Source organism: Adiantum capillus-veneris, chromosome 10, assembly GCF_014529385.1.
Source record: "Adiantum capillus-veneris isolate H3 chromosome 10, ASM1452938v2, whole genome shotgun sequence".
NCBI classification, from domain to species: domain Eukaryota; kingdom Viridiplantae; phylum Streptophyta; class Polypodiopsida; order Polypodiales; family Pteridaceae; genus Adiantum; species Adiantum capillus-veneris.
The window spans coordinates 6438785-6510873 of NC_140940.1; the positions used below are offsets into that span (position 1 = coordinate 6438785).

At 42.1% G+C, this 72089-nt stretch overlaps 1 protein-coding gene across 1 annotated transcript; it reads right to left on the bottom strand.

The window, feature by feature from the left end:
- Positions 1-35980: 35980 nt before the first annotated feature.
- Positions 35981-50434, bottom strand: LOC147448403 (CRAL-TRIO domain-containing protein YKL091C-like). The gene is made up of 6 exons (XM_086521031.1): positions 50221-50434; positions 49261-49519; positions 49151-49187; positions 48960-49065; positions 36564-36674; positions 35981-36340 (listed from the first exon to the last, which is right to left on the bottom strand). The coding sequence occupies exons 1-6, from the start codon at positions 50320-50322 to the stop codon at positions 36191-36193; spliced, it is 765 nt and encodes a 254-aa protein (XP_086377157.1). The 5' UTR covers positions 50323-50434; the 3' UTR covers positions 35981-36190.
- Positions 50435-72089: the final 21655 nt, after the last annotated feature.

A 72089-nucleotide genomic window follows, 5' to 3' on the forward strand; every position in this document is an offset into this window, starting at 1 on the left:
CAAGCACAAAATTTTTGCCAAAGTATCCTGTGAAAGAAGCTCCACTTGTATGCTCCAAAAACCGTGTCTCTCAAGAGACCGCTTCAATGGTGTGTAAACGCCTTCGTGACTCTTTGACCAAATCTACCAAAAACCCTCAAACCACAAGCTCTGCACAAGCTGAAATTGAATCTTCAGCTCATAATTTATGCACCTGTCATGCTTCCAAAAGTGCATCAAACTCGCACACAGCGAAAACAGAAAACCTGCAATTTTTGTATACAGTCAGTCTGAGCTGAATACCAGAAAAATGGTGAGGGATTTGCAAACAGTTTCTTCTGTAAACTTGTAGACCACGTTAAAACAAATGGGCTAGCTGAGCAGAATATTTAGATCTCTCTTCTACAAGGAGAAAAACGAATCTAAAATTAGTGTTGTTGCGCACACAGTTTTTAGCGCAGCACCTTCACTTACACACAATCTTCAACACTCCTTTCTGAGCTTCCACAAGAGCATACATCACTCTCAATTGAGCTCACAAGCTCCCAATGCATTCTCACAAAGATTTCAAGCTTTCTTGATCTCTCCACCACCGAGAGGAAGCAAGCTATTTCCTTGAAGCTCTCAAATCCTTCGTGCTCTCTGTGACCACCATAGCTCTGATACCAATTGTGAGTGCGCAAATGCGGTGTGTGTGCTGAGAGTAAGAAGGGGAGAGAGAGAGGGAGTACACAGGATGTGGGTGGAGCTCCCAAATATCACTTTATGAGCACACTGTGAGAATGAGTGAGAGCTCCCTTATTCTTTGTATGTATAGAGAGTAAGGAGATAAATGTGGGCGACTGGACATTGGTTGGTGAACACAGGCAAAGCACGGTGAGGCACACCTCCTTTACCTAACACATAGGTGTTGTGGAGTTTTGATAAATAATGTGTTCATGAGTTTTCCTTTACCAATGGGTAGTGTGTATGTGCAACCACTTTGAATAGATTCTTCAATTATGGACATTAATATGTGCAATTACGAGTGGGAAAAACCAAAAATGCTAGGTATTAGAGAGGGATAATGGAATTGAAACTCCTAGGTGAATAGGATATCAAATATGCAGGGTTGTTCTACCGTAAGAAATTGAAAGTGTACCTCCAAAAGGGTATATGTATGGTGCATGTTAGGCCACAAGTAAGGAGCCAAAAACTAGACTGAGATGGTGTGATAGAAATCATTGGGAGTGATTACAACTAAGCAATGAAGCAAGCATTTGTAATACAGTAAACATGAGTGGCTATAAACTAGCTCATATACAATATCTAAGATGAGCCTTTGAGTAAGTGTGTGTGCATGCACAAGTCAAACAAGTGGGGATCCTTGTGTAAAGCAAGACACATTGTCTAAGACTTGAGGTTATATGCATCAAAATTTACATAGGACATTCTAAAGAATCTGTTGAGGCAGGTTGCAAATGTTGAGATGTCGAGCTCTACATCTTGAGCTGGCATCCACTACAGGTCTTGGCCGCTTACGACATTTACTCACTGGCGTGTTAGGTGACCGACACGGAGGATCTCTGCCAGTGATTCTACAGCTAGACTACACTTATAGTGCCAGCCTAGTACGCTTCTAGTGAGTTCACACTTAGTGACCGCATGTACATATGTGCTACTTTTCAGTTTTAGCACTTAGTCATTTTGTACTCTCTTTTCTGTGAGAAGAAGAAGAAGCTTTCCATCTCTGTGTGCTTTGTGCTTGTCTTGTGTAGCTCTCTTGCATCCTCATTCTATACATGGTATCAGAGCCTGGTGCAGGCAAGAGAGGCTAAGAGAGCAAGAGCAGCACAATCCCTTCGTTCGCAATCCACGACCAGATGCAGTACACAGAGATTTATTGTACAAGTACAGTGGTTGTATGTACGCTTCATTGTGGACACTCGTTGAGTGTAGAAAGCATTACAGGTACCACGATAGCAGGTTCAGCAGATTTGCAGGTTTTTGCAGATTACAGCTATTTTGTCTTAGTGCTTCAAGATGTCTGACGGTTTCAGTCAGATTGTTACTGAGAAGCTTGAGAAAAATAACTATCCTGCATGGAAGTTCAGAATAAAAAATTTCCTAAAAGCAAAAGGTTATTGGGACTATGTAAAAGGAGACAATGAAAAGGAACCAGAGATTCCCGAGGCAAATGCTACAGCAGAACAAAGAAAATCTTTGAGGGACTGACAACAAGGCCAGAGCAAAGTGATGTATTGGCTTTCTATGAGCATCACAGATGGCATGATGGGCTATCTACAGGATGCTGAAACCCCCGCCATTGCATGGAAAAACTTAGGCAGAGTGTTCGAGGGGAACACCAAGGCCAGGAAGCTTCAACTAAAGTCGAAGCTAAATCAGGTTAAGAGGAACAACCTGTCCATCAATGATTATGCTTTGAAGATCAAGAGTATCATCGAGGCTCTTGGATCTATTAAAGTCTCAGTGGAAGAAAATGACATTGTCCGTGCATGCTTGGATGGCCTAGGAGATGAGTATGTACATTTCAGGTCTTCCATGAATACAAGAGACGACATCCCCGTGTTCCAAGATTTGATTTCTATGCTTATTCTTGAGGAGAAGAACCTTGACACATCTTCTTCTCATGGCAGAAATAATTCTGAATAGGCCTTCTATTCTAACTCCAACAGAGGTAGAGGTAGAGGTCATGGTCGAGGCCCAAGGGGTTGCAGGGGCCAATTTCAAGAAGGTCAATCAAATCAAAACAATACAGGTGGCAAGGGAAACCAATCTCAAGGCAGGGGGAGTCAAAGAGGTCGTGGTGCAGGATCAAGCAGGCAGCAACATACTGCAGATAGCAGAGAATGTTGGACTTGTGGTGAAAGAGGTCACATGTCACGTGACTGTCCAAAGGGAAAAGCAAGTGGAAAGAGACAACAAGGCAACTATGCATCTACTAGCAGAGATGCAGATGGCAGCAAAAACGAGCGCATGTTTGTTATACAGCATGTAATGAATACAATGACTGCAGAGAATTCCACCCAAGATGATGTTTGGTATGTGGATTCAGGTGCCTCTAATCACATGACATATCGTGGAGAGTGGTTTAGAGATATGCGCAAACCAGATGTGCCAGGCTATGTGCAGACAGGAGATGACACAGCTCACCCCATTGCTCATGTAGGGGACATACCTCTAAATACGAAGAGTGGGAAATCAAAGTACTTAGTAGATGTACTTCATGTCCCAAACATTACTAAGAATCTTATTTTTGTTGGACAAATGGTTGAGCAAGGTTTGCAGGTTCGCTTCAATCCAAATGGCTATTATGTAGAAGATTTCCAGAATGGCTGTAAGCTGATCACAAAGGGCAAATGTGTGGGCAGAATGTTTACGCTGAATGTAGACATGCCTGAGGTAAAAGCTGCATTATTTGCACAGGGCACAGGTGTTGTGGCTGATGTTGACATTTGGCACAAACGCATTGGCCATGTCAATGAGCAGAGATTGCGCAGCATGCAATCAAAATAGATTGTAAAAGGTTTGCCCAAATTCAAGGTGGATGATATGCATAAAGTGTGTGCAACATGCAAGTTTGGAAAACAGTCAAAGGGCTCATTTCCACATGAGCGCAATGTATGTAAAAAGCCACTTGAGGTGGTGCACACAGATGTTTGGGGTCCAACCAATACTGCAAGTATACATGGTTGCAGGTATTATGTCTCTTTCATTGATGACCATACAAGGAAAGTATGGGTCTACTTCATGCGTAACAAAAGTGAAGTGTTTGGTCACTTTCAGGACTTCAAAGTCATGATTGAGAAGGAGACAGATATGCAAATCAAGACATTGAGGTCAGATGGAGGGGGAGAGTACTTCTCCAATGATTTTTCATATTTTTTGCAAATGCATGGTATACGCAGGCAGTTTACATGCAGATATACTCCACAGCAGAATGGGGTCGCAAAAAGGAAAAACAGGCACATTGCAGAGGTTGCACGTGCATTGATAAATGAGAAGAACATGCCTCATCATTTCTGGGCTGGAGCTGTAAATACAGCTGTGTACATTATGAACAGGACACCTACAGCTGTGGTGCATGCTGTAACGCCTGAGGAAAAGTTTATAGGTACAAAGCCTGATTTGGCACACTTGAAAGTGTTTGGCTGCATAGCTTACGTGCATGTACCAGATGAGTTGCGTAGGAAATTGGATCCTAAAGTAGAGAAATGTATTCTTGTGGGATATTCCCTTGAACAAAAGGGGTACAGGTGCTACAATCCTACTACACGAGAATTACGAGTGAGCAGAGATGTAGTCTTTGATGAGATGAGCAGCTCGTACAGTAATGCACATGCCACTATCGGGGCTGATGTAAAAGATGATGTGGTTGTACAAAATGTGAGGCCACAGTAACAGGTTTTGAGTGGACCACAAGAGTCCTCTTCTCGTGGCTCTGTTGAGAAGCCATGTAATGGTAGACTACGTACACAGGTTACTCCACGAACAGGTACAGGGAATGTATCACGAAAAGGAAAGGAAAAATAGATGAACCTCCTTTTATGGTTGATGCATCATCAGGGTTTTCACATGTAGACATGGATTCAGATGGTTCTAAACAAAGTCTTGATGAGGAATTTGGAATTCTGGCTGTTAGGACACCTGGTGTAAGGAAAGTACAAGAAGATGCTAGAGGGCAAAGGAGTGACCCAGGACCACGCAAATCTAACAGATTCAGAAATCCAGTTTAGAAATTGACTTATGATGGGTATCTAGCGCATCACCAAGCCTACATGGCTAAGGTGATACAGGATGTGGAGCCCACATGTTTTGAGGATGCAGTTGGAAATGTGCATTGGGATGATGCAATGAATGAAGAGATGGCTGCATTGGAAGCAAACGACACATGGGAGTTGTTGCCATTGCCAAGTGGCAAGAAAGCTATTGGCTGTAAATGGGTGTATAAAACCAAGCATAAGGCTGATGGTAACCTTGAGCATCACAAGGCAAGGCTGGTCGCAAAGGGTTATGCACAGACGTATGGCATAGACTATGAGGAGACCTTTTCTCCAGTGGCAAAGATGACGACTGTGAGAGCTGTCATAGCAGTGGCTGCATCTAGAGGATGGATTATGCATCAAATGGATGTAAAGAATGCCTTCTTGAATGGTGAGTTGCAAGAGAAGTGTATATGGATCAGCCACCTGGTTATGTCGATCCAGGTTACCCAGATTATGTATGCAGACTTCTCAAAGCTTTGTATTGTTTGAAGCAGGGCTCTAGAGCATGGTATGACAGGATTGCCAAGTATCTTGTCAGTATTGGGTTTAGGAGAGCTCATGTTGATCATTCACTCTATGTACGTGAGAGTGATGTGGGGATTGTGGTCATTACCATATATGTAGATGACCTTATTATTGTGGGTGACAATGCTATGGAGATTGACCATGTGAAGGGTCTTCTCAAACAGGAGTTTGAAATGAAAGAGTTTGGCGAGTTGCGCTACTTTCTTGGCATTGAGGTGATCAGGACTCTAGAGGGTGTATGGCTATCACACAGACAGTATGCTTTGGACGTGTTGTCAAAGTATGGTATGGCTGATTGTAAGCCAATTTCTATTCCCTTGGATGTGAATGCAAAGCTGAGTGCAGAGAAGGGTGATGTTGTTGAGGATGTCAAGATGTACAGGAAGATTGTGGGTAGTCTAATCTACTTGACTATCACGAGGCCAGACTTGAGCTACACAGTAGGCTTGGAAAGTCAGTTCATGCAGCTTTTGAGGAAGCCACATTTGGATGGAGTACGACGTACACTTTGGTATGTGCAAGGGACTCTTAACTACGCATTGTTCTATGAAGCAGATGCGCCATTAGCATTGTATGGGTATACAGATGCAGATTAGTGGCTTCATGTTCTCTTTTGGGAGTGCTGCTGTTACTTGGAGCAACAAAAAGTAGCCTACGGTTGCTTTATCGAGCACAGAGGCCGAGTACACTGGTGCAGCAGTTGCGGCGTGTGAGGTAGCTTGGCTACACACATTACTTGAGGACTTGGGAGTGCAGGTGGACCAGCAGATTGTCATCCATTGTGACAACCTCAGCAGCATGCAGTTGGCTAGGAACCCAGTGTTCCATGCCAGGACCAAGCACATAGAGGTCCATTACCACTACGTTCGAGAGCGAGTGTTGGCGGGCGACATCGACTTGGTCTACGTCAGCACAGAGGAGCAGATAGCAGATATCTTTACCAAGGCCCTCGGAGCTAAGAAGCTTCGACGTTTTCGGACTATGCTTGGACTCTGCGACATGCAGAGCTCGAGGGGGAGTGTTGAGATGTCGAGCTCTACATCTTGAGTTGGCATCCACTACGGGTCTTGGCCGCTTACCACATTTACTCACTGGCGCATTAGGTGACCGACACGAAGGATCTCTGCCAGTGATTCTACAGCTAGACTACACTTATAGTGCCAGCCTAGTACGCTTCTAGCGATTTCACACTTAGTGACCGCATGTACATATGTGCTACTTTTCAGTTTTAGCACTTAGTCATTTTGTACTCTCTTTTCTGTGAGAAGAAGAAGAATCTTTCCATCTCTGTGTGCTTTGTGCTTGTCTTGTGTAGCTCTCTTGCATCCTCATTCTTTACAGCAAAGGCATGAGCCCGCGCATGAGATTGAATTTGGCCTAAAGCCACATCTTGGTGAGAGAATGGTATGAGCTTCCAAGGGAGAAAGAATACAGCAAGTCAGTATGTATAAGAGAATGGGACACAAAATGTTTCCCATGTAGATGTGTGTGTGTGTGTGTGTGTGTGTGTGTGCGTGTGTGTGCGTGTGTGTGCGTGTGTGTGTGTGTATGTGTGTGTGTGTGTGTGTGTGCGCGCGCGCGTGTGTGCGTGTGCGTGTGCGTGTGCATGTGCGTGTTGTTGTATTAAACTTAATACATATACACAAAAGAACATAACATTCAAAAGACACCTAGCTTTTGATAACTAGACAATGATTTGTACAAAAATGACTCAAAGGCTTAGATTCATTTTTGTACAACATAATAAGAATGAGGCATCATTCGAATGGTCCTATACAAAAGTAATAGACATGTTAAGGTCATCCAGGTTGCAATTGAATCAATAGGATCTTGAGAGTCGGACTGCAGCACGCTAAACCTTTTTAAGTCAAGATAGAATTCTCACCTACATCCATATAGACAAGTTAACAGATATATTAGACTTGGCTACATATAACAGGTGTCAAAGAACCTATCGATTGTTATCCATGTCAAACTTAAAAATTGTTAGACTAGCTACAATCCTATATGTGTAAAAAAATGATCCAATTCTTTAATATTATATAAACCCATCCTCTACTTACTTCAAGGTCTAACACAATTGTCAGTGAAGACTTAGAAATATCAAATTATATTCACATAGTAAAGTCCATTTGATCATCTCAATACTTTACTGCTTCATGTAAATTACTTTTAGATTATCATTTTTAAACAAATTGAAAACCAATGCATAGTCTACAACTTAGGTTCTCCATGAGTTAAAGGGAAGCAGTTAGTAATGAGTTAAAGCCAATGAAGAGACTATGCTCATAGTCAAAAACTCAAGAGAGCCGAAGCCTTCATAAATCCAACATACCACAAACCATTTAGTATGAGAGCTACCTACCTCAACCAAGGTAGCCCAGATCAGAAACACCTTAAGCAGACCATATTAGATCAAGAAATCAAGCACTGGTAGAGTAAGTGTCGGTAGAATATAGAAGTCTATGCCAAAAAGTCATAAGCCAACACAATAACCAAAAACTTTTAAGATCATTAAAGCAGATTAGTGGTATAAAATGGTCATTATCCCAGCAAATGACAACCATCATAAAGCAATCCTACTTCATTAAGAGTTGTAGTCAAAAAGATCAAATAGATCAGTATCCAATTAGTACATAGAAGCTAGTCAATATGGGGAATTAAGCCAGTCAATCCAATTTGGGGATTAGTCCTCCCAAGTTAAGTCCAACACATCAGATTGTTGCCAACCACCAGGTGATCAAAAAATTTAGCATTCCAAGGATATCAGTAAAGCATTGAATCCAGTAATGCCAGCATCTAAGTTTAGTGTCAGCAAAAGAGTATAATAGTACCAAATATTTCATTGTTAGGTAAGTCGGTAGAACCAGTAACCCAAACCTTTGTGAACAAGCCTCTTTCTTTTTGGATTTTTAGAACAAGCCACAGTCCAGCAAATGTAACACAACAGAATGAGAAATACCATAAGATAAGGGTAGAGCAACCCTAGATAATTGTTCAAAGCTCAAAGTTAAAAGTCATGGGATTACCTAGTCAAAGATTGTGATAATTAGAATGGTAAGCCTAAAATATCATTAGATCATAACTACATGTGAGACTTAAGCTTGTAATACAAGAAAAACCTGATGAGAACATAAACCCTCGTCCTGATGAGGAATAACCATCAATCAAAGAATGTAAAATAGCCACAGTAGGACCCAAAAAATGAGGCCAGCAAAGAAGTTCCATTGATACTCAGCAAAAAGGAGTAACACATTATCCTGCTAGTAAAAGCACGATCAGAGCTGCCTTATGCAAGCCATCCTAAGTTATTTTTTATTATTAGCCAGCCAACTAAAGTGAGGGTTCAACTATCATAACCAAGACAGGATGACAAAATCCAAATTTAGATTCATCAACATATGAAACCACAATCAAAAGTTAGAGAAACTAGAATAAGCCCTGCCATTTTACTAATTTCTTACAATTAATGAGATTAAGTTAATCATTGCTTCAAGTAAAAAAGTAACCAAAATCATCAACAGTTATTAAGATCAGTAATTAAGTGGAGAGGCACTCAAAATCTTGCCAATTTTGAAATCATACTTCACTGAACTAGAAAACTTGGACCACTTGTGAATAGTGAGTTATTATGTATAATGGCAGTAGACAGCCAAAGCTTAGATTTAATAAGCAAAGAAAACCTGGGTCGACGAGCAGCTAGTTCCATATCCACCAAATGAGGAGAAGTAGACAAGGAACTAAGATAAGTCACATCCACTTTGTGCCAAGACTTAGTGTTGCCATCATTAATAACCAATGTGTTTAAGGGAAATATGGAGCAATAGCAACAACCCATCAGATGTGTTGGGATATGTCAAAATCAGAAGAGGTGATGTTGATCCTATCAACAGTCACACACAATATCCATGAATGTAGAACAACGTGATCAAAGTGCTTTGGGGATCATCCAAAAGCATCTTTGAGAGAGGGGAAATTTACTATACTTATTGTGTGTGTGTGTGTGTGTGTGTGTGTGTGTGTGTGTGTGTGTGTGTGTGTGTGTGTGTGTGTGTGTGTGTGTGTGTGTGTGTGTGTGTGTGTGTGTGTGTGTGTGTGTGTGTTTCAATAACAATATAACACACACCAAAAAAACCCTTTTAGATTACAAAAGACACTAGAAACTATCTCAGTAAAAAGGAGGTATAATTCCATTCATAGTATAGAACAGCCTTATACAAAAATGTTGAAATCAAGAGCCCAAAGATATAATAGTCCGCATCTTCAAGCCAAGGAACTTTGAAAACCATAGTTGAGTAGGTAACCCTCACGTGCACCCATGGAAACAACACAACATTTAGTTAGCATCGGTACCGTATGCAGCTGATGCATGGGTATCCCACATGTTATAGATGTCACCCAACTAGATTTCTTTCAAAGATAATTAATAAGAAATGTCAAGCTAATCATATATTCAGAGATGAAATCATTTACAAGGGGAAAAAAACCAATGAAGCCCCTTGTTCTTCACAAGCTCTCAGGAGATAAAGTTTAGTAGAAGAAGCTATTCAAGTGCCTCTACCGGCGTATGCATGAGGATTACTCACAACCATCAAATAGTCTAGACAACATTCCATTTTGATGCCAAAAGTCACCTTAGATTGAGTTGGAGCAGCCAACTCCACATTAGCCTGTTTATCCTTGGTGTTTGCCATAGAACCGACACTTAACACTACCCTTTGCAGGTAAAATCCTCACAGTCCTAATGTACAGACACTTCTCCCAAATACACACACCACCAATGCTAAGTGAGCATGTAAAGCTCACTTTTTTATAGGTTTTGGAGCAAGTGCCACCTTCCATCTTAGCCGTATGGCGGGCCTGGCTTCAAGAGGCGGATGGTGTAATAGCGCCTCCATGGACACAGAGAGAAAGAGGGGGGGAAAGAGAGAGAGAGAGAGAGAGAGAGAGAGAGAGAGAGAGCACTTAAGAGTGCAGTATCGTAGACCTATCAAGAGGGAGCCACCTTGCTATTAAGCAGAAGATGACATCATTTACAAAGCCGGTTACCCCGCCGCCCATAACCCATTTAGAATTTAAGGGTTAGGTACCATTAAGGTACCACCCTACAAAAATTACATAGTGAATTAGGCGAGTTATTCACTAAAAGTACCCCAGGCCAACAGGCCCAGTAAAAATATACAAGGGAAATAGCAACACACTAAAAACAGCCATGTGTGTGTGTACGAGTACCAGTACCAATATAGTTCAGTAGTATAAATAGGTATCATTATCAGTACCATTACAATCCATTATTACCAATAGCAGTATAGGAGTATCAGTACCAGTAGTGTATGGTGTCAATATCAGTACCATTATAGTCTTTTATTACCAGTAAGTACTAGTACCAATACTAGTATATATTGTATCGATACAACCAGTACTACCAAAAGCAGTATAGGAGTATCAGTAACAGTAGTTTATAGTGTCAATATCAGTACCACTATAGTCTTATAGTACCAATAAGTACCAGTACCAATACCGGTATTTATTGTACTAGTACAACTAGTACCAGTGCCAGTATATATTGTACCAGTACAACTAGTACTAGTATAGCAGTAATCGTACCAGTAGTACCAGTACCAATAGTAGAACCAGTATCAGTACTCTTTGTGTGTGTGTGTGTGTGTGTGTGTGTGTGCCCGCGCGCGCGTGGCACGTGATACAGAGAGATCGCAAGCAATCAAGCCCCACAGTGTAAGTAGCCAAGCTCTATTAAAGTGTGATCAAAGGCAAGCACAATTATAAGTGTTTTTTTGTACATATGTTCATAACCTATGAGAAAAAAAATGGTTTCCGATCATCCTTACAAAGGTGCTTTAGTATCATTAAAGGCAGGAATCCAATCAAAGAGAGAGTGGATGATGCCATACCTTGAATAGAGACAAACGAGCATGTGTAGTACCACTCATCAAGCCAAGTCTGAGCCATTACTGTTGTCATTACAAGGAGGGACATTTTGTGTGCTAGGAGGATGAGCCTGCCAGCATATTAGAGGGAAAGGGATACATTTGGGTACTCTATAGGTGATGTAGAAACACACAACAGTGGGGAAAGGGGGAAAAAACCAAATGATGTCTCACCGGGCAGAGAGGGGAGCGTTCATCTGTACATTAGATGTATCAACTCAAAATATAAAGGTCAAGGAGCCATGGGAGAGAATAATTTGGGTCATATTAAAGTTATTATTCCCCACCATCATCTTTATTTTTAAGGGGAGTATCCCATTACCTTGCACCATTTGGAGTTCGTTGGTTGGAAGTTCCAACCAAAGGTTACTAAGAATTCCACAAGGAAAGCTCTAATTAAAAACCAGTCAAGGCTTTTAGTGAGAACCAACAAAAGGGTATCTAGGGTATTGTTTAATAGGGAAAACATAGAACAAAATTCATAATCAATAGCATGATCCAAGCATCATTAGAATGTATATTAGAGGTAGATAATACCAGGTAAGACTCATGATAATCACCCACAATACAATATAACCATCAGCTTTAACAAGTAAAGCATAAACCAAATTCATCATTTGAGGAAATTCCAAGGTAAAGACTCATGGTAATCATCCATAAGCTCCAACCTACCCAAAGTAATTCAACAACTATAAACAATTGAAAGTTTGCAAGCTAAAGGAACTTCTTAGTACCAGTCAATTTCCAGAAAAGTGAAATTTCCTTTGAAAGATGTCATGTAATGGTGGCAAGCAGATTGTGGTCCGATAAATAAATCTCAGCCAAGTGAAGTGACTGAGAGAGAGAGAGAGAGAGAGAGAGAGAGAGAGAGAGAGAAGATGGGTAAAGATTTTAGCCATTAAGTGAGTCCTAGGTTAACAAAGGTAAACAAAAATAGTTTGTGCATGTGTGTGAAGTATGAAGCAATCATAGCCAAGTATAGTGACCAAGTGTTGTGTGTGTGTGTGTGTGTGTGTGTGTGTGTGTGTGTGTGTGTGTGTGTGTGTGTGTGTGTGTGTGTGTGTGTGTGTGTGTGTGTGTGTGTGTTGGTGTTGTTGTTGTTTTTAAAATTATGCTTATACACAAAACAATATAACAATTCAAACAATAGATGGATTTAGACAAAGGACAATGATTAGCACAAAAAAAAACTAATTTTTTGATTCATTTTTGTACATCATAGTGAGAATGAGGTATCATTCTAGTGTTTTGTAAATAAGATAGTCAAGAACAACTTATTTTAAAGTGAAAGAGGACAGCTTTGACAAGGATGGACAACAGCTCAGCCAAAAAGATCCTAAGTAAAGATAGAGTCTCACCTACATCCATATAAACAAGACAAAAAATTCGTTTTAGCCTTGAATGTGTATTACAAGTGTCAACAAACCTATCAATTGTTATCGAGTCCTAATTAAAACCTTTTTAAATTATACCTACCATCCATGTACTGTTAAATATCGGAAAGTATCCCTTTTCAGAACAGTAAGCCATAGATGAAAGTGACATGTGTGTGTGTGTGTGTGTGTGTGTGTGTGTGTGTGTGTGTGTGTGTGTGTGTGTGTAGCTATTTTTACGTAAATAATAAGACATAAATGAACTTTAACATTCAAAAGGCAACTAGCTGGCTTTAGAGGAAAGGCAATGATTAGTACAAAAACAAATCATTCTTAGAATTATCTTTGTACATGGCATATAAGAATGAGGCCTCATTCTAGTATACAATGATAATGACTCATTTAAAGAAGTACTTCCCAAGTAGTAGCAGCTAGTGTAATCATGGATAGACATTTGCTTCAAGCCAAAACAAATTCCAAGAAAGAATAGAATCCTCACCTGCATCCATTCAATCAAGACAACAGATACATTAGTCTTGAATGCATTTTACAGGTGTCAGTGGACTATATTAGATGTTATCCATGTCCAAGTTACAACTTTTTTTACCTTAAACAAATGTCCAAAGTGCACATGTATTTCAATTTTGTTAAAAATCTTTTTAAAGCTTGTAAAAAGGTCCATGACCCCTTTGAATGATGGTATTTTATTATATGTATGGTTTCTATATAACCCAACTTTTAATACACCTTAAATAGATATTTACATATGTATCATTCCAATCAAAAGGCCACCAGCCCTTCTGACCCAAGTGACTTAATACACCATTAGCTCAAAGTTATTTTGTGCCTATTTCTCAATCATTTACCATCAAAATTTTACATAGCAATCTTGTCGTTTTCTTATTTAGTGTGGAAAAATTTAGTCAGACAACTCTCCTAAACTAATCAAGTAAATGCGGTACATCTCTTACCACTTCCATCTTTAAAACCGCTAGTCAAAACACATTAACTTTGTCCTTAATATTAGATAAATCCCTCAAAAAAACATCGTTCTATACCCCAAATAGTTGTACGTTGCTTGGCTTAGGTAAAAAAGCACTCAGCTAAGCATATCAAATCCTTTAAATTAAGTTTGAGTAAGAGGAACCAAAAAATTCCAAAATTTGTACAAACGAGTGTAAATAAGCCATGCCTTAAGTAAAAAAACCCATGAAATCTAGACTATTCAGTCACGGCATCTCCATCATGGTAAGCAATGTGACCCAGATCATAGTGTGCAATATATCATCAATGTGACACCACAATTACGCAGCAGCCCGCCCCCCCCCCCCCCCCAAAAAAAAAAAACAAACCAGGCATCAAATGCATCAAAGGCTCATCGGACTCGGCCCCTCCTAATATTCCCAGCTAGAATGTAGATATATCCAGGTGTATATTGCCTTTTAATGGCATCAACGGCTTAACCCCGCAGCTAATAGCCCAATCATATTGAGTCAGTATGCAGAACTACGAGCACAAAACCTAGGCATCAGACATATTTCCTTGCTTGCTCGTGAAGTGCATGGGTACTACCTAATGACAGTTACCCCCAAACATAAAAAAGATGGCAAAAATTCAAGTTATTTTCCAGTGAATGCCAGTCAAAGCCTTGGTGTAGAAAAACCTATACTCGTGCAATCATAAAACACACACACGTCATGTGGAAAAAGGCCCTTCATAAATCCATACAAACCTCATTAATTTTCTCGTGCCAAGTGCCTTTTATGCCCAAGGTTTAAAACAAATCAAAAATAAATTCTGTCCAGATCACTGTATTATTAAAAAACCTACATCGTTAAAAAAGACTAGAGACAGAATGTAAGTTCAAAAGACTAGTTTGCTTGTGATGCTCATGGCTACTAAATCTCAAGCCACACCATCTTTTCTTACTTTAGTTTAGAAAACATCCCTGCATACCATATAAAACCAGAACGTTGGTGTGAAAAAAACCAAAAAATATTTGTACAGAGTGCGAACCTCAAAAGATCCATCTTTTTCCACAAGCTCCATTGTTAGACAATAGGAAAGCTTCCTGAAAAAAGCCTTCAAATCTCTCTTTATATCAACGCTAACACCACCCAAAAAGACTCAGTGAGGGGCTCAGGGCCATCCTCACCTTTATATAGTGTTTGATGATGATGCAAACATGCGTCTTTGAATCCTGCTCAATTCCCAAAGTGTCTGGCTACAAGCGGCAGCTTCCATGGCCCCATAAGGGGGATTGAGTTGGAGATAAGAGAGAAACACCATCATCATGCAGCGTGCGGGTGCACAGAGTTCATAAGGTTGTGAGGTAGACACTGTAAGTTGACAGGCATTAACTACTCCAAATGCACAAGGTTATTTAACTCAATACCCAAGAATGCCCACCAGTTACCATTATAAAGGGGTAATGTCCCATACTCTATGGGTAGATTTAAGGTATTAGATCTATAATGTTAGATTTGTAAGGTGCAGTAAGTAGATATATTAGTTAATTAGTTTTTGTAGTATTGTGTTAAACAGTGTGTAACAGTAGCTCTATTAGTTGCAACTAGGTAGGTTAGGTGTGTGTGTGCCCACGCACATGCAGTGCGACCGCGACGACCTTATCCAAAATTAAAAATTAAATTATTATTATTTTTTAATTTAAAAGAAAGGACCAGGATCGAGAACAATCCGCAAGCCCAAGCCCAAGCCCAGGCTCAGGTCTTAGTCACCCTTTGTACTTACTTATTTTAGCCTCGTGCCTAAGTAAAAATCAACCCTTTTGAGGACCATTGGAGCTTCGGGTAACCGAACGCTGTTTTGTAAAGCACAGCATGACCCCCTAAACGATACGCTTGTTTTGAGCTATCACACACTCTAATCCAAAAACAAATCGTAAAAAGACATTAGCAATTATAAAAAAAAAGAGTGAAAATGTAAAACGGCTAAAAAATCAAGCGGTTAACCTTCGAGGGTATTCGTTGACGCTTGTAGGGTGCCAAAGGCACATGCATCTACGCTCTGGTTGTGTGCTGGAGGCCAAGAAACTAGCGAGCACTTTGACTTACGCGGATTCTCAATACCCACCTACCTTAGGTTCCGGGCCCTCGGCGGGGACCCAAGGTAGTACAACCCAAGATCCAAACATAGCGGCTAGTGACTCTTCTTCTGACTATGATATTATCGAAGGGCATCCTACACCAAACCTCAAGCAAGTAAAAAAAAAACGTACCAGCCTGGGCCCCACAACCTAGATCTAGTGTGTTTAGTCGCTTTATAGAAACCTTTAGTAGAGCTACTCGCTCTAAACCTGCGGCTAGTGAAGTTAACGAAGGTGAGGGAGAGGTAGATTCGCCTTTGGTATCACAGGGAGAGCCTATACTCCCCAAGAGCATCCACGTCAATATCCTACCCCCTGCTTTCATGGAAGACCTTGCAAAGCAATCACCCCCCGAAGTTCTACTACCCAATGGTAGGAGTCTTGCAGAGGTGCAAGAAGTTGAGCGCTATATGCAAGCGGCTAGGGAGAGGGAAATGGAGATTTTTCTAGAACAACACCGAGCCATGAAGGGAAAGACCCCTAGGACAACACGCATAGAAATCGAGCAATCGAGTGCTCCTAAGTTAGTAGGCATTGTGGGTCAAACTGTGGGGAACAACAATGCTTCCACCTGAAGGGAAACCTCTAGTACGTCGGGCCTAGAAGGGTTATTTCTCAATGAAAATTGAGAATATGACCTACAAACTAAAACCTTAACTGACATGTACACAGGTTACACATACCATATAGGTTGGTTAGAAGTTGTACAATTTACTTCTAACGCCACAAGTCTAGAGGAGAAACAACAGATGGTCTGTAATGTCATCCATAGCATCATCCAATCGGAGAGGCAAAAGCGAGGGATTAACATTCCTTTGACGGGCCTTATGAGATTCTTGGATATGGGTAAGGCCAAAAAATAGACTCTATCACAAATGGAAACTCCTTCAGTGAGTCTAATGGACCCTTCATATATTGTGTCGCCTGGAGTTTCGGTACAGTCTAAACCCACAAGTAGTCGTTTCACTTTTCCAAATCTAGCTCATCTGTTTCTCGGAGACACTACGGCTACGATACCTACTCCGGTGATGAGTATAAAAAGTACACCTTGGACCTTGTTTGCTAGCACTACACCGCTGCCTAGTAGCACAATGCCCCCAACAAAACCTACAGGTGTGCATCAAGCCTATGTACCTCTCGCACCTCATGCCCACGTAGCTCCCACACCCCCAACTATGCCAAGGGCTCACACTCCACAATGGCATTATCAGACCTCTTATTCAAGTAGGGCCATACCATTTAGCAATAACATGTATTATCCGGCATCATCTATACCTAGGGCCACACCTATGAAATTTGGACCACCACGTGGTACACCACCATACGAGGTATGGGACCCGAGGGCCGCGTGTATTCCAAGGCCAAGGCCAACTCCCATCCCACATGTAGTTCCAGGAGCACCTACACCTGCAGCCACTATACCTGTTTATTCAGGAGATTTGCAATATTTGCTCAAACCATCGGTCAATCTATTGCTGAGAATATGCGTAACACGCCTGATAGAGAGCCTAGAAGTAAGGCAGTACAAATAGCTAAGCTCACACAAAAATTTAGTTTAGATGGGGATGTGAGAAAGCATATCGAAGTGTTTGAACAAATATGCGATTCTCTAGGAGAACACAATGACTTGCATAAGATTAATGCTTTAAGCCTAACCTTAAGTGGAAGGCTGGGGATTGGTATAGAACCCTAAGGGTGGAAGAAAAAACGATTTACCCTACTCTTAGGAGACTGTTCTTGAAAGAATACATACGAGAGGGAGTGATTTGGGGTGTAGCCTCTCAGCTCCAGAAAGCCCAATGAGAGGAAGGAGAGTTGGTGAGAGACTTTATTAGTCGCTTGAAGCATTTGAATTCTCGTTGTAATCCAAATGAGCGCTTCAATAATAATCAATTGCTTGATAGATTCATTAGGAGATTACAACATGAGGATATCTACAATGGCCTAGTCGTTAGAGGTATCACCACTTGGGAAGCAGTCACCACCAATGCGATCCAATTGGAGGATAATTTAATGATTCAAGGAGAAAGAGTGTCTGTTGAGCCTAAATCTACTAGCTCGCAAGCATCAGGGCATCAGCCAATGACCCTAAGCCTATTGCTAAGGAGCCAAAGATATTTGAGATGAGTTTAGCATATCTCACCAAGGCCTTTCAAGAGAGTCTTAGAGACAATCGTGCTCCGCAAAACAATCATATGCATCCAAGAAGGGAGCAACAATGGTGCTCAGTATGCTATGGTCCGCATAGTACCAATGAATGCCCTACTTTTAGAGTAAAATTTAATGGGAATTGCAATGCATGTGGAAGGTATGGTCATCAAGCTAAGGATTGCATAGTATTTAAGTGTGCGATGTCCAATAAACCAACCTTAGCATGGACAGACACACCTTGAGTGCCTGCATTGATACCGGCCCCACCTCTTGAACAAACATCACAACACATGGTCCCTAGGGCCCAAAATGTTGTTCAAACAACAACCTTACCACCTCCAGTGCTAGGACCGCAACCACCACATCTGAGAATCACATCTATGAATCAAGTTGGTTGTGAGTCATCTATTTGCTTGTTTGGAAGGCTGTGAGGAAGATATAGACCCTAATATTTCCTATGGGATTGATGCGCTTGAAGAAAGTCCACAATACTACATGAAGGACAATTGGGCACAAGTCAAACCTGTCTATCAAGTAGCTGATCTTGCTACAAGAGACCAAAATATCAATTACATTGCGAAGAGACCACCTCTTTAATGCTATGAGTGTGGAGGTCCACATCGTGTGGCCAAGTGTCCTATTAGGCTACAAAAGAACGCCACACTAATGCAAATCAATCAAGTGAGCATGTCTACAATGCCGATACTCGTGTGTAATCAATGTGGCATACCTCATTTGATTGCCCAATGTCCAAATAATCCAAATGCATCAAAGATCATGCCATTGCACTTGATTGAGGTTACTGAGGAGCCATCACAAAGTACACATGTGGTACCAGTAAACGTATTCACACGATCGATGCTCCAAAAATAAAATTATATTCTTGAGGAAAGAGACATGGCATCAATTGCCCAATCTCAAAAAAAGAAGAAAACATGAAGGAAGAGATCGCAAAAAGCAGCGAAGTCAGACCCCAGTTCAAAGGCCAACATAGGGACTGGTGATGACCCCGTATATATGAACGACACTGAAGAGGATTTCGGTTTAGGTGAAACCATGGAGACCAAAACAACCACTAAGAAAGAAACCAACAAGGAAGATCGTCATGAGCCGCAATGGCCACGATCCAAGAAGAAGATAGGAACTTATCCAAACCCTACAGGAGGAGATAGAGCGAGTCAAGCAATTAAGGAGTTTGGTAGAAGATACCCAAAGGGATCTAGAACCAGCACCTAGGAAGATCTAGATTACAGACAGATTGTTCCCTACGCAACAACAACCTCACAAATTCCATAGACCCCTAGCCATACCTAGTGTCATCCAAGAAGAAAGTGACTTAAAGTCATGGGAAAGTGGATGTACTCACTTCTTGTTGGAAAGAATGTTTACAGAGGGACTACCTAACCCTATCTAAGAATTGGAGATCCCATCTTTCCCACGTCAAGGGATTGAATCCCAAAAGGTGTCATTAAATATTGCCAAATTGATGTATTTCATGGCTTCAAAAGTTAGAACCACCATCATGTCCAAACTATATGGAGACCCCGAGCTATTTTTAGCTCTTTGATCTTTCCTCAATGGAGAACTGAAAGTTGGGCTACCACAATTTTCACAGATGGATGGAGCTAGGGAGATGCCAATAGAGGAGGAACACTTAGATCCACAACCCGATCCACAACCCAACCTAGATGAGAACCCTGTTGTAGAAATACATGTTAACAAGTTGGGAAAATACTTTGAGGGCGATGAATCCAATGCAACCATACCAATCACTACCAAGGGATTAACTGTGAAGGGAATCCTTGATGGTGGCATTGGGGTTAGCATTGTGACTAAAAATTGTTGGGAAACTATGGGAAGACCTCACATTGGGACCACAATTATAGTAGTAAAGATGGCCAATGGGTCTATTGTTAAACCTATTTGGATGTTAGAAGATCTCAAGTTCAAGGTCTTTGGACATAAAATAAGAAATACCTTCATTGTTATGGATTTTTTTGGGTATCCAAGCCCTTTGCAGTAATGTCTTACCCATGGGAATATGGTCTTGTGGCATGCAAGTAACATTAGTGATTAGTGGAGATTGCATGAGTAAAGGTGTGGTTGATATCACCTTTTAAAAACTATGTAAAGACTTTTTTAATCGAATTATGAGGAGTAGCATGTTCTCTGTTTTTTCAAGCAGAGTCGATCTCTCTCTTTCTTTCTCGCTCTCTCTGTTGTAGCACACCATGCCACCATAGCCCAAGACCCAACACATGGTATCAGAGCCCACATGGGCCGCCTAAACAAGGCTTTTGGCTCGACTTCTCGTGGGAGCAGCCGCCTGCAGAGAGGAAGCACGTATGTCCAGCTGCAGCAAAACTAAGCAAAAGCGGTATCAACATGGTCGCCCTGGATTTCTGATGCGCTTTTGCCTCTTGAGCATCTCTTAAATCAGCTTCTACAGCCCGCTCGAAGTGCAATCGACTTGCTCGCCATCGCCAGTTTCGGCTGCAGTAGAAAAATTCACTTTTTTTTTAATTTATGTTCACATTATTTACAATAATGGCCAACCTATAAGAACCTCCTAAGCAAGTGGACAGTCACACACGGTGCTCGATATCCGATTTGCAGCATATCGGTTAATCTTCTTGAAGCCGGCATATTTCAGATATTGTTTTCGTCAAGCATTTCAAAATGCAGGGAATTTTAGGCATTTTTTCTGTCTACCAAGGCGACAAAGAAGGATGGCATCAAAAGTGGATAAGTTCAACGGCTCCAGTTTCCACACTTGGCAGATCAAAGTTAAAGGCTATTTGATGCGGAAAAACGTATGGAACGTGGTCAAGCCTCTCGCAGCCGACGAATCTGACACATTCATTGCAGTTACAAGGGCATTATCTGCTGAGCTACATAGGAAAGACAAACAAGCTTTTGGTATCATTCTAACTTCCTTAGAAGACGACTTGATGTTGATTCTTCAAGTGCTGCCTGGATAGAATTAGAGAAGCTTTTCGGTGCCAAAGCTAAGTATTCTAAAATGAGTTTAAAAATGGAATTATAATCCATCCACATGCGTGAAGATGAAAATATTGCAGCCTTAGCTAATAGACTGAAGAGAATCAAAACACAGCTAGTTTATGTTGAAGCCCCTGTGCCAGATGAAGACCTTATAGCCATTTTTCTGAATAGTCTCCCTGCAGAATTTCGTCAAATTGTCACTATTTTGAAGGAGAAGGATCCTCTCCCTTCTTTGGATGGTATTGTTAACTCATTGCAAGAAGAAGAGAAGCGTGTACCACAAATTAGCTCTTTCGTACCAACTGCATATGTAGCCCGTGGTTGAAATTCAACTGCCAATTCCACCAGGTCTACTACCAGCACTAGACCTTGTGCTATATGTGGATGCAGCAATCATCAAACCAAGGATTGTTTCAGCAAAAATCCTTACACCCGTTGTGGAAAGACTAATCATCCGTTGGACAAATGCTTTAAGAAGAACAAGCGACATATCAATATGGTTGAAGGTGATGAAGACGATGCAGCACCAATGCTTTTCGTAGAAAGTGATGTCTTGTAGTTTTTTTTTAAGTCTGTCTTTATGTTTCGGTTATGCAATTATTTTTCAATAATTGTATGGGTTATATACACTGCCATAAAATAAAATGGTGAGACCACCTTTTGTTGTTTGGACGAGTTCTGGTATGTCTCGCACTGATGGTTGTTTGAGGGAAGTACACACACACCTATGCTATAGTCAAGGGGGGATTTCTACTCATGGTTTCAGGTGAATGAACTCTGCCATGGTCTGTCTGTCTTGAGTCCATTGTCAGTGGTTTGGGCTTGAGGGGGGGTTGTTGGGTATCCAAGCCCTTTGCAGTAATGTCTTAGCCCATGGGAATATGGTCTTGTGGCATGCAGGTAACATTAGTGATTAGTGGAGATTGCATGAGTAAAGGTGTGGTTGATATCACCTTTTAAAAACTGTGTAAAGAGTTTTTTAATCAAATTATGAGGAGTAGCGTGTTCTGTGTTTTTTCAAGCATAGTCGACTTCTCTCTTTCTCTCTCGCTCTCTCTATTGTAGCACACCATGCCACCATAGCCCAAGACCCAACATATTTCTCCAGGCACACTATAGCATCTGAGATGATCTTAGGACGTCCTTTCATGAGGGTAGTAAAAATGGTGCATGATTGGTCTAAAAACCATGTCTACTTGCATTTCCAAGATTCTGTCATTTGAGTGGATCTTGTAGCTGGTCGAGCACATCCTCTAGGAAACCAATTTATAATTGCTCATAGATCTGACACCACAATTCAATCGGCCCCATTGTAGTATTATTACACATGTAAAATGGACACTGATGTTGGGGAAGATTCTCCTTATATGGATGTACTACCTGGGATGACTGAGCCGGACAATGTGGATTGGGTCCACTTAGCAGCAACCATAGACAGTTGGGGAAACAGGGGGACGACCTTGGGTAACACCTGAGGGGGATGAAATGCCATCACTCATACTTCTAAATATGCTAGAAGCAATGCATATAGCTTCTGATGACCTACAAGATGAAGGTTTGACTGGCATTGGAACCAATAGCGTCTCACAAGACTATAGCCCACATGATTTGGGGTCAGAATCATCAATTGAAATTGACTCTGAGGATGAAGAATCTAAGTTAAATCTTAGTGCAAATGTGGGGACAAACCATTCAGGGCCCAATGATACCCTAGATGACAATCTATCCAAAGGAGCAGAAGACACAAGTAGCCATTCATCTAGTGAATGTTCAATGGAGATAGGCCGTAATCAAAAATTAGACAAGAAGAGTAAGAGATATAAGAGGCGATGATATCGAGCAAATGTGCATGCTAGAAGAAATGAAAAGAAAGCAGCCAAAGAATAGGCAGAGCTTAAAAAGATCCAAGCAAGAGTTGAGGCTCCAAAAAGACAACAACGTCTTAGATGCCAATGAGAGGCTAATCTAGGAATCACGGAAGAGTTTTTTGAAGACACTGATGATGATTCATTGGAATCTGAGCCACCTCTACGATATACAATTCAACTAAAAATCCTCTATGGGAGGTTACTATATAACGCATTATTGGATACAGGAGCTCAACATAATATCCTATGGAGTTTGGTGTCAGCTAGGAAAACCACCCCTATCCATAAGCACCATCCAAGTCAAGGGTGTCAATAAGAAGAAGACCATTGTTTTTAAAATCCTACACACTCCTATTATTTATGAAAATGGAACTGTGGTTCAAAGCTTTTTGGTCATGCCTGTTGGTATATGGAGGGTAATATAAACCTGGGGTGCAAATGGATGTCTGCAGTCAAATGTAATATCAATTGGGAGACCAGAAGTATCACGACACAAAAACCAACTCATGGCCCTATGGCTCAAGAAATAACACTGAAATCTCACCTCTTCATAACACAAAAAACAACAAAATATTGCCAATCCAAAAAGTCACAACATCCTTGCCAGTAGCCCAACCCTCTAAAGCTTCAACTTCCATGGCTATGATAAACAGTACTACATCAAAGGCTCCACGTGATCTGACCAAGGGTACATATCAATGGGTCCCCAAGGTATCGTTATAGTACCCCCCTATGGTTCAAGTTAATTCACAAAGGAAACCTCGAAGGAAGGCGTCCACTCAGGTTAAGAAGGTGAAAACCAAATCATGTTGGATTCCCAAACAAATTTTAGAAGCCCAAGGCTACTATGATGGATATGATTGAATTTGGGTACCTAAATGTAAATCGTGTCCTTCCCTATCCACTACAAAACCTTGTGATTCCAAAGCCGATGGAAGACCGTGGGAAGGGAAAGATCATAGAATGCTGCACACCTATTCCAGAGCTAGTTTGGGTTCCAAGGCAAAACCAATCTATTCGGCTTAGCTCAAGAAAGGGGGAGTTCCACGAAGCTTCTAGCTCCTCATGTAATGCATCCATAGAGGTAAAAGCTTCTACACAACCTCCACCTACCATAGGAAGCCTCCATGAAGCTACAAAAGATTCGACACCTCCCATTGTTCAATTATTACCCGATGCACTACTTCAAGTTTGTTCATGGGAGAGTACCTTACCACCCTTGCAACTCGATGAGGCACCCAAGGTAATAGAGAACTATTGTAATAGAGAACTATTGGCTAAGATCCTCACCTATTACCAATTGGAATAAATGGTTATGACATCCTTTTAAAGTATGATCTAGCCAAGGAAGGGGGGGAGTCTTCATTCACATCATCCTACTAAATTATTTCCTTCTTACCATTCTTTCCCTGACTCTTGAGCTTTCCAATTTTAAGGATTGTATATATATAGATATATAGTAACTAACCACCCTAGTTTAAAACAAAACCAAAAAACAATAGTAAAGAGCAAGAGCAATTAGCAAATGAGTGTGCATAATACTAGTCAAAATCATTGACCCAGACCTACACATGTCACATCAAGTACACTGAAACACAAACCTATGTCATCAAACAACTAACCATCCTCTATTTTTCTTCACAAATATCGCTGATTCTTATGAATATTCTTTTTACCTATCCCAAGTAATGCATTTATGTTATCTTCATGTTTACTCTGAGTGGGATTCGATTGAAACACTCTCTTGTGAGAGAAATGTTGAAGAGTTAGAGTGGCTGGTTTGCCTCTTGACTACGACGGATCCTATTCTATCGAGGAAGTTCGCCCAATTGCCCAAGTTTACCCTTTTGCCTAGGATAAGTATGCACGCATCGTGACATTCCTAATACTATTTTGCACGGAAGAGGACGAGGACGATAATGGTGATTGGGCAGACGAGACACACGGCCTTACCGAAGAGGATTACACCTACCTTGATGATGAGGATGGCGGTTTAGCCTTAGAGCTACCGACCAAGCTCTCCAACCTCCACTCACTTTGATCCTCATCACTCGAGTGATGAAGGGTAGGTAGGATTAGTATGATAGGAGTGTTTCTATTTTAGAGTTTAGTGATTAGCAAAGTTCTTTTTTCCCACTGATGTACCTCTGGAAGGTGAATGTTTGGTGGTGACTATTGTGCAGTTTGTGACTACATAAGCATGCCTTTGAAGGACAACGACAATGGATGTTTACATGTTACAACGGATGTTCTCCATTATATCAGGTGTACTACTTCCATTTATCTATGCTTTCCATAGTTACATGTTTGCATCTTGTCATTTGAGTTTCTAACAATGCATAAAATTTATGAAGTTGTGAGATTGCCGATTTAGATGCTATAATTTTTTCAAACTTTTAGTACCTTGTTCTTGTCTTTGAGTTTGTTCTATTAGTTGGCTTTAAGTAGGTATCAAGACCTTAGGCTAAACTAAGCCACTTAATTGTTGACTTTAATTCATAAATAGTCTATTAATTGTAGTAACTTTACTAATGTTTTGAGCTATGAGGATATAGTTCTCTCTAACTTATTCCACCTAAGTGTGACTTGTGTTGTGGAAGTCCATGTGTTAAGCTCGTATTTAAGACCTCGAGTCCCCCGGCTAGTTTATGCTCAAGCTGGTATTTGAGACCTCGAGTCCCCCAGCTACTTGTAGCAACTATGACAACAACAAACAAAAAAAAAAGAGAAAAGAGAAAGCAAATAGCACAAACTTCCTTGTATTTTATGTTGATCACACTTAAGTGGTATAAGTGATAAGATCACTAGTCTTTAGACCCCGACGAGCATTCCTAGGGTTAACTACCCTTTAGTCGACATTTTTTAATTAACGTTGGTCAATAGTACTTACTTTAGCCCTAGCTCTTGTGTAATTGTCTGAGAGTCAACCTAATAGAACTTAACTCAATTGCATTTTATTCAGGTACTACGCTTGTTCTAGTTGGCAATGTTACAATTCATGATTTTTTTTTGCATTTCTTAAAATATCATGTATGCATCTCACTTATTGCACGCCTGCACATACTGCCTTTGAGCTTTCACAATGTTGTTTTTCTTCTGCTACAGGTACTCCTATCGTGGATCCCGATGCTGCACTATTATATTTCGAGGGCGGAATCTACATCAGGAAGGGGGGCATGTTAACCACCGGCGTCCACTTCTAGTAGTCATCACCCGGGCTTGTCGATCCAATAGGAAAAGGATAAGAGTGATCTCCGATGAGAGGCGCATTCTAACAGGAACATTCAAGGGTTAGTTGGCTAAGCATGGGCGCCTAAGTGTGAATGGGCGAGCTCATATAAAATTCACCTAAATCTAAAAATCACTCATTCTCTCATTTGTGCAATTGAAGAGTGCTCTTGCTCCATCTCCATCTTCTTCTTCATCTCCTTGTGTGTGTGTGTATATGCGTGAGAGAGAGAGAGTGTGTGTGTGTGTGTGTGTGTGTGAGTGTGTGCACATGTGTGTGATTGAGCATTGCGACGGCATAGCAGCGAGGAAGCAGTTGAGAGCGGCATGACAGTAGCTCCCTCTTCTTTGCAACAAGGAATCCTCCACGAAGGCGAGCATAGGGCGGTGAGTGATACACCCTTGCTCTCTTGAGCTTACTAGATTAATCTAGTTGTGTGCTTGCAGCCATTTGTGGCTCGCACACAGTGTACGGCAAGTCCCTTGCTTTGACACATGCGATAGATGTGCACAAAATCCTAAACCCAGCCTGGTAAAGAGTTGGTTTTTTGTTCCGGGTTAAATACTAGCTTGTATAAGTACTTAGGTGTGTGTGTGTGTGTGTGTGTGTGTGTGTGTGTGTGTGTGTGTGTGTGCACGCGCGCGCACGCATGCGTACACTCGCCCTAACCCAAACACGAGTTGACAATAGGCCCATTGATTATGGACCTACTGCCTCATCAAGCTGATGAAAATAGAATAGTCAAGTCTAAAGTTAAAGAGATGTATCATATCAAAAATCCATGAGTCTCATCGGACCTATAAGTGACAATATTAATAGAGAGGATTATACTCCAATCATATTTTTAAGGCTTTGTTAGCCAGTAGAGAAGAGTATGGATGTCGTTCATAGTCAATCGTAGAAGTTTTTCATGCTTTAACTAGTTTCTATGTATAGTCCTCAAACGAACTGTCCATCCAAGAGTAGTTTGTTTAAAGGTAAAATCTTCTTGAAATCATAAGAATCAAAATAATTACACGGGTAAGTAGTTTTGGATTAACCTGCAACCTAAAACCAATAGAGTCAAAGACTACAATAGCTATCAGCAGGAATCCGATCCATAGATAAGGAAAGACTACCTAACACTTATCAACCTAATGAGTAATTATAGACAGTGGGTCCATCAAAGCCTATAGACAAAATTCTCCAAAGCCAGTGTCCTGGTTTCCCAACTTTCTAGGAGAACCTTGTGCTTAGGACGTGTGTATTGTTGTTTTTAGAATTATAGTTATACGCAAAAGAACATAACAATTCAAAAGATAGCTCGCTTTAGACAAAGGACAATGATTAACACAAAAAAAACTTAGTCTTTGATTCATTTTTGTACATCATAGTGAGAATGAGGTATCATTCTAGTGTTTTGTACATAAGATGGTCAAGAACAACTTATTCTAAAGTGAAAGAGGCCATGTTTGACAATGATGGACAACAACTTAGCCAAAATGATCATAAGTAAAGATAGAGTGCTCACCTGCATCCATATAAACAAAATAAGATATTTGTTAGCTTTGAATATGTATTGCAAGAGTCAACAAACCTATCAGTTGTTATCCATGTCCTACTTAAAACCTTTTTTACTTATACCTACCATCCATGTAGTGTTAAATATCAGCAAGTATCCATTCTCAGAACAGTAACACACATATAAAAGTGACATGTGTGTGTGTGTGTGTGTGTGTGTGTGTGTGTGTGTGTGTGTGTGTGTGTGTGTGTGTGTGTGTGTGTGTGTGTGTGTGTGTGTGTGTGTGTGTGAGAGAGAGAGAGAGAGAGGGAGGTCAGTGCTATGCTGATCAATGAAAATGACATAAAATCGAGAGAGAGAGAGAGAGAGAGAGAGAGAGGTTGATTTTGAACAGCTATTTGAGTTGAAGCATCTTCAATTTTTTATACAAGATGATTAACCGGTTTTTTCTTGCACTGAGATAGTGGTTCGACTACATGCATACATTCTTTTGTGTGTGTGTGTGTGTGTGTGTGTGTGTGTGTGTGTGTGTGTGTGTGTGTGTGTGTGTGTGTGTGTGTGTGTGTGTGTGTGTGTGTGTGTGTGTGTGTGTGTGAGAGAGAGAGAGAGAGAGAGAGAGAGAGAGAGAGAGAGATAAGAAGAAGAAGAAAAAAAAAATCTACTTTCAATAAATTTGATCAATCTACTACATCTTGCCAATTAGAGGAATTTTTAAGTGTCTTCTGTGTGTGTGTGTGTGTGTGTGTGTGTGTGTGTGTGTGTGTGTGTGTGTGTGTGTGTGTGTGTGTGTGTGTGTGAAAAGAGAATAATTTGTGTCACTTGAAAATCCCAAAGAATGCCCAGATGGTGACGATTTTGAAGGCACTGAGGCAACAAACTAGAATTGTGAGAATTGAGTACAGCTAACCACATGGGCAAGTCGGAAAAACCAAAAAGTAGGGGGAAATTTCTCCTAAAGAAAGTAAAATTTTACCTAGTAAGCTAAATGGAGAGAGGATGGCATCCGCCTTTGAAAGATAGGAGGGCACGCTCGAGGTAGTAACACGACACAGTAATAGGTTAACTACAAGGGCTATGCCCCATGGTGATGATATACAGCAGTAGATTTAAGTAGGATCTCAAGTGATTAAGCTGCCCTGGGTAAAGAATTGTGTGTGTGTGTTTATTATTGCCAGAAAAAATATATATATATATATATAAAAACCACCCCCAACAGGGTTCAAAAGAAGGGCTAGGTCTATGCGTGGTCTATTTTAAAGTAAGCTAATTAAAAAATCAAGAGTACTAAAGTAACATTGTGTGTGTGTGTGTGTGTGTGTGTGTGTGTGTGTGTGTGTGTGTGTGTGTGTGTGAGAGTGACACACACCTGAGGAGAATTTCAAATGTCGTAGAAACAATCCTAAGAGACCTCAAGGATTGATATGATCAGTGAAACTCAAGAGACCTCAAGGATTGATATGACAAGTGAAACTCAAGATCTACAGTAACACACATATAAAAGTGACATGTGTGTGTGTGTGTGTGTGTGTGTGTGTGTGTGTGTGTGTGTGTGTGTGTGTGTGTGTGTGTGTGTGTGTGTGAGAGAGAGAGAGAGAGAGAGGGAGGTCAGTGCTATGCTGATCAATGAAAATGACATAAAATCGAGAGAGAGAGAGAGAGAGAGAGAGAGAGAGAGAGAGAGGTTGATTTTGAACAGCTATTTGAGTTGAAGCATCTTCAATTTTTTATACAAGATGATTAACCGGTTTTTTCTTGCACTGAGATAGTGGTTCGACTACATGCATACATTCTTTTGTGTGTGTGTGTGTGTGTGTGTGTGTGTGTGTGTGTGTGTGTGTGTGTGTGTGTGTGTGTGTGTGTGTGTGTGTGAGAGAGAGAGAGAGAGAGAGAGAGATAAGAAGAAGAAGAAAAAAAAAATCTACTTTCAATAAATTTGATCAATCTACTACATCTTGCCAATTAGAGGAATTTTTAAGTGTCTTCTGTGTGTGTGTGTGTGTGTGTGTGTGTGTGTGTGTGTGTGTGTGTGTGTGTGTGTGTGAAAAGAGAATAATTTGTGTCACTTGAAAATCCCAAAGAATGCCCAGATGGTGACGATTTTGAAGGCACTGAGGCAACAAACTAGAATTGTGAGAATTGAGTACAGCTAACCACATGGGCAAGTCGGAAAAACCAAAAAGTAGGGGGAAATTTCTCCTAAAGAAAGTAAAATTTTACCTAGTAAGCTAAATGGAGAGAGGATGGCATCCGCCTTTGAAAGATAGGAGGGCACGCTCGAGGTAGTAACACGACACAGTAATAGGTTAACTACAAGGGCTATGCCCCATGGTGATGATATACAGCAGTAGATTTAAGTAGGATCTCAAGTGATTAAGCTGCCCTGGGTAAAGAATTGTGTGTGTGTGTTTATTATTGCCAGAAAATATATATATATATATATATATATAAACCACCCCCAACAGGGTTCAAAAGAAGGGCTAGGTCTATGCGTGGTCTATTTTAAAGTAAGCTAATTAAAAAATCAAGAGTACTAAAGTAACATTGTGTGTGTGTGTGTGTGTGTGTGTGTGTGTGTGTGTGTGTGTGTGTGTGTGTGTGTGTGTGTGTGTGTGTGTGTGTGTGTGACACACACCTGAGGAGAATTTCAAATGTCGTAGAAACAATCCTAAGAGACCTCAAGGATTGATATGACCAGTGAAACTCAAGAGACCTCAAGGATTGATATGACAAGTGAAACTCAAGATCTATTACTTAAACATGAGGAAGACCACACACACACACACACATTATTTTTAAAGGTTATAATATGACCTATGGGATCAAATCAAACATGTCAAATTCTCTATGCTCAGATGATCAATGACTTTCGATGGTTTAGGATTGTAGACATGGCGATCGCAATTGAGCATCCATTCAATAGTTGGGAGGTTGGAAATGTGAGGGAATCAATCTCGAATGTGATCAAAATCGAGCACTCAAGTAGGGTATGAAAGTAACAGTACTGAACTTGCAAGGGGTATAGCTAAACACTTCCTAAAAGCCCCAATGTCAAGTCTTGCATAGAAGGGAGTGGGAGCTAAGATGGGTCACTCCTAAGGTGCAAAGTGCGGATGGAAGATAGGCTCAAGCATCTATGGGTGAGTTCAATAGATTGTCTCTCATAGATTAACATGCTTTTGCAATTGATGGAGATATGGTAATTTGGATTATTATGTGATAATTCCACTATTCAAGCTTGTTCCTTGAACTCTTCAATCATCACCGTAGCATTTTTAAGGCTGCCATAATTCAATGTCACTATCTCAAATCATCATTCATCACCAAAAGCATTAGTAAGGATATGAAGATTATGATGAAAGTTTCATGGTCCAAAGACATGGATCTCTTGCTTCATTTTAGTGTGTTGGGGTGATTGGATGATGATAGGACCACTCCAATTTCCTTCTTGCAAGCATATTTAGCTTTAACCTTGTGAAATTTTGAATAGGTCTGGTCCCAACCACCAAGTTATAACTCTATCTCCCATCCTGCAAGGTCTCTAAGTCTACAGTTCCTTGCCTCTCTCTCACTTTCTTTCTATATGTGTGTTGTGTGTGCGAGAGAGAGAGAGAGAGAGAGAGAGAGAGAGAGAGGAAAATATTGGATGGTGAAAAACCATTGATGCTTGCTTTCCCTCACTTGCAGTCTCAAGAATATACTTGGCACTACCTTATCGATGCATAGAGAATGTTTGCACATGTAGCCACTTTGGGAGGGAAGGTGAGGAAGGACAGTGCCACCAAGCTAGGCCTTGCTTCTTCTTAGCCACTACAATATACGGGTCACATATTAGTTCAAAGAAGAGTAGCCCTAGTGTAGCACGACTATTCTTTCGACATCACCATCGCTGACGGACAAAGACACAATTTTTGGGAGATATGGCGATAGCTACTACTCTTGTCCATTAGCTTACTATGTACTGTTGAGGATAGTCGTGGGCCATGAAAGTGCCTGAAATAACTCTAAACTTGTGTGGGGTTTCACAGATGTTTGTGACCTTTGTCAATGTTTTGATCTTGGTTGCCTCTTTGCTTGGTTAGCCTTGGGCTTCACTGTGTAGCATATGGCTTGTGGAATTGGTAACCACAAATCTCTTTGACCATTATAAAACCCTTGTATAGCTAATGACTTGTGCGTAATTATTTTGTCTTCCAGCTTTTCTGGTTGGGGGGCCCAATCACATTAAATCAGAAATTACAAGGAAACAAATGAGATACAATGCCAGGTATCGGGCAACGCGGAAAGCAGACAGGATGTTGTGTGGGCAAGTAGACAAACACGGGACGCGTAGGGAGACGAACACGAGATGCACAGGGACTGAAGGTGGTAGGCATGCGAGCTTTTTTTATTGCATGGGTTGCCGAATCGTAGTAGCTCAATGTGGCTTCTTTCTTGGTTACGAGAGACCATCAAAAGATCCACAATCCGATGATGATGGGTTTGAGTCCGCCTTCTCCCTTTTATAAGGGTGCAAAAGCTATCTTCTAAGTGGTAAGAACCGGGATGAATTGAATAAAATAAGGAAGATGTGCTCGTTTGGCAATCCACATAGAGTATCACCTTGAATAGCTATCTTTTGATTGATTCTCTACTCCAAATAGCCATGTTGACAATAGCTGTGTATTATGCTAAAATAAATGGAGGGCGGTCATCAATAGTGTGTTCATACTTTTTGCCAATGTTGGTCGACATGAACATCACTAAAATAGGGTTGCAAATTGCAATGGTAGCCGCAACCATGACAATCGCTATTGTTGTATGATGTAGACCATGTGGCAACTCAAGGATTGGATGACTTTAAAGGCTTTGTACAACGCTATCGTACACTATCAATGCTAATGGTGTTGTTGATGATCATTTTAATGTGTCCTTGATTGTTGTCGAACCTCATCTCAGTGCATGTTGGTGATGTATCTCAGGTTTATCGACCACAGGGTGGAGGTGCGTGGGGTTAATTGTGTGCATCAAAGGGGGGTACCATCGTTTAAATCCGTGTGTCAATCTTTAAAAACTAATCTCAAGATAAAAACTGATATTGGGATCGCCAGATTAGTTTTAATCCCGAAATTTGTGTTTTTTGACTTATAATCCCATGGTCTTAGGCATAATGGTTAGGGTATCTGCCTCCCACACCGACCGTGAGGATTGGCCATGAGGGGGTGCAGCATCTTGAGATTAGCTTTTACAAGGCGACGACCATGATCGCGCGATGCTCTCCCCTTTCATGAGGATCGTTGATTCCCCGGGGCAAATAATTCTCGTCTTCTTTTTCTTCTTCTTCTTCTTCTTCTTTCATAGAAGATATAGCCAAAGCATGCAATCTGCTGATAGTTATTGCTCTTATACATCCAACCGATAGAATAACATGCTCTTCTTCTTCTTTTGTAATAATAACCAAAGCGTGCAATTTGATCATTATTTCTCTTATGTATATAGCCAATAGAGCTAGCCACACATTCCAGCACTCAAAAGAAGATTTAGAAATTTTCTCATGTAGGAAAAGGGAGCCTTTTTCGATGTTTTTCATACAATACATAACATCATGAGCTTCTGTTTGGGAGGCACCGCATACCTAGCTAGGTACAATTGGGGGCAAGGGACCACCGACCCCTCCACCGGGCCAGCGGTCCCCTGCCCCCAATCGTACCTAGCTAGGTATGCGGTGCCTCCCAAATAGAAGCTCACGATGTTGAGGTAAGTCATAATGTGGGAATTATTGTAACAATCTGTCCAAAACTTCTTGTGACTTGGAGGCATCTAAATTCTCTTCTTTAACAAGAGAGATTAGTCTATTGACTCAAAGATACTCAAGGCAAAACACTTCACTCAATATATGCATGAAGAATCCTCAATAACAAGAACTATCTCATAATATCTTCACACCAAAAAAAATGTAGAGAGAATCATGAAAGGTAAGACTTAGCTTGACCTATAATCTACACAAATAGCCCTTGGGGTCACCACGATCCTGAATCATCAAGAGCATTTGTCTGAGCTCTAAAAACACTACAACAAAAGAAGGGTGATGTACCTACAAAAAAAACAAGATAGACATTGAGACATTGAGAGAGAGAGAGAGAGAGAGAGAGAGAGGGAGGGAGGGAGGGAGGTAGAGATAGTAGCATAGGTGCATGCATGTGTAAGCCTAGAGACAGAGTGAAATGACAAGAGCACTAATACTTTTCCTACTACATGTATTTTATATATAAAAACTCAAGCTCAAAATAAATCCATTCCACTTTGGGTAAAAATGAGAACTATCCTTACGGCAATGACATCTGCATAGAACATGTGGCTGCACAATCTCGACTTAAAGCCATTGCCAATGCGTCCTGCACACAGCCACTCACTTAATAGCTTACCAAAAACACTATATTGTGTGATTATAATAATAATATCAATCGTCAATACACCATCAATAAAACCAAATCCAAATAAATAAAGAGACAAATATCCAAAAATTCATTCCCATCACACAAAAAAAATGAAAGACTAAGGTAACAAATGCTAAGTTGTAAACAAATTAATAATAAACATATTGATGATGTCATCTGCAAGAGGGACAAGGGCATTGAGATCTACTCATCTCTGTAGCTTTATTGATGAGAAGAGTCCCATGAGTTGAAAAGTGACATGTCCCGGGGTGTTGTTGAGAGACGCTACTTTGAAAGAAATATGTCACCTATTTTTGAATGGGTTCTCTATTAAAGTGCATCAACTCCATAATGAAGCATGTATAGACATACATAACTCAAGCAAGAATAACCTAAGGCATCTCTAATCAATGTAATCCATCAATCTAGATAGAACCTCGAATCCCTCGTTAAAGACAATGAACTCATAATATTCCATGCATCAAGATATGTAATGATCCCATCAGTTGCATAACAAACATATCAACTACCCTATAGGTACCAAAGTGTATCTATCTATCTCTATGTACAACTATGGGAATACACGCAAAGCTACCCTATTGACACATTTAAGCCCGTGCGAAAGGTGTGAAAGTGCCTCAACCACAATTGTTGTAGCTCCCAATTTCACCATAATGACCTCATGTGGCATTGAGGTCTTACATTAGATCATTTTTGAGAATATAGCCACTAGAGGTGAGTCTTCATATCTCTCCATCCATTATACATCCCACCATGTAGTTACTAGAGGGCGTAGGATGTTACAACAGTTTTAGTGCTCTAGCTCTCAAGGAGACCTGCTCTATCAACCATGTGCGCCAAAAAAGATGCCAATGTATTTGGCATGTGACATAAATGCTCCATAACTGGATGCATCTTGGACATGACATAAATTCTCCACAAATACATCGTGATCATTTGATCTTCCTGTGTGTGGTCTATCAACGGCATGGCCCATCACACTAACAATGAAGAATACGGAGGTCCCCATGTGTCTACACAAGTAATTGGTGTAAGTCTCCATGTTTCTCTAGAATCCCAACTTAGGAATTGTTGGTAGATTTCTTGCTCAAGTGGAGCTAAATAGGCTCTGTTCTTTTGCCTTAAAAGACATCATAAGGTAATGTGTGTTTGTAGATATGCAAAGGTGTTTCTTTGGCAAGCTATGGTGCAAGGGCTTGCATTGACAGTGAGATTGCATTGTCGTCATCTTTCCTCTAGCATTTTTTTTCTTTTCGCTTACTTGCCCAAAAGATGCAGGTCTTTTGTTTCATTATCCCCTTTCATGTTGATGGTGACTCTTCAGCTGCTTTTTTCTATGCTTCATTACTAGGGTTACTTTCATAGTTGGACCATGAGGAATGCCCTAATTTTTCATGGTGGAAATGGTGTTTAAAAGCACGTATCCTGGTTGAGAGCCATTTTGCTTTGGATTGTATCTTCTCTCACTATTGATAAGGCCATTGCTATGGAAAATGTACAAAATGTTTCTAGACATGCTTCATTACTAGGTTTAATGGCATATTGGACCACGAGGAATGCCTTATTTGCGATGGTGCAAGTAGTGTTCAAAAGTATATACTCTGGTCAGATGTATCTTGTCTCACCATTGCTGGGATCATTCCAGTGGCAAATGTACGAGTTTGCCAATCGAGAGTCTCTCGTTTTGAGATGGGCTCCCATATGCATACACAATGGCTGCCCAAATATGGCACACGCTTATCCATTTCTTCTCTACCAACAATTCATTGATATTCAAAGGGCAATATGTAGCACCCAACATCAATTGACTCCTTTCGGGACAAAAAAATGGGATAGGAAGAAATAGAACTCGCAACGCCCCCGCTCCAAAGCGATTGTTTAACCAATTTGATAGCTTTTAAGAAAGTTGTAACACTTTCAGCTTCCCATGATCTTACTTCACACCCAGTTCACGAACAGGATGGGTGCTTATCTGAAAACAAGGATGTGTAACCTCCTTGTTGCAATTCTCATGCTGAGAAAAAAAAGTAGCTTGCTTCATCTTATATAAATATGCTCACATGAATTGCACAGAACCATTCAAAACAATTCTCCATAGAAGCCATTAATACTCCCTTGCTAAATCTTTCAAGCTACAATTACAGATTGTGGACATTTTGTCCTTTTTGTGAGTGTCAATAAATCAATGTGGAGATCACAACACCAGGCGCTAATCGCAAGTACTTCAAGTTCTACCTCCATCAGCTTGTTAGTGAGATAAATATCAAACTTTGGGATTAGGTAACTTGCACAAAACAGCACCAATGACTAGGCTATGGTGCTCGGGGGCCAATTAGGGACTACACAATCTTGAATTGGTAGCAAATCTTGCACTCCACCGTAAATTGTTGGAAGTTGATCTTTCTCAACCTCCGCCAATAATGTTTCCTTCAAGTGCTTGTCATCTACAAAAACAATCTACGAACAGAAAAAAATACAATCATTTATTACTTACCAAACATTCAGAACTTAACACAGATTATTTGTTTACTTGATTTAAAGAGCAGCTATTGTTTCAACCTTGCAGTATACAAGTCCAAGTCCTCGTCCTCATGGTGATGCAAGTTTTTAAAGTCATTACCAGCATTTAACCAAGAAACATGGACAAACTTTATGAAATCATATGGAAAGAGCACCAAACCTTTTCTCTTGTAACTTTGTCAATAAATGGGGAAACAACTTTCCAAGCTCCCCAAAACAAATATGGGACGTGCAGTATAAATAACTTTCTCAGGCGCTCGGGAAATTGGTTCTGCACATTTTAAAAGAAACAAACTGTGTCACTTGTTGTTAAGAACACACACATACTGGTACAGAATTATGCTCATAAACACTTACTAGTTCGAACATACACACACACACACACACACACACACATTTTCACCTATCTCGCCAAAGCATCCACCATGATACGAGCCGCACTGTGGGGTAAAGCACACCATCCAATGGTGTAATGGGGAGCCGAAGTGATTTAAGGTGATAATTCAAGATGAGTGCTCAGTCAGGTTCCTTTTACTTAATGAGAGAAGTACAATAGTGTCTGACATGGCATGGCAGAACCCGGCCGAGGAGCCTAAACCCAAGTGAAAAGAAGCAGAAGAAGTTGTACCAAACTTATAGAATTTGGCCAAGTGGCCAAAAGGGGGTTAGGGTTGAAAACCTAACCCTACCAACTTATCAGAATTGGCCGAGGGGCCTAAACCCTATTAAAATAAAGCATGACCTAAAAATTGTGTGGAGATGCTGACATGGCATCCTGTACAGATGTGTCGCAATTTGCACTGCTGACGTGGCAAGCCGAACCGCAATTTGCACTAGGCTTTTTGGGCGCTAGTTTTTGGCCCTACAGCTTTTAGAATTGAAGCTTTTTATGTAACTGCTTTTGAGTTAGACCAAGGGCCTCTATAAGTGTGCCCAAGGCCTCGCTTCTTCCCAAATCAGCTTGGGAGCACTGAGAGAAGGACTCTCAAACATTGTACCTTTGGAAGCACAATAATAAAGAAACACCGAAAAGGGGCACGAGTCTTTGAGGCCAGTGCATCTGGTCGTGGAACTCCACTGTGCCATGTCTCTCTCTCTCTCTCTCTCTCTCTCTCTCTCTCTCTCTCTCTCTCTCTCTCTCTCTCTCTCTCTCCCCTATATATATATATATATATATATATATGTGTGTGTGTGTGTGTGTGTGTGTGTGTGTGTGTGTGTGTGTTTGTATGTATGTATGTATGTATGTATATTCAAGTTTGCTCAATTATTTGCAATTTCTCACGTGTTGCAGTAGATCTTTTTTTGCAAGAAAAGAGATCCTTCCATTAGTTAATGAGAACTGCCGCTCTTGAGAAACGCTCGCTGCTGCTGCACGCTCCCCCCCCCCCCCCCCCCGTTGCGCCATCACTCCCCCTCACCCCCCTCTCTCTCGCCCTCGCGCTACCTCCAGCCCCCGCGCTGCCCCCCCTCGCCCTCGCGCTGCCTCCCTCGCCCAGCCCAGCCCGCCACCCTTGCCCTCTGCTGCCCGCCGCCCTCGCCCCTAGCTGCCCCCAAGCCCGTCCGCTGCCCCCCATTCCCTGGTCATTTCTCCCTCTCCCCCCCCCCCCCCCCCCCCCCCCCCCCCCCCCCCCCCGCAGCCTCTTGAACTCCCCCCGCCACTTTATCCACCCCCCCATCCCCCCCCCCTTTGTCCTCTTCGTTCCCAAAGGTCTTCTACACCTGGCTCTGCAACACTTCTTCTTCGGACAAGTGCTAGGCGTACTCGGTTGCAGATTTTCTTCACCATCCGCTTCTTCGACTCAGCAATAGACACAGATGGAGGCTCCAGCTCCGCCACAGAGGGACTCGCCTGAAGGCCCCTCGCCCGATCCCGCTGAACCCACCATTCGACTTGCTCTTTTGCCGACAGAGCAAGCAAGCCTTGCCGCAGAGGTAGAGCGCTTGCAGGCGACTTCTGTCATCTGCAAGGTTCTCGGCACCCGTCCTAGCAGAGGAGAGCTGCGAGACCTTCTCCAGGCCCGCCTTCTCGCAGAGGTGGGCAAGATCTTGGATGTCCAGATTCTCGAACGGGGGTACTACCAGATCGAGTTCGAGACTTCCGAGATGGCCTCCAAGGTCATAGCTATGAGTCCACTGGCCATCCGAGCATCACGCGCCCACTTTCGACAGTGGCGACATGGTTTTGACCCGACTTCGGATGTGCTAGTAGAGGAGGCAGACATCCCCATCTCAGTCTGCTTTCCAGGTTTACGGAGGGAGTACCTTCCACTTCTCTCCCATGCTACTGTGCATGGAGTCGAGTTAGCAGCTTGGGAGAGGTTGTGTATGACTTTGAGGGTCTCGGATACATGGCAGCATTCTGGCTTTGTGAGACCTCCAGAGAGTCTTGCCTTCTCTAGATCGGACCGCAGAGTGGGAGGAGTGAATCTATCGCGGATAGATCGCTTCTACACTAGTGACCACTTCAGTGACTTGGGGGGATCAGTGGGCATCCTGGCAGGGACATCCTTCTCGGACCATGCACCAGTGATCCTCACAGTGGAAGACAGGCAGAGGAGTGGGAGCACGATGCTTCGCATCCCAGAGCGGGTCTTGTTCGACTCAGCACTCAGAGAGAGGGTAGAGGCTCTCTGGACAGAGGGCATGGACAGCCAGGCTCTACCTGCAGACAGAGTGGCCTTAGGCCTAGCTCAGCTTAGCCACTTTTTTCTCCAGGAGTCTCTAGCTCGACGAGCTGCAGCAAGAGAGGAGGAGCAGCGTCTCAGACGAGGCATTGCTTCACTACAGAGGCAAGAGCAGCATCCAGACAGTCCATGGTTGGAGGAGCAGTTACAGCAGGCTCGACAGAAGCTTGCTTGCACAGAGGAGAGGCACCATGAGTTTGCCTTTCACCGACAGGCATCTCAGTGGACTCAGGTGGGTGACAGAGTGACAGGTGCTTTTTCTGAGACAGTGGGACCTCGCCACTTGCATGCCAAGGTCAATCAGTTGAGGAGACCCGATGGGTCAGTTGTTTGTGAGCCCGAGGATATGCGTGCAGTTGCTACTGACTTTTACCGTGAGTTACTATCGGTTGAGCCCCAGTCAGAGAGACAGGATGCATGCAGGGAGCAGGTTTGGACACAGATGCCTTGTCTTGTGACTGAGGAGATGCGCCAGAGGCTAGAGATACCTCTTCAGCTTGAGGAGTTGCACACGGCTCTTAGGGCCCTCCCTCGTAGTAACTGTCCAGGTGAGGATGGGCTGACTCTCAGCTTCCTCTTGGAGTACTAGGACCTGCTTGGCCCAGATCTTTGTAGTGCCTTTCAGTACATTCTGCACACAGGAGTGAAGCCGGATAGCATGAGTGAGGGCCTGATTTACCTCATTCCAAAGGAGGGTGGCTCCTTGGATGAGATTCGACAGTGGCGCCCCATCACCATCCTCAACTCAGCCTACAAAATTCTTGCCAAGGCTCTGAGTTTGAGGATTCAGCCACTTTTGGAGAGCCTTATACATGGGACTCAGACAGGTTTTGTCAAGGAACGCAGTATCCTTGACAACATCTTCACTTTCTGGGAGGCTTTTGCCCTGGCACAACTCCGTGGGGAGGACCTTGTGATTCTTCTTCTCGATTTTGAGAAGGCATACGACAGAGTTGACTGGGACTTTCTAGAGGGCACGCTACGCAGGATGGGCTTCTCAGATGCTTGGATCAGAGGGGTGTCAGCTTTGTACATACAGGCTCACAGTCAGGTGCTTTTGGCAAGAGGTAGAGGTGAGCGCTTCATGCTCACACGATCGGTCAGACAGGGTTGTCCTCTTGCCCCCTTTCTCTTTCTGTTCTATACGGAGGCGATGAGCAGATTTTTGGTGTCACAGCAGGTTGGTCTGAGGGGCTTAGCACTCCCTATACGGGGAGATGAGCTTCTGGACGCTGAGTTTGCCGACGACTCAGCCTTGTACTTAGAGGGCCAGGAGGCCAATTTACACAGATGTGAGCAGGCTTTGGAGACCTTCTGCTGTGCATCGGGCGCGCTGATCAACTGGAGAAGGACAGTGGCTTTCTCGGTTGGCAGTGCTCCTGTGCCAGATTGGATGCCAGGAGAGGGTTTCAGGTGGATTCCTCCAAGGACTGTAGTTCGGTACTTGGGTTGTCAGGTTGGTTTGGACTTGTCCCCCGAGCAGCAGATTGCTCCTCTTCTCCTGTCCATCACGAGAAAGCTGTTACATTGGAGCTCAACACGACTTTCGCTGGCTGGTAGAGTAGTAGTTGCCAACCAGGTGTTGTTGGCGACTATGTGGTACATCACTTCTTGCTGGATCTTCTCGAGTTCTTGTATCAGCCAGGTAGAGAGGCTGATCAGGAACTTCCTTTGGTCAGGTCGCGACACTCAAATTGCCCGTGCCAAGGTGGCTTGGTCGGTCATCACACTTCCTTGTTCTCAGGGAGGCCTTGGGATCATTGACCCAGCACAGCAGAGCAGAGCCCTTCTTGGGAAGTTCGTCATCAGAGGACTTCTTCCAGGCGAGGAGCCCTGGAAGGAGTTCTTGCTGCAGAGGCTTCGTGCCAGGGTGCCTCAGTCAGGAGGCCCTTGCCAACCTTCGACCAGATGGATCTTTACAGAGTTGCACCGAGTTGGTTTGAGCAGGAGACTGGAGGACCGATTCGCTGTGAGTTTGCTTCGATCTTGGGAGCTCTTACGGCGTGGCCTAGAGCAGAGACAGCCGACGTGCACGGAGGAGCGCCCATGGCAGCCCCTCGTCTGGAACCCCATGGTTAGCACTCAGAGAGGCCACTTGGTTGGGAGTCGGCCTCATGTTTCTTGGGGTCCCATGGCAACAGGTCCAGCGCACTCTCTAGGTGACTGGCTAGAATTCACAGGTTTGTCAGAGGAGGTGAAGGCTGTCCAGCTACAGGGCATGAGAGGGGTGCAGAGCATGTGTCAGGACATCTCAGAGCCAGTTCCAGCTGAGTGGCTCACGCCTCTCGAGCCAGTAGCACCCCGGTGGATGGGAGCCTTCACACGACTGGAGGTTCTCATTTCAGTCAGGGCTTGCTCAGAGACTGTCCCAGCCCTGTTCTTCGAGCTTCAGGGTAGGGGACGATTACAACGAGTTGCAGTAGAGGCCCCGCAGGTAGCAGAGTGCTGTTTCCAAAGGATCCGAGTTGTGGGCATCTGTGGGAGGACTTGCGTCATAGACCCTGACCCAGCAGCTCTTGAGACAGGACACTGGAGGCTTTGGGCTTGGGAGTGTTGTCGACTGGCACGAGTACAGTGGGATCCTGGTGAGTGGCTATGGAGGGACCCCTTCTCTTCTGCAGACCGCCCAGGAGTCCCCTTCTTTCAGTACACTGTTCGGCTTGGACGTCATATACTTGCAGCACAAAGAGAGGCCCACCCCGCTGCAGCACGTCATTGGCAGGAGGAGGGCCTCACAGTCGTGTTCTTGGCAGCTTTTTGGCAGAGGGTGTGGGACTCCAGAGCTGAGGCGCGTCACTTTGTTCCAGTGGCTGGTTGCACACAGAGCCACAGCAGTAGGGATCTGGCTTGTGCATAGTGGTCTCTCGGCCGTATGTGCAGCCTGTGACCAGTTGGTGGAGAGTCAGCGTCACTGTCTTTGGGACTGTCCCTCGGCCCAGCAGGTGTGGCTATGAGTTCTTCAGCTCATGCCTGCCCTCTCCACGGCTCGACAGTACACTTGGGGGGGCAGCGGCTTAGTCCACCATCACGGGCCCGGCACTTCAGTTTGAGCTATCTTCCACCAGCAGGATGATAGTGATTCAGGGAGGGCGACCTACAGTCCAGCCTGCAACAGATCTTACTCCACAGGAGTGGTGCAGTGAGAGAGAGGAGTGTTGGGAGCTCATCAGCGGCCTAGCTCTCTGGTTCATCTGGCGGGCCCGCTGTTTTCGCATCTTTGAGGCTCGCCCTGTGCCACCAGCAGAGACTGTTCGTGACTTTTGGCTAGAGCTGATCCATACTCTCAGAGGACAGCTTGAGAGACTACAGGGCAGCTCCGACCGCATGCGGGAGCGCCGCAAGGCTTTCCTTCGACTCTGGCGCCCTGGGCCTTTCTACACCATTGTCCAGGGGGTGCTCAGATGGCACTACTGTCCACCTGTGTGGCTCTTCCCTCCTCCCATCTCTTGATTTAGCCTCATTGTATATATGCTGTTTTTTCATTGGGAGAGTCTCCCCATCATGGTTGTTGTAGCCCTCTCCTGCAGAGGTGGATGTAGCCCTATGGGCAGTTTTCATTAACTAATAGAAGGATCTTTTTCTTGGGAAAAAAAAAAATGAGAACTGCCCCAAGGCTACAAACCACCTCTACAAGAGAGAGCTACAACAGAAAAATGAGGAGACCCTCCCAATGAGAAAAAAAATGTACAATGAAGGCTAAATCACGAGATGGGAGGAGGAAAAATCCACGTTGGTGGCCTGCAGTGCCATCCAGGCACACCCTGAACCATGGTGAAGAAAGGCCCTCCGTGCCATAGTCCCAAGAAAGCCTCTCGACGCTCCCTCGTGCGGTCGGAGCTGCCCTGAAGTCTCTCAAACTCACCCCTAAGTGTGTGTATCAACTCCAGCCAAAGGTCCCGAACAGTCTCTGCCGGTGGAACAGGCCGAGCCTCGAAGATGCGGAAGCAGCACGGAAGCAGCAGGCCCACCAAATGACCAGAGTGTCAGGCCGCAAATGAGCTCCCAACACCACTCTCTGTCACTACACCACTATTGAGGGATGAGCTCTGTGGCAAGCTTTAGTGTAGGTCGACCCTCCTAGATCACGATCATCTTACTAGTGGAAGCCAGCTCAAAGTGGAGTGTGGGGCCTGTGAGAGTGGACCAAGCTCAAAGTGGAGTGCTGGGCATGTGAGAAAGGACCAAGCTGCAGCACCCCAAGTGTATCGTCGGGCTGTAGAGAGGGCTGGCATCACCCGGAGAACTGGAAGTCAAACCTGTTATGCCATGGGGCAATCCCACAAACAATGTCGTTGACTCTCCACAAGATGGCCACACGCTACACATGCTACCGAGAAGCCGCTATGTACCAACCAACTCCCAACTGCTGCAGCCTTGTGCGCTGCCAGCCACTAAAAATAGTAATTCTCCTCCGTTGCCTGCTGTCCCACAACCGCTCCCAAAAAACTGACAAGAACTCAGCCGTGAGACCCTCCTCCTGCCAGTGAAGTGCGGCAGTTGGGCGAGCCTCTCTCGGTGCTATCAGTATGTGTCGCCCCAAACGAGCTGTGTACTGGAAAAAGGGAGTCCTTGGGTGGTCGCTAAAGAGAAAGGATCCCACCAGAACCACTCCTTGGTACCACTACACTTGTACCAGAGGGCGGCTCTCCCACGCCCAAAGCCGCCAGTGTCCTGACTCAAGATCTGCTTGGTCAAGATCGATGACACAAGTCCTCCCACACATGCCCACAACTCTAATCCTCTAAAAACAACACTCAGTAACCTGTGTCACCTCTACTAAGACTCTGTGACGCCGGCCCTCCCCTTGAATCTCGTCGCCGAGCTTCGTCTTGCCGCATCATCATGGGCATCATAGCATTCATGGGATTTGGTGACAAAGAGGGAGGGGCAACAGGAGGGCCCATGGGAGGATCTGTAGGTGGGACTTGCTCGCCTTCTTAATTGATGAAGGTCTCCATACCGCTACGAGTCTTGACCATCATGCAAGGATTTCCGCTCTTGGTTCAAGGAAGGTTGCAGACTAATCTTTGGGAGACTATCTAACCCCTCGTCGGCACACCCCGCATGCAACACCTGGTATACAATTGGTTGCTATTTTCCAACGCTCAAGGCGCACGGTCCTACATGCAATGGTAGGCCTGCCGTTTCAAGAGAGAGAGGAGTATACACCGAAGGGCTGCCAACACAAAAAACACAAGAGAGAAAAAAAACTTTTGGGGATCAGTGCAAAATCTTCAAAGCTTTGATACCAATGTCAGATGCAACTAAATTGAAATGGTGAAGATCCACATTTTACACTTCCACAAATCCTTTTCTTTCTTTCCTTGCATTAGTGATTCCTATTAGCTTGAATGATGGTCCCATTTACCTTTCCCTGAAGAAAGGGAATGAGAGAGTACGGTAGAGATGTGTAGGGGAAAGAGAAACAGAGGAGGAGAATGACACCCAAAGAGGTCCTAATGTAACAAACTGTTGACGTGTCGAAACCCTAATTCTGCTAAAACCCTAACCCTAAAATCAAAAACCCTAATTCTGCCCGAAACCCTAACCCTAAAATCCGAAACAGAAACCCTAACCCTGATTTACAAACGTGGCGGGCTGACACGTGGCCTGCTGTATGGACACCAGCGCGATTTATGAAAAGCTCGCAGCTTTTGGCATTGCTTTTTGGACCAGGAGCTTTTGAGTTTTGAAGGCTTTTCACTGTAATTGCTTTTTAGGCCAAGGGCCTTTAAATATGAGGTTAGGGCTCATTCTCTGGCACGCTTCCTGGAGAAGGTGCAGAGTCTAGAGTACCGGCTTATACTGTGTTGATGCAATATAAAGAAATACCGAAAAGGGCGCCAAGGGTTGGGGCCAATACTCTCTGGGGTGAAATTCCGCCACTCCGTGTCGCGTATCGTCTCTCTCACTTTTAGTTCACTTGTTATTGAAGTGTTAAAAGTGTGTTCAGTCTGTTCTCTTCTATTGGCACGTGGTGCCCGTCTTGTGACAGTGGTATCAGAGCATCAGGCGTGTGCTTTTCTGAAAGAATACCGGTCCTACAAAAGAGAAGACAGAGCTTTTTTTTGGAATTTTATTTGAGGTATCTTCGCCCTCCGACCCGGACTTATTAGCCACTCCCACCCTTACTTCATCGTGCATCGGGCGCGCTCTCGTCTTCACCGCTCATGTCTTACAGGGCATAAGCCATTAAGATCACTTGCAAAGAAGGATCCGATATTTGTTTCGAGTCAGTTTTTCTCAAAAGCAGTAAGTGCCATGCAGATGTTGATGTCTATAGCTACCAAGCCGCACACTCCAAGTACTTGGCAAGCTTTCAAGAAAAAAAATTGTCCGAAGTTATATGGTTTCTAACAACTTCCTTCCGAGTGCAACTTCTGGCAGAGTGGGGTATCCTGAAATGCTTGCCATGGAAACCCTAGCAGATTATAACTTGAAATTTCTCGACATCTCTCAATAGATGTCTCTTCACGAGCAGATGACCTTGGAGGTTCGGTGTGATTGCTATCTCTTGGGACTACCATCGTCGCCAAAGAAACATTGTCTGTCCAAGAGCTGATGGACCATGCTGTGCTCGGCTACGACCTCATGGAAGAAACCTAACCCTAATTTTTGGTGCAGGTTTCAGGATGGAAAGTCAATCGACTTTTCGAGCTCTGCTGATGTCGAGATTTCTTTTTAAGTTTGAATTCTGTTTGATCTTGTTTGGTGATCCTGTTTGGAATTTGTTTGAAATGGATGGTATCTGTTTTGAACCTGTTTTGGTGCCGATTTGAATTGTTTGACTCTGGTTTGATACTGGTTCCAATGATTGGTGATTTTACTCCCGGGTGGAGAAGTGAGAAATACTGTTTTTGTGTTGTTTGAACCTCGAAACGACGCAGGCCGATGTCTGGGGAGCGTTTTGTTGTATGTTTGAAAACCTCAGAACGTCGCAAGGCCGATGCCTGGGGAGTGTTCCGTTGTATGCTTGAACCTCCAAGCGACGCAGACTACGGTCTGGGGAGCGTTTGGTCGTACAGTTCTCTGAGCTCATGGCCCGGACCTTTTTAGGTTATTTGCGGGGGGAGTGACGAGGTAGTTGTTGAGTAGCTTCATACCGCAGACCGTTTGTCTCAGGGGAGTGCTCAACGGCGTTGTTTGTTGTGTCTTGTAACATGCATATGTACGCATTTGTGTTGCATTGTGATGTGCCAATTACTGAATATCCTAATTGGATGAGATTGCCTGGGTATATAATTTTAGTGCATCAAGACACCCGTGGAAGATCAGTACGGTCTGGGTGTGATGGCTAATTTTACTACGCCGAATATCAAGAGTTCCGATCTGGACAAAAGGAGAAGCTAACTCCTTGATCAAAAGAGCAGAAAGGACAAGCTAACTCCCTAATAAAAAGAGCAAACTGATTGTCCCTTGGAATGACCGTCGGAAATTTTTGAGCTAACTTGAGTTGTTTTGCAGATATGCTGTAATCACGGACGATTGTTCTCTTTCAAGAATGGGAGATGTAACAAACTGCTGACATGTCGAAACCCTAATTCTGCTGAAACCCTAACCCTAAAATCAAAAACCCTAATTCTAACCGAAACCCTAATTCTGCCCAAAATCCTAATCCTAAAATCAGAAAGCCTAACCCTAATCCTAACCCTGATTTACTGACGTGGCCAGCTGACACGTGGCCTGGTGTACGGACACCAATGCGATTTACGAAAAGCTCGCAGCTTTGGCATTGCTTTTTGGACCAGGAGCTTTTGAGTTTTGAAGGCTTTTCACTGTAATTGCTTTTCAGGCCAAGGGCCTTTAAATATGAGGTTAGGGCTCATTCTCTGGCATGCTTCTTGGAGAAGGTGCAGAGTCTGGAGTACAAGCTTGTACTGTGTTGATGCAATATAAAGAAATACCGAAAGGGGCGCCAAGGTTTGGGACCAATACTCTCTGGGGTGGAATCCCGCCACTCCGTGTCGCGTATCGTCTCTCTCTCTTTTAGTTCACTTGTTATTGAAGTGCTAAAAGTCTATTCAGTCTATTCTTTTCTATTGGCACGTGGTGCCCGTCTTATGATACCCAACCAACCCACTCAAGGACCTCCCACACCGTTGCCGATGTGATATTTGCTTTTGATTCATAAAAGGAATGTACACATATGCAATACCTCAAGTGCAGACTCTACTGACTCAAATGATGACTATCGCCACGGTAACTCCTCAAGATGAGGCACCTTCGGGGCTGTTGATGCACCTTTGGATCCTTCTCGATGTGGGAATGCGGATGGCCACCACGGGGAAGATTTGGGGCTGAATTTCTCTCCCGATATGATAGGAATGAAGGGCTGAAAAAGCAGATCTCGACATTGCCAATGATGGACAACAATGGAGCACTCAATGCCGCTGAGGGAATGGCCGAGGGGAGGCTAGAGAGGCTGCTGAAGTACCGGACCGCAACGGGGAGATCGCGAAGGCATATCTAGGCCGTTTTTGGCGATAGAAAAGGGCTGAAATCTGAAAACGCGGGCTGCTGATCTGAAAACGTTGGCACTGATCTGAAAAAGCTGGCATTGATCTGATGCTCTACAAAAATGTTGAGGCTGATCTGCTCTTTTGGCTAGCACTAGGTGATCTGCAACTTGTTCAAAATTCAAATGCTTGGCTGCCCATTCCCTTTATAGGACTGAATTTTGAGTTATATACTCCCTTAGGCTTAGGTAGGGCAAACTATCCACCAAACCCAATAAAATAAATCATAAAAATGATTTATTAATAAGTTTGACCGGGGAGTCAATTTCACCCCGAAAACTGTCATACCTCTGTCCACCCGGGAATTTGATCGACACGAGGAATGGCTCGTTGCTCCAACCTAAAACTATATGCACATCATGCCAGATGCCCATGTCCTATAATTAAATCTATCAAAAACGCATGTACAATCCATTTACTAGAAAACCTAATCTAATGGACTCGTTCGGACATGCAAGTCCTGCGAACAAGCTCACAAAATTGCCGGTACTAATCCTCCTAGGATTCTAGACACTCCTATCTAGGAAGAAGGGGAAAATTGGCTCTGGAAGACGATGAAGCATGTCCACATGGCACACAGAGCCATGTGCACATGACAGGCGAGGTCGAGCAAGCAACCTTCTCTGAGTAGAAACAGCGATTGTTGGCGAAGGTGAAGCGGCACCGTGATGATGGCGAACGAGGCCATGGTTCAGCACAGACTACAGAGCGAAAAGGGGAGGCAGTGCAAACCGAGTTCTACAAGGGCTGGCGGGCAGCACGTGGTCTTGGTCAACAGAGGGGGATGCTGCAAGGCAAGGGCTCGCGATGCTGAATACGGGACTTGTAGAGGCCAACAACAGCACAAGATCATGACTGGAAGAAGGCAACGCTGCGAGGCAGGGGTGACGAGGTTGGAGATGGGCAACGTGTAGGATAGACGAGGATGCAATGGATGGTAGGGGGCACGGCCCATGCAGAGCACGAGGGGTGCGTGCTGCAGAGGGGTTCCTTGCACACTAGGGACCATCTCTCTCTCTCTCTCTCTCTCTCTCTCTCTCTCTCTCTCTCTCTCTCTCTCTCTCTCTCTCTCTCTGTGTGGGCATGGTCACCGATTGAAAAAAGCTGTTGATCTACCCATGTGTAAAGAAAGACACTATCTGTGTGTGTGTGTGTGTGTGTGTGTGTGTGTGTGTGTGTGTGTGTGTGTGTGTGTGTGTGTGTGTGCACTCAAACTCAAAACGCAACAGCGATGGTGAGTGAAGTAAAAGATAAAGCTATGATTTCTCTAAGGTTATGTTTTTTGTCTTTTTAAAAAGAACGGGTACAAAATCTAAAAGAGATCCATGAGCGTTATATAGATAGATTGATGACCTGTAAAATTTCAAGCACTGCTAAGTAACCCCGAATGTCCATATTTGTCAATCCCCATCCTTCCAAGTCTAGTATTATCATGAACTTAGTTTGAGGGTGTAAATTGCTGCAAACAAAGCATCAAGAATGTCATGGTTAAAGTAAAGCAAAAGCAATGTTTGTAGTTCCCAAAGTAACTGCTTGAAGCATACCTGGCAGCTGCTTTGTCAAAACAATACACAAAAAGACCTGCAAGCCACTAATTCTCAACAAAAAGCAACAGCGAAAACGCACTTTACAAGGTTTCTGACAAAACACATACGTTTTATCTCTTCAAAGTCCCGATGGAAGGCTACATGCCTTGCAGAGAGTACAATTGCAATAGAGCAACCGAATTTGTCATGACCTTGCAACATTATCTGTTTCCTTTCAAGCTCTGTCGCTATCTCTTCTTCTTTGATATACCCTGATGACACAAATGACCTCCTCCACTTCAAATGCTGAACCAAAAGCTTCACAGTTTTCTCTTTGTCAAAGTTTCGAGCCCGTAAGAATCTCAAATAATCGGAGTCAGTCAAACTCTGCAAAAGCACACAAGTCACTGAAGCTTGGGTATTTAATCCTGATAACAAGTTTTGGGGATTGAATTTAACTCTAATTGTTAAAATTTGAATAGTGTAAAGAAGGCAAGCATAGATTCTAAAGGTGGTGAAAAGCATGAATGCAAACATGGTTTAATAAATGAATCTGGTGGTTTTCTTTTGTGCCACACTACTAGAAATAGAGGCCACTGCTTTTGTGGGAGCTGAAATTAGCTCCTTTGCCTTCATGACATTGTTGACCGACGGTTGAGACAGGAGACATCCACATTGACACGTTAAACCTTCTTAGGTGGTATTAAAAAAACCTTCACAATAGACTGCAACCCCATTTCTGCCATACGAGCATGTATGCGAGTGCAATAGGTATGTCATAAACATGTGTGTGTGCAAATGCTCACACGCAAATGGTGCTACACATCACACCTTGATTGCTGGTGTAAGTATGCTTGCTCTTCCTACTTTGTACTTCTCCTTACACACGTGAACAATGACACCTATACAATGCCGATCAAATAGGTACTCAAATAGCCAGAGCAAACATGCATTCTCCAGGTTTATGCTGATCCACCTAGGGCCTCAATGCTGCCAATATGAGGTGCCCCCATCGTTCAACCACACAAAAAACTCTCTCTCTCTCTCTCTCTCTCTCTCTCTCTCTCTCTCTCTCTCTCTCTCTCTACCTGTGCATTGGAATCCACGATCAATAGAGATGCCTTCACAGCCGCTAGAGCCTCGGCTTGTTGATCATCCTCAAGCTCCAGGTCATGCCGGGTAGTCTCCATCTCTCTCTCTCTCTCTCTCTCTCTCTCTCTCTTCCTTCCTTCCTCTTCTTTCCTCTTCTCGAGTAGCTGGAGCCTGCAGGTCGAGAGAGAGAGAGAGAGAGAGAGAGAGACGAGATAATTGGCATTACACGTGTACAGTTTTAATGCACACACGAAATTGTCAACAATAATCACACTCACGAGGCACAATCCTTGTTGGTGTCGTCTTGCAATTCAGGTCCATTTGGCCCACAACAATGTTCGGGAAAAATCATTTTTCCAAACGTACAAATTTTCTATCCTTGAGTTTGCCAAGTTAGAAAATTCTTCACCCAAAAATTGAATGTGAAGTTATGTAGGCTTGCGTCACACACGTCCGTCCGGACGTGTGTGACATTGAGGGGGCAAAAAGCCATTCGTTGAAGTGTGTGTCCGTTGCACTGCGAAATCAACCGGGGTAGACCCCTCGCCCATTCTATCATCATAGCGGACACGTTCCAAAACAGTAGCGCGAAGAGCTCTGAGTGGTGTTGAGCCATTGACGTCACGCATCAAATGTGCATGCTGCACCATTTGATGAATGCACACGATTATAAACTATAGAGAGGCATTGTGTTTGTGTTCCGAATGTGTCCCCCTTTTCCCCTCTCCATCTTCTACTACTATTGACACCACCTTTAAAAAATTCAATAGTTGGAAGATGAAGAGGCATCTTCAAACTTCTAGCTAGTGCCCCTACTAGCACTACAAAAAACACAAGTATTACGCTATATTTTAACAAACCCTTTCCTATTCCTCATTTGTAGTAGGTTGCACATCACCATCATCCACTCCTTATAAATCTCTCCCCAAAAATTCCTAGAGAGATGCCACCTAGTATGTTGCCTTGCCCCCAGCAAGCACAGCCCAACGCGACTCAGCTCTTAGGGCGCATTTGCACAGGCGTCGTGGTAGCTTTTTGCAAATGTAAGCTTGCTTTCGTCGTCTTCTAAAAACACTGCTTTGGTGCCTCCACTCTCCCGATTTTGGTAGAGTTGGGAAAACATTGTCGTTCTCTCTACTCTCTCTCTCATGCAAAGTCCAGAAAAGATAATCACCTTCAAAAACTTTTACTGGCAATGGCCAAGACAGTTGTGCTCACCCCAAGCGCTGCCTTTTCAGTGTGCGAATCCGCCTTTAGTGTTTGTTCGTGTTTTTCGTTTTCTAAAGAAACCTTAGTGAAAGAGTAAGTCACGCGTACATTTTACTTTTGCATTTGAAGCATTGATTTTTTAGTTGAAATTGGGTCCTTTCAATTATGTCTTCTTTCATTTTTTGGCCTTTCCTTAGGTGGTTGTCACACAAGGCATAGTTATCATTTATTTTAGCCAATAACTATGCTTCATAAGAGGGAAAGGAGAAGGCTCGGTAGAAATATGCACATTGATTTGGAACTATGTCGATTTTGGCATAGTTGCGCAAGTAGTTGGTTAAGGGCTTCAATGACTACATGCCGGTTGTATTTAAACCAAAAAAAGCTACAATAGGTATTAATAAAAGAAGGTTGTAACAATTAGGTGGACTCTCTTGCATGTGTAGATGCTACAATGTCGCCAGTGCGCCTCGCTCCCTCGGGGACGTCCACTAGGAAATATGTAAGAATGCACGTGTGAACAAAATAAGGGATTTTTACTTAGGTAAAATGTACCCACATAAAGGGTATCTTAATTGAAAAAGTGATAATTTTCATACATAAGGACTAGTTTTTTTACAAAAATGCATACATAAGGGGTACATATAATACTTGAAAATATACAGGTTAGGGATTAGTTATATACCTATTGTTCGCACGTGCTATATGCAATTTTTACATAGTGGACTCCCTGGGTTCGCTCCTTGGTAAACCCTAGGTCCCTCGCAATCTCGACTACCCTCCAGGTGGCGGTTTCAGTCTGCCTCCAAATGCGGATAAACTGTTGTTGAGCCCATAATTGAAGCACTCGTGACCATCAACAAGGCTTAGTTATGTGTGGAGAATCTAGTTGCCCTTAGTTATCCGTAATGGATAACTAAGGCTTGTGTTGCCATGCCCTTAGCATTCCTTTGCCTTTTGGACCTAACTAAATTTAGAAAAAGCATATTCTAGTAGCTCTATAAATCATTCTTTTGGTGATTGAGAATGTTGCCAAAGGAATTTCCAAAGCTAAATCCTTGGAACTTCAAAGAATTTCAAAGCACTTCATCATTTTCCAAAGTGTAAAAGTTAAGGCGTGATAAGGCGATTTCAGCCAGCCTTCGAGTATTAATAAATTGTTGTTGAGCTTGTAAATGAAGCACATGTGACCATCAACAAGGCTTAGTTGTGTATGGAGAGCATAGTTGCCCTTAATTACGGATAATTAAAGTCGCAGGACCATGCCCTTAGTGTTTATTTGCTTTTTGGAGTTAACTAAATCTACAAAACACTATATTATAGCTGTATAAATTATTCTTTTGGTGATTGAGAATGTTGCCAAAGGAATTTTCAAAGTTAAATCCTTGGAGCTTCAAAGAACTCAAGGAAATTCGTCATTTTTTTCAAAGTGTAAAAGTTAAAGCATGATAAGGTGGTGGTCAAGGTGGTGGTCACACAAGGCGTAGTTATCAACTAATTTAGCTAATAACTATAACTCATGCGAGGGAAAGGAGAAGGCTCATTAAAACTATGCACATTGCTTTGCAACTACGCCGATTTTGACATAGTTGCAAGTAGCCCATTGGGAGTTTCAATGAGTATGCCGATTTTGGCATAGTTGCACAAGTATCCAATTGGGACCTTCAATGGTGAAAACACATGGATTGTATTTAAACTAATAAAATTTGGGACGAACAGCTCAATAGAGCGTAAAGTGGATAACCATATACGCAAGTAGTGAGCGAACTAGCTCAAAACGCATCCCACAAGAGAAACTATCTGCAAAAATCTGTGAAACTTGTGACTGGCAAAGTCTGTAGCCACACGAGCATATGCAACCCTCACTCCAGCGAGAGTGTGTGCAAGACTGGCAAAACCTATCAAAATGGGAGTCAAACACTCGACCACTAAACCATCGGAGAGAACATATGCATAAAACATGGCAAGAATCTGGAAAAAATCCGACAGAGTTTCCCCTGTAAACTGAGTAACAATTGTAATCCGGCAGAGTTTCCCTTGTAAACTGAGTTAAAACTCAAAACATCTCAGCCGTTTTGATAATGTACAAAACAAAGACTCGGTCTCTCATCCATAGATGTATACACCAAGTCAAAAGTGACTAAACACTCTTCAATCACGATGGAGAGAAGCAGGGCAAAACATGTGGATCGTAATCAAAAAGCGCATAAACCTTTTTGAGACCAATCCGTCTCAATCCCAAATCTACATATGGCATACATGTACCTCACTCTTGTATGAGTAGCTCTATGGACAACTCCACATGTACGAACACATATATACATGTGAACTTGGTACGTGTGAGCTATACTACAAATGCATACATAGAATAAATTGCATAAAATCGTGCTAAAACCGCTCTTTGGAATGCCCCACATAGTCATACAATGCGTACAAAACTGCATCCGGATGTGTAACAATCCAAAAGTCACATCCCAAAGCATCACTTGTATAAAAAAAAGCAAGGTGAATTCTCTCTCAAATAGCACCACAATGTGCCATACATAGCCATAGATGCAAACCGCACAATGATCTGCAATGCAGGATTCAAACTGCCAAGCTTTTATATATCGAGGTTGCTTCAGAAACTTCAACACTCAAAATTTTAAATTTTGATATGACCAACATGTCCGAAATGTGCCAAAACCCCGGGATAGACTCCTGAATCACATATATCCGAGTCAGGGTGTGAGAGATATGCCAAGAACATCAATTTTCGACCTAAAAATGCTGCACAAACTTGCTATTGTTACACCTATTGTAATTATGATCAGAATTTCAAAAAATGGACATCACCATCGCGTCTGAATGTGCTAAAATCCGAACCTAGACTCCTAGATCATATAGATGCGACTCTGCATGATGGACATATGCAAAAAAAACTGTTTTGGGAGCCGAAAACAGCAAAAACAAGCTGCAACACTTCTTGCTCCTGCTTCTTTTCTACAAAATTCAGCAATGGCTTTCTACACAAGCTCTATACAAGCCGAATATACATGCCTAAGCTCATATCTGCAATCTGAGCTTCTCTTGCACTGCAATCTCTGTGCATACAATGCCGACGTAGAAGCTTCCGTGTACACGAGCAAAACCGTTCGCAAACATGTGATGCGTACACGTTGCCAAGTTGCTCCCTTCTCTTGAATCTACTGCCGTCAATGCGCTTGTCATTGCAAATTCATTGACTCGACCATCGCACTACACCCACGCAAAACTAAAGCTCTGATACCACTTGTGGGAGCGCTAGGTGCAAAAGCGATGCGCGGTGCGTGCAGAGTACGAGGGAGGAGAAGAGTAGGGTGGAGCAACCTCCAAGAATATGGTGAGTAGCTACTTATTCTTTGTGTATATGAAGAATAAGGAATGTGTATGTACATGATGTGGGCAATTGGACATCGAACGCCCTGGGCAAAGACGCAATGCCTTTAGCCTAACATACCCATCCTCATGTTCTCTCTACATCAACATCATTCGACTATCTCTTCCACTCTTGAATGTAAATTTGTCGTAAGAGCGCGATACTTATTTAAATGTTTGGATATAAACGACCGTAATTTTGACATAGTGATTCAAAATTTTGTTGTCGATGTCGTATAACTTTTTACTACTTCTTGTCTCTATCATCTCTCTTCCTATTCTCATAGCCAAAAGCTTTGTGCTTTCCCAGCTCATCGATCGCATCACAATTATCCCAACATCTTTGGTGAACCCGACGTGAATCGAGCTGGGGTGGAAAATCTTGGTAGAGAAAAATGGCGACATCCCAAGAGGCAATGATGCAACAATTTGCTGCTTACATGCTAACACAAACCTCCTGCCAACAATTTCATTAGAGTGAAGGTATCTGGATAGCTTGGCAAGCGGCAACTGAAAAACTGCAAAGGTTTGAATAGCATGATTTCTCAAAGTTTTGAAACATTTATGAGAAATCTATGGAGGATCATGGTGTTAATGATCATGATACAATGGAAGGATTTCATTTGATTGTGGTGCCTAAGCTTAGGGCTTGAATTGAAGAGATTTGAGCAACACACGGCACGAATTGGCAAGAATTTAAGAAGGCTTTACCAAGCTGCTTACAATCACTATTGGTAGCATGGTAGCCTATGTTGGTCTCAGCTAATTAATGGTTTAATTAGTTTATTTTTAGAATTTGACGAAGGTTTGAACTGCCAAGGCAGCACCAAGGGTTCTTGGACAAAAGAAAACCAAGGGTTTTTCGTAGATGAGTAGCAATGTTTCCCAAGTTGTTTTGATGCACATGACATGGTCATGCATCGCTACATGGTAGCCATTATGGGAACAATTAGAGGTTGAGGTACTAGGTACCTTCTCTAGTAAATTTTCCTTATTCATGTTAATATTCCTATGATGGAATTGTAGGTCCACTCTATGTATCTTATACTCTTTTTGTGGTTACGTCTCTTAAGAGAGTCATAGGCCTGCAAGGTAGCGATCATTTTTTGGCACATGTTGTTAGTCACAAGGTGTACAACATGGTCTAGAAACTCATAGATTTTGGTTTAGCCAGTGAGAGCAAGGTTTATGAGGGTCCCTTTCACTCCTGTCGGTGGGTGTTTCTAGTTATTTGCGTACACAGGTACTTCTCGTACTTTATAAATGACACATTTATTGATATCAAAATATGAGACATATTCCACATGTAACACCATATTAGTGAATTTGGAAATTTTCCAATTCCCACTTTCAAAACAAGTTTAAGATTTGACCACATGGCCAAATCTTAGCCAAAGTTTTGAGAGCATGGATTGAAAGAGTTTTTTAAGTACTACCTTTTGGAAGGATTTGACCTTAATTAAAACACAATTTGAGATTTTTCCATATGGACAAATGTTAAAAACATTGGTGATTTCCAAATTGGCTCTAAAGTCTTTAATATGGTGCTATGTGGAGGATATGGAGTTGTTGGGACTGACACTGGCGTTCGTTTTTGTAATTATGTGTTGCAGCAGAGTCCCTAGGTCAAATCCGTTTATTTGACCATTCTGAGTATGTGGTATCGGGAACAATTTCAGTGGCCAAAAATTGTCAAATATCTAATATGACTAGTTAATGTAACGAGTGTTGTAAAGAACACTACCAGATGGTTGTTTCAACTTTTTAGGTTATTTTTCATTCTATTATGCATATAGCAAGGCTACGTTGTGTTAATGTAAATGTTTCATTATTTGTACCTAGATTTAATTTATGTTTACATCCTATTATGGTCCAAATGTTTTAACAAGGCTATCATGTACCTTTAGTGGCAAGTATTTGTTTCTTTTCATAGAGCTATTTACTTATTTATTCCCTCGTCTTTCATGTATGCTTTGAGCATAAAATATGCCATGAGCATTGGCAAGTAAAAACCATTCCTAGCATGGAAATGCAAGCTTGGATAAGTTTTTGCTAAATGCATACACACTAGGTGTTATGGGTCTTAGTGTTTAGCAAATGCATATTTGCAGCGGTATACAAATGCATGCATTTGATAGCTTTTTGCTTTTATGATGCTACAACTAATGTAAGCTTACATAAATTGGTATTTTGTAATGGAACCATTGATTGGTGGCCTACAAGGTATAGTGAGGAAGAGCTACTCTTGAGTACTTATATTTGTGAAGTTGTGATCTTGATTCTAGTTAACATTATATACCGTTCTGATGGAAAACAAGATATAGATTGATATGTGTAAGTGATAGGCTAAAAAGCTATATCATCAACAATAATATCATAGCTAGTTAATAAATGGGTGTGCTTTTCACTATTGTGGACTTGTGAAATTGTGGCTTGTCTGTGGCAAGAAGTAGACATGCACCTTTATTTTAATGGCTAAGAGCTTTCTAATTTCAAGGAGATGGACATAGAGTCATGGACGGACATAGGCACACATTCATTCATGAAAAGAAAGACTTTGTACTTGAGTGCTCACCAAGAAGGTAGATTTACTCATTCTTGTTTCTAGGGCTTATGCTTTACTAGTAAATTGCTCTACTAATGTAGAGTGAATACCTTTGAAAATGGTCATAGGGAATTTGGGAGGTGGCAGTAATTTGCATGGATGCAGGATTTGACATCATTGAGCTAACTTTAAAATTTTGTAACTCGTCTCTTTATAAGAGGCAAGTTTATCTACATTTCTGAGTGTGAATCTATAGAGCAAACCTACAAGCTTTTGTGTTTGAATTTTTTTGCAATGGCTTCTAAACGCCCTGTTGGTAGTCCTTATGGTATTGTTTCCAAGGAGTGGTATGTGAACAATGATGATCTGTAGTAGTTGAGAGCATGGACTTTCAAGAGGGTGTACTATTGTGATGTGTTGGACATCGTTACCGCATGTCATTGTGTTTTGCCTTTACTATTGATGGTATTTCGCTTGCAACACAATTTAGATATTCATTCATAGTTTTTTTAAGTTGTTGGTTTCCACTAGGCGTTATATTCGCTTGGTTTTTGTATTCAAGGTTTGCCACTGGTTGTTTTCTATTGATGTGGGTTCTCTATGTATGTTTATGGCCCTTTGCAATTGTCTTCAAACTAGTTGAGCCTCATTACTACATGCTTGGATACCCATATACTTCTCAATCGAGTGCGAAACTTTGAATTTTGAAATCGATGTCTAACATTGCATAAGTTGCATACACAAGCTTCTCAAGTCCTTCATCTTTTTGCAGGTCAATTTCTCTTAGAAGAAGAAGGCCTCCTTGGCTACCTAATTCCAATATTAGGCTCGCACTCAACATCCCCATATCATTGAACAATTGCACATTATTAGTCTAACCTATTGTTGTTATTGTTGCAATATTGTTTTTGCTTGAAGTGGCTATTGTAACATTTGTGAATATTGGACAACACCATGGCTTGCTCTTTGTGTATATTGAAAGGGTCTATTGGAGTCCTACTTATCCATAAGGTAGCTGACATAAGTTGCTAATGTTACAAAAACACACTAAATGTGGCATGTCGCATGTGACCAAAAAGATGTTTTGCTCACAATAGTCAATCATCAATTCAAATCGCAAGGTAACTAAATGTTAAAGAAAAAGTTAATGTGGCCTTGTTGATCCTACCTTGTGCTTATTAAGGTTTTTGTTGAAGAGGTGACTACTGTTGTAGTAGGGCATGTGCCTGATGGTGTTGTTGCAAAGGTTGCTGCTGCTACTTCAAAAGTGTGATGTTGTTGTTGTTGTTGCATATCTCGCTCTGTGACTTTGATTCCTTCAACTTCCTTTTTCTACTATTCTAAGATTCCTCCTTAGTGCTCAAGGTAGTGGGATTAGCCTAAAGAAGTAGCTAGAGCCATTTCTAACATACTAAGGGTAGTAGTCCTTTCACTATGAACTTCCATAACCTTGTTCGCAGAACAAGGTTGGCCAATGCTTGAATGCCCTCAATTACTTGAACTTCTTCCATAACCAAATTCCTTTTGAACACTTACCTCATTGGTTATAAGGTTGCATCCACTTTCTTGAGGAATCTCTTTCTGTTATAATGGTGCATCAACATAATTCCTTGATCTGTAAGATGTGAGGGAAATTGAGTTTGACATAGTATTTGTCCCTATGCTTGGTAGACCACTAGATAATGAGGCTCCATAGCTGGGAAGTCTTAACATTGGGGAGGTTCTAACGGGCTAGAAATCCCACATTGAGGTGGTTGGGATAGCTTGCTTGTGAAGAAACCAAGCATAGCTACAATCCTAAAGAGAAATGAGTGTTACAAAATACCAATAGCATGCAAAGTGTGAAAATGGATTTATCATTTTGCACTAGCCGGCCTCAATCAAGAGCCTAAATCCTGATCAATGCACTGATACATCGTGGAGAGATGGATTCTTTCTTTCTCATTGTGCGTCCTTGAGATATCGCTTCATGATCTACATCATCCATGTTAGCTTATTATATTTTGGCTCATAAGATCAATGCTCATCTGAAGCCTTTATTTTCAAACCAAACATTGTCCATAGCTCCGAGACTAGTTTTTCAAGATCAATGCCATTAAGAGTCCACATAGACTCCTCCTGGCTTTTTTCGGCATATTGTTGAGATAGCTTGGAATAAGATGATAATTAGTCCATATTTAGAAATTTAGAGTCAGATGCCATGAGACTTGATTGACAATTGAGATATAAGATAGCTATATTGAAATGCAAGACTTCAAATGACATGAACTAAGACAATTGGAAATGAAAATGTAGATTCACAAACTGTTTCAAAAGTACAATTGGTACAACATTTGGTGCTCATAAGCTCTATGAAATGCCTATCATTTCATAGCTACAAGAGATACAAGAGTTTTAATCCCAAAATTGGGATTAATAGGTCATGTATTCTCTCTCTCTCTCTCTCTCTCTCTCTCTCTCTCTCTCTCTCTCTCTCTCTCTTATTTTTTCCAAATAGAAAATTTTATTTGAGATTTTGGTAAGGACTAACATGTGCGATTTTCATGCATATATATGTTCCTTCTTTTTAAAAAAAAATCTACTTAAGTTAGGATTAATTGTAGGTGCGAAATTGAGTGTACAAAAATTACTTATCAAGTTTTGGATCTTTGCTGATTTTGAAATTTGTTTGTCTTTCAAGTTATCATACAGTTATTTTGTAATTTTCATTGATTTCAAGTCAATACTTGAAGTTGCATGCTTTTCTTTGATTCTTTTGATATGTGTGCGAACTACATGCACAAATTCTTGTTAAGATATATAAAGACGTGATTTTGACCATTTTTACATCATTGTATGTTAAATTGATTTGATTGATTTCATATGGTTTGATATGCTTGCATGATCTTCATGTTTCATACATTCTTTATTTTGTGCTTTTGCAGAAGAAGATTCTCAAGTGAATGGTTACATTGTGATGCACTCAAATTTGATTTTTTAATGCAACCATGCTTAGCTTGATAAGGTAAGTGGATTGGACTCCACGTTTAGAATATTGATCTTGTTGTATTTTTGTATCAATATGATTTTAACTTGTGGCAAATTTTATTTATCAAAACGACTTTATTGAGTTGTAAGTTTGGTTTATAATATCAATATAAGCTTACTTTTATTTTACGATTTTGAGCTACACAAAAATCACTTTTGTTATGCTTCCTTTTACTTTTACTTTTACTTTTTCCTTTTACTTTTACTTTTACTTTTCCTTTTGTTAAGCTTATACAAGGAAGATTCTACCAAATTTGGGTGGAGTAGCATTGGTGTCACATTTGATGTATTAATTGAAGATTTTTATCTTCGTTATGTTCTTTTTGAAATTCATGAATGTCATGGTCTACGATTAGATTGTTCCAAAGCTTGTGCTTTTGCGAATGCTCAAACAAACCACCTTGTCATTTTTCCTCACACTGGTAAGCTCAAGAGATGACACAAGAAGAGTACCCCAAATGCTCACCATAAAATTTGAATCATATTCATGCATGTCCTTTTGACCATATTTGTTTTCAAGGAAACTATATTGCAATGGAGATTTGCCCAAAGTATGGAGGTACAAGCTACCTAGCTATACAAATCTTCCTCAAAGTTTCCAAAAGCTCTATCCACATCTAGAAGTGTAGCAGAACCACAAAGTTTGGTGCTACCTACTTGAATGATATAAAATATCCGTTGTAAGGAACATCCTATAACAACTCATAGAAGCCAAGGGATCAAAATCCCCAGTTGTGCCTCCAAAATTATCCACATCTATTCCATCATCTCTCGATGTTGTGCCCTGAAATATTCATGGACAACACACAAATATAAAGTGGCAAGCAGGATCATGTATATTGGAATATTTGTTGGTGATGCAAAACCTACTTCTGAATAGTTAATAAACTCCTTAGCCAGCTGAAGAGACTCACTCTCCTACTCACCCCCAACCTATTGTAAGAGGAACCTACGACTCGATCTCCAGATATATCTCCAAAGAGTTCAAATGTTGTTCAAATGGCATGCCCTATGACACCGCAAGCTTATTGTGAGGTGCTTCGGGCTGCTGATCCTCATGCTCTATCTGTGTGTTTGTTGTTCTGAAACATCCTCCCGATCTTGATTTCGTAGCATCTCCTCAAGAGTTCTATCGAGGGGTTGCATTGTCTCATCCAAGCTTCATCTCCCTAGCGGTTTGTAAACAAGGACACATTGTACATGTCATTGTCTACCTCCTTACCCAAAACACCTATGTAAACATGCCCCAAGCATGTACTTACCCACGTTCTTATTTTCAAGAGAATATTACTAAAATACCCCTCAAATTTGTGAATATATCTAAAATACCCCTTAAGTTTGGACTATAATTTTCTTTCTTTGCATAGTTGTCAACCTCATGCGACATGTGCAATCCATCATTCTCTCATGTGATGTGTGTACGTATCCACAAATGTGAAGGGAAGTCCACATATGAGACGTGTGAGAGAATGGATGGACCACAGATGCGATGGGTGAGACACTGAATGACTTGATGGGGCTTTACCCTTTTTCTAACATCTCTTTGAAACCTATTCTGTATTCATTGCAGGTGAGTGATCCATTTTTATTAATGCCACCCCCTTAGAAAAGTAACTTTCAAACCAAGGGGAATGCAAGTATCCCCCTTAGGCTTAAAGGCAATAATGCCTTAAATCCTATTTAGATTTTCTTAAGCCCTTCTAACACTCAAGTCACCACCCAAAGGAAAAAGTCTCGATTAATATGAATATAGTTGATTTTTGCCTTCACACATTGTGTTGTTTAATTTGTTGTTATTGCTATGTTTCAATTTTCTTGTATACTTGTGAATAATCTACATAAAAAAAGAGCATGGAAAACCGGTGAGGAGAATGATTCCTATAGCTTAGGTAGCTTGGTTGGCCCAAAATCATCACCAAGGGGGTCAACGGCAGGTTGCCAATAGTGCAAAACAAGCCCCTTGTGTGTATGTGAGCAATGGGAGCTAGTTTGGCTAGATGCACCACCGACAAACCAAAGATCTACCAAAGGCCAAATTGGCTCTGGCTTCTCGCTGGCATACAAGGGCCTTTTATGCCACAATTGGTGACCCCTCATCGTCCCTAAACCCCCCGAATCAATTTGGTGACATCCCCACTTTGTTTTGGGGAGGTTTAAGGCCGACCATGCCGCTCAAGGCACTAGGACCATCATCCTCACTAGTTGTGTAAGCGTGGGGGCCCACCCCTTCTACAAGGTGCACTAACACACACAATCTAGCATTACCAACAAATTTGGACTATTTGATGCAAGATGTTAATCCAACTAAATAGAGCCAACATACATTTAAAAAGTAACACGTGAAAACCATCTTCAATTTTTTTTTTAATGGCCATCATTGATGACATTATATACCGGTGTATTACAATAAGAGGTTACTTTAGCCTTTGGACAAGCTCCTTGAACCTACCGATTCATGAGATGATAGAATTTGCATCATGCACGGTTGTGAAAATAACCATTGATAGACAAAATGACCTTTAATAAGATTATATGAGACATTTTAAGACTGCAATTAAAAATGTGGGATTCCTCAAGGTGCTCAAGCATTCCATTCATGGATCATGTGAGTTCATATACACACCATAGCCAGCACCTACAATAACCATAAATGGAATGCTTGAGCACCTTGAGGAATCCCACTTGGTGGTGTGAGGAAAGAACATAGGCAGTCTGCCTTGTTTGAGGCACAAATGACAACCAAGTATGGCATTGACAAGGGAGGGATCTATCATGAGAGGATGCAGAGTTGTCATGAGAGGACATGAACAACATTGATAATAGGAAAGAGCTCGTGAAAACCACCTCCCTTAAGGTAATGTTTCCATCTTTTTTAAGAAAAAGGTCCTCTAATAAGCTTGATTTGAATTCATCACAGAATGTCACAAATATCCCTAGTATATCCTTTGTATAGCTTTCTCGAAAAAAATACATCAAATCCCAAGAGGTTGTACCTCTCTGACTACTCTTTCTTGTGGAGTTAGAGCTGATTCTTTCTACTAAGGAGCTACCACCAACAAGTTTCCAGCACCAGATTTGTATCTCGAGGCTTACACTTTGTCTGAAAGAGTATCTCATTTCTAGATTGCCAGACTGCTCTCAATACCTTAACTCTTACTATAAAAATTTCAGTAAGGAGATCCTCATTTTTTATGCATCTAGAGCCCATTGCAAGGTTGCATCTAAAGAAGGGGGTGTCCAAATGTGTGTACACCCAGCTGCAGATGGTGCCCAAGAAGACTTTGATTATTGAACATCCTTAGAACAGGTGTGTGAGAGTCTTAATCAGGTGTTCACATTTGACACAGGTGCCTTCGCCTAAGCCTCTTGATTTTGCCTTATCCCTGGTTGGCATGAATCCAAAAATCACTTTCCATAGGAAAACTTTGTCTCTTTCTTTGCATTTGGCCTTCCAAATGTTTCCAACTACTTGACTCCATTTGTTTGTTGTCCACTTTTTGGACCAGATCCTTGGGTGAACTAAAAATCCTTTCTCCATGCCACTTCCAAGCTTTCTAATCTATTGGTGTGGAGCAGGGAGGAAGGGTTAGGTTTGAAACTTTTCCTAGAACTCTTTTGATGAGGATCTCCTCCTGGAGTTAGAGATTCTTTCACAGCTTTAATGCTCCAAGGATTGCCAATCCCCCTCCTGATAATCCCAAAAAGAATCCAAGTTTCCAAAGCCCTTGTTATTGAGATTCTTGGTTATTTCAACCCAATGTTTATTTTGGTCCAAGCCCTCCACTATGGGTACCTAACGAGACCAATGTCTAGTCGGGCCCTTCCAGTACTTGGTCTCTTGCTTCCATATTAGTGTGATTGCGGGTTTACAACATTTATCAATAAACTTCTAGTAAACCCACCTAATTGAGACCTCACATAGAGTAGAAGCTTGTTTTGTATGCTAAGGGTGAACCATGACCCGCCTTTAGACTCCATGCGGGCTTCCATTACCATTTACCTTTCCATACAATCCCATATCTCTTTAAAATTAGCTAGGGTGAAAAAAAGTTTTTCACATAATGCCAAACCATGAGTGATAGGGTCTAGAAGGCATAAACCACCCTGAGCCTTTGGTTTAGCCACATTCATCCATTTACTCCACTGCCATGGCCTACCTACTATTAGTATATTTCTCCACAAGAACTTTTTGATTGGCTTCAAGAAGAAATTCTAAATTTTCTGAGATAGTTGCAAGAATGGTGATGTGAAGGTAATGTAAGGGATCAAGAAAGTATTAATTATTATAACATGTAGTGGAAAGGAGTTAGGATGAACTCCCAACACTTCATTTTATTTTTAATTCTTTCTTGGACCCAATTAAAGGCTTACTTGTGAGTAGTTCCTTCCCTGAAAGGCACCCCCAAGTGTCGGAAGACGTACCTCTCTTAAAAATCTATCTAGTCCAACCTCAAGAATCAAAAGTGTCTTCTTCTGACAAAGAGATCACTCTTTGACTTTTCCATCTTACTTAAGACCTCGACATTGTGGAAAACACATGTACTATCTCCAATGACTTTCTAACAACATTCCCTTCATCTTGGAGAAACAACAGAATCATTAGCAAACAAACTAATAAGCAGTTTTTTACCATTCTGGATTTCAAGCCCTTTAATCTATCCTCTTGTTGCCGCTTGCTCAACATAGCAATTAGAGGGTGGGTGCAGGCTGCAAACCAAAGTGGCACTAAGAGGCACCCTTGATGAATGGATCTCTTGACGTCAAAGCGGCCAATTATTCTTGAATTGAAGAGTAATTCAGAGGATCTACCTTCACCAAGAGTACTTACTGTTGCTTGATAGATTTGTGGACCAAATCACAAGGTCTACAATGTTTATTGCACAAATGGCCAGGTTATTCTATCATACGCCTTATGAAGGTCTAGTTGAAGTAAGATACATTCTTGTTTCTTCAACTTCGCATATTCTATACCTATCATGGCTACCAAGATGTTATCATATATTGATCTTCCTATAATAAATCCATGTTGGGGAGAGATAATATCAGCTAACACAGGAGCCATTCTTTCAGCAATAAGTTTAGATAATACCTTGTATACCACCGTCATCATTGTGATACGTCTTCAGTGTTTGAGTTGAGAGAAAGCTAACTGCTTGGGGATGAGCTTAATTATCCCTTTCTTCACACCTAATTCGAGCGTATCTTTGGTAAATACTTTGTTGGCCATATGTGAGAAAGATAGGCCAGACATTCCCAGAACTCTTCAAATAACTTGCACATGATCCCATCCCATCTTGGAGAATTTTATTTGCCTAGATTTTTGTGTGTCATCCACCCAAGGTAAAGGGCCTTTTCAAGTAATTTTCTTGGTCAAAGTCCATTAATCTTGGGGTGACTGTAAAAGCTTATCCCCGGCCTCTTTGATCATGGGAGAGGGAGAGTCCTCCTTTCTAATAATTTGGCTTTGGTGATTTAACATCACTTTGCCCATATGATCACAGTTGTTGATTTAAACTCCTTGGTTTTCCTTCAAGCAAGAGATGGCAGCTTGTCATTTTCTTACATTGATAAATATGAGCAATGTGTTTTTGTTGGCCTCCTCACTCTTAATGCTCCTCTCTTTGGCCTGTAAGCTGAGGAGATTAGTCTCCCCTGCTTCCCTTTCATGCAAGGTATGCTTAATCTTCATTCATTCCATGAGTCCTTGGTCAGTGGAATTGCCTTTCATTTTCTTTTGGCGTAGCTCCTCAAATCTGGATCTGAAGATTGAAATTGCTTGCTTGTTCACCTTTCCCAGTGTTGGCCCAAATCTCTTGATTGCAAATTTTGTTTTTTTACTAATCTTTTCCATGAGTCTGACATTTCCTTGATGATGTCATGGCTTAGCTCTTCCATAGCCAGAGACACCAGAGCCTTAGAATGAGCATCCTTAAATAGACTTGGATAGGTGATAAGTAGTTTCTTGGCACCTTGCAGTTGATGTAATTCTTTTGAAGTAAATTCCAAGGATCCAAGAAGAGGAAAATGATATGAGAGACTTTCATTCACAAGGACTTGCATTAGTAGTGAAGAAGGCACCCAATCCCTTCTATGGGAGAAATTGAGTTCGTCTAGTCTGGAAGCAGACAAGGAGGATTAAAGACTATGGTAAATGAATCCCGCGTCATCCCTCCATGGTCCAATTTTCCATGCATCAACCAGAGCCCATTTATCTTCTAGGGTACCTATTTAATATCTTCCATCTGCTTCTCGCTCTCTATTTGAGATCCCTCCCTAGCTTAGACTTGATTGTCGACCCTAATGGGGGAATCCTACGCTTTGGGATTGGCTTTTACTTTAGCCATAATGGGGAAATCCTTGGCAAAGTGACCAAATTTGTTACACTCAAAGCATGCCCCAAAGTCGGTCCTGAAGTTGAGAGGAATTTTTATGAGCCTTGCTCCAACATTGATCACCATGCTCTTTGGTGGTGTCCTATACACACTCCAACTTATACAAACCCTATTGGAGGTCTTGCCTATACCCCTCTTGTTAGGAACAAACAGAGGGGTCCCCAGCTAACCAACAAGCATCCTGATTTGTCCTAGAGCCAGAAAGGTAAGCCCACAAACTCAACCCAGACAGGATAAATCCCCTAGAGAGACTCCATCGAGTCAAATACCGGCTCCCATGGTACCACACAAATAATTGTCTTGTTAAATATAAGGGGAACTTTATCGAGGATCTTTGAGATAGCAAATTCCTCCTTGAATCTTATTGAGAAAAAGCCCTTGGCTAGATAAGAAGTTTCAATTTCTCCCCCATGCCCAAGAATTTGCAATGAGATCATATCTATTCAGGATTCTCCCAATCAATCCAAACACAAGTGTAAAGTTAGCTTGCATGGCAAGTTACTTTTTACTAAGTGTTGACGAAATTTCAACTGTGATAGCCTCCGCTGCCTCCACACCTGCTCAGGAAGAGATTTCTTCACTATAGGCTCGATCCGCCAGCCCTTCATTTGACTTCCCATAATTTTTGGCATCTGAGCTAGTTCTTTTGTTATTGTTTGAAACTTTCTCAAGCTGTTTTGTTGACCTCTTTCAGAACTTTCTCTGACCGGTTTTTTTTGTCCTTCACTTTACCGTAACTTTCCTCACTTGATGTCTCAGCTGCTGCTGTGACTTTAGGAGTCTCCGTAGAGTTAAGACCTTATTATATACCTGAAAACAAGATGCATGACCTCAAAGCTGAGGGGTTGGCTAAATCCTTGCTTCCACCTGTAATAGTTATACCCTCAGGCATACCCACCTTCAATGTCTTGACCTCGAAATTAATGCCCTTAGCAATAGACATTGCATGGTTGTTCACTTTTTCTTTGTCTTTTCCTTTATTAGAGAGCAGACCTTCTTCACCGATGAAGTTTTATCAATTTCCATTGGAGAATCATCAATCTGGGTCGGCGGACCCCTTGCCAAAGCTTCACTAGACTTAATGTTGTCATGCATAGGCTATGTTCTTTTACATATATGGGATGAGGTCGACCCATCATCTTCTTCCATCGGCATTCCATTGGTGGATCATGACACCTTGAAACACCTAATTAAAGCAAGGCACAATATGAAGGATTGCGACACAAAGGAGGGATGTTCTCATTCAACACCACAAGGCAACAAAGCACCTTGGTAGGGCTCAAGGTGATGGATCACAATCCACAAGCGGGTAGCACTCTAGGAACACTTGTTTATGCAAGACTTCTCTCTCTCTCTCTCTCTCTCTCTCTCCCTCTCTCTCTCTCTCTCTCTCTCTCTCTCTCTCTCTCTCTCTCTCTCTCTCTCTCTCTCAAATTTACAAGGTTCTTCAAACCGAGCCTTGAGAAACTATGAAAGATTGTGATTCTTGGTGATGGATCGCGATCCTTGTGATGGATTGTGATTCTTGGTGATGGATCACGATCCTTGGCCAGCTCCCAGCACGACCTGCGTGAAACTCTCCCTCAACACCTACAACCCCCAACCCAGGCAAAGGGAAAGTGGTGCTCAAGTAGAAAAGATGGAAGCCACGATGGATCATGATTAGTGAAACCCCTAGCTCTACCTCAACTCTCTCTCTCTCTCTCACAAAGGGGAGCCATCATAGATTGAACGAAGACCCAAATTTAAATCGCTTACTTGCTTCTGCTCTAGCTCACCTACCTTGTATGCTCACCATCACTTTCCCTCTCTCATTCTTTAAGAGTGGCTCTTAAAGAAAGAAAAGGTAATGTGCCCAACTTGGGCTTGGTGTGTTGATAGGAGTTTGATGGAAATGTGCCCAACTTGGGCTTGGTATGTTTATAGGAGCTTGAATCTTTGGAAATGTTTGCATTAAGAGAGAGAATGCAAAAAAAAAACCATATTTTGATCAAGTAAGTCTTTAAAGAGCCTTCGGATTTAAGCAAGTGAAAACCTCATTGCTTTGCTCTACCCATAGTCCTTCTTAGCTAAATGTGGTTAAGTAGATAAGTGATATATAATTCCAACCCCAATAGGCTTATCAAGGCATAAATAAATTTAAAATGAGATCAGGCTTTGAGTGCTTAAGATAAGGATCTTTAATAAGAATCATCCTTTGATACCATGTTAAGAAGAGAGAGAGAGAGAGAGAGAGAGAGAGAGAGAGAGAGAGAGAGAGAGAGAGAGAGAGAGAGGGATTCATTGTCATCCACGGAGGTTAGATATGACCTATGGGACCAAGAAAACATACATGGTTGGACCTCTTACTAGAGGAGTACATAGAGAATCATGGCTAAGGTGGATACAACAAAATTTCTGACATACGTCACTTAGAGGAGGGGGAAGGGGAAGATGGCTTGGGGGTTTTTGGAGCCCAAAATTCTTTGATGATGGCTTTGCCTCCTCGATAGACGGCCCATTTGCCGATTTCTCGTGCCTCTCGAACCTGTTGGAGTTCTTGTTTCTTGACTTTAAGTTGGGCAGGTGTCAAGGCCTCGCTTATCCATACTATGGTGCCCTTGAGGAGTCATGCTTGTTGTAGAAGTGTAATGCACGCCTCTTTAGTCTTAAAGACCAAGATCCCTTGGTTGGTGCGGTTGTCCTGGTGAACCCTCTCAATTGTGTGTGTGTGTGTGTGTGTGTGTGAGAGAGAGAGAGAGAGAGAGAGAGAGAGAGAGAGAGAGAGAGAGAGAGAGAGAGAGAGAGAGAGAGAGAGAGAGAGAGAGATTCATTATTATCCTCAAGGTCATATATTACCCATGGGACCAAAAAGAGCATACAATTTTACAAAGTGTGCCTCCTCCCTTAACATAGAGAGAGAGAAAAACATCAATTCAAATGATGAGGGAAAAACTCTATAAAGCTACATGATGCATGGGGACTAGGTGAGGGAACCTTGGGGAAAGTGAGAAAGGGAGAGCCATTGGGGGGGATAAGGGGGGTGGGCGGTGTTGGGGGCAGCACTTGAAGGTTCTGGAGTGTGAAACTCCTGAATGATGGCCTTGTCCACCGCGGTAAACTACCCACTTTGCCTTTGTGTGGTTATACCTTCACCGTTTGAGCTCCAGCTGAGATTTGTAAAGATTGGCATAAAGAGAAAGTTTAGAGTAGCCCTATGAATTTGGATCTCATTTGATCCTCTTCAATTTGGCACCATCCATTACAAATGTGTAACACACTCCAAATTTCATCTTGCTATAACATACTCATCATGGCTTCGTTTTGATGAGCCGTAGATGAGGTTGGAAAGAACATCAAGAAGTACAAAATCTATTCCGAAATCTGCACTTTAGTCATATTTAATAACTTCATCCTAGCACCAAATCCACATACTTTATCGTGTAAAACCACATAAGACATACATATCTAGGTTCCCTTGCATGTAGTAATGGGCCTTTGTAATGGCTTAAACACTTTGCCATACAAATGGGAGTGTCGATAGGTGCCTTTTTCATTTTTTCTCTCACCAATACACTTTGGTTGCACCATCATTGACCAATCCCCTTGTTGAACAATTATGTTCAACCAAAGGCATGTTTATTGAACTTCAAAATTGCAACACCAAGCAAACGTGCTATCACAAGAAAACACTGTCTTCGACCATATGTACAAAGTATTATTTATATATCTATATTTCTATCCTTAAGTGGGTTTCCCAACCCCTTCAATCAAAATTTGATGCACATCTAACACCAACCCCGTGTCGGAATATAGCTTTAGCCACACTTTATTGACTCTATTACCATACATCCACACAAGTTGCTAGGTGCCATTGGAAAATGCCTTGTGTGTTGGGTTTCAAGCCCTCTAACACATTGCATTTTAACACATTGTTGTTTAACACACTCATTGACAAGCCCACTCTCTACATTTGAACATGCTCATCGGCAAGCCTTCCCACAGATATTGGTCGTTTTGCAAGTTTTCTTTTGCTTCAAAACACAGAGAGAGTTGAGGGGAGTAGCCAACACAAAAGCTCCTACTTGGCACATTTCAAAATCCATTGTGAGTGGCTTATAACACATGTGCTAAGCAAAGTGGTGGTGTGATGTGTTAGCTGGAAGAGTAGAACTCGAGAAGAGCTTGTAATTCTGTCAATGACTATCAAAGTAATAGACCTAAGAGAGAACTAGATGGGGATCATTTGGTGGTCTAATTGCTTTGTTTTCAATCTTTTCTTAAAGGTTACGGCTATCTTGTGGGGTTTGTCTGTCTATAGTTGGGCGTTGGTTTCACCTTTGGAAACATGTGTACCTTGCTGTTATTGTGTCTCACGCTATCCCTGTTGTTTACGACACATATGAAGATCGGATTGAACTGTATGCAATATTGAGTTAAGCCTTTAGCTTTCACTTAATGCATGAACAACCCCTAAAGCAAAGCATACAAGCATGCACCCTATTTGCATGGATACAACGAGGATACAACCTCCTACATAGGAATCCATAACACACGCTTATCATTCCATGCACACATGCTACACTTTAAGGCCACAAGCTACATGTTGTAGCCCACATGCTACTTGCCCCCCTCCCACTTGTAGTGCATATCCCTCTTGCCTTAGTTGACCTTGGTCTGCCAGGTATGAAAATTAACGTTGTTAAACTAAGGCAAAAGTAAATTGACACCGTTATGGTCTCACTATGCAAGAGAAAGATAATGTTGTTGGCCTAGCCCACACTAGTTTTCTCCAAAATCCTTGACCTCTATCATATATATGAACCCAAGGTACCCCAAAGAGGCAAAAAATATAGTTGAACACCATTTATGTCAATAAACACCTTTGCTTTGACCCACCTAGTAAGATAAGCTATCACCTTGGTGGGAGTCAAGGACATGATGGTGTTGGTAGTGCTAGGATGGTGTTGTATCATCTCTCTGCAAAAGTCTGATGGGAGTCAAGGAGGTGACACTGCTGGTAGTGCTAGGATAATGTACTCTCATTTCTGTGCAAAAGTTCTTCTATAGATTTCTCTTGCTCTTAGTCTTTTGTGCTCATCCTTTGCCCCTTTATATAGGCCTCTGAGGTGGGTGTATTATTTTTGGTGAATGATTTTTGGTTTTTTGCCTCATGTATGACTATTTTTGGCAACACATCTCTTGTGTCGTTGCTTTTACAGTCAGCTTTGACTGTCCTCCACTTTTAGCCACGAGTTAAGATTGACATCTCCTTTTGGATGAAGCGCTTTTGCAGAATGTATGAGCATCTCCTTTA

Excerpts from the sequence above, each read along its gene's own strand:
- LOC147448403 (XM_086521031.1), bottom strand. The coding sequence starts at position 50,322 with ATGGAGACTACCCGGCATGACCTGGAGCTTGAGGATGATCAACAAGCC. Across the intron at positions 49,520-50,220 it reads TCGTGGATTCCAATGCACAG|AGTTTGACTGACTCCGATTA; the intron begins GTAGAGAGAGAG and ends GTGCTTTTGCAG. Across the intron at positions 49,188-49,260 it reads GGACTTTGAAGAGATAAAAC|GTCTTTTTGTGTATTGTTTT; the intron begins GTATGTGTTTTG and ends AGTGGCTTGCAG.